Raw genomic sequence first — 58,102 nt, forward strand, 5'->3', positions numbered from 1 at the left:
ACAGCTAAATAGTACTCGCCTAGGAGTCTGTGAAAGAATAAAGCATTTGGTGCATGTTGTACATATTTTTGGTGTTGCATATATATATATATATATATATATATTTGGTGTGCTATCTATTAGTTACAACTTACTACTAGCTAGGAGCCATATAGGAGCTATAATCATTTTACATATTTTATGTTTTGTTTTGGATGGATAAGAGACATATTTCTTCCCTATAAATCTTGAAGAGCAAAAATTCTCTATTCAAAAGTCCTATGACTCTTTCAAAATAATTGAAACTTTGTAGAAGGATGTTTGTGTGGTGTTATTAGAGGAGAGAGGGTGGATGCACACATGTGTATATATGTGTAACATTTTACAAGAAATATGTGTGGGATGGTTAATGAATGAGAAGAGAGAGACAATAATATGTGTGTCTTCTCCATGTTTTATCCTTGTAGGCTATGTCGGTGAAGTTAGTCAAACAATTCTTGCCAAAGGAACGTCCAAGATATTGTTGTTCTATGCCAGTAGATGGACAAGTAAGGTGTTGACTTTACCATCCACCATGCATCTTTGAGTGATTGGGTTTGGTAGCTGGCTTACCATGATGTCAACATTTGAGTGTGCAAACTTTAGTGGGATACAATGGTAACATATATGTTTCTTTCACGTTTACTTTAAATGTGTTCATCATCACCATTTTCTAATAATGTTATGTAACTCTAATCAAGACATTCATGACCGACGGTGATGAGATGACCTTTCGATGCAAGATAAGGGTCACCACAGTTGCAACATTTAAATGCATGTCCATGCTAAAATGGATAAATAACATTTTTTTAATCATGAAAAATAGGACATAATAAATTCACTTACCTTATTGGAAGATATTGGTTCCAATTTGCAAGAGGTGAGAAATAATGTTGAGTTTCAACGAAACTTGTAATAAACCGTCACATAAATTTGTTGTAATTATGTGTTTATGTATCTCTATCATTGTGTTGTTTTATTCTAAAACATTTGTAACTATACAAATATTGTTCCTAATAAAGGTAAACCCCAACAAAATAGCCTCATATGTTTTGAAACTCGACGACTCTAGTACATTAAAATCGAGAGGTTTTTGTTAGGTGAAGTTGTTGGGTATAAAAATACATAATGCACTTATATGGAACCAAAGTGTCGATTCTTGATAGTTTTCAACTCTAAATTGGGAAATCATTAAGGAAGAAGCGAGAGCTTGTGTGCCCCAAGTTAAGCGAACTCATGGCACGTTAAGCCCCCAAAAAAGGTATCATCGTGTAGGTAGATTGCTAATGGTGTGAACTCCTAACTGTAAGTGGCAATGTAGAAAACAAGGTTGGTTAAATAACTTCTTAGGATGACCCTAGTTAAGTTAAACCCCACGTGACAACTCTGGAAGGCCCTCATGTCCAAAGCTCCTAGTAATTATCTCCGAGGTCAATGGTTAGAACTTAAGAGTGACCTTGGATAAAGTTAGTAGATGGATAGTGGGTGGATACATGGCATTGTAAACTTTGCCAATATGTTTTTGATGGTTAAAGAAGGCAAGTAACGGCAAATGACAGTTATTTGGGTTGGTGAGCAGATAGACAAATGAATAAATTCGTGTCAAAAGCAAAAGAGCAAATCATAGTCATGGTCATGGTATTTTTAAGAGGAGACATAGAGATAGAGATAAGATAGAGATAGAGATAGATAGAGATAATGGGGTGCATGCATATCTAGAGGTAGGTTAGCAAGGTATTAGGTGATGATGGACAAGTGTGAGATGGTAGACACTGTGATTGTTGGGGCTGGCATCTCTGGCCTTTGCATGGCCATCAAACTTCTGATGTCCGGCCGGACATCCTTCATCATCCTCGAGAAATCGGCTGGAGTCGGTGGTGTTTGGAACTCAAACCGGTACCCGGGTTGTGCTTGTGACATGCCCTCCCATCTCTATTCCTTCTCCTTCCACCGAGACCCTTCGGCCTGGTCTTCGCTCTACGCCACTCGTGCCGAGATCCACTCCTACCTTGCCGATTGTGCTCGGTCCCAAGGTGTCCTGCCTCATGTCCGCTTTCACACTGAGGCATTGTCTGCCACGTGGGACGATCGCACCGCAATCTGGCGCATCCTTGGCGCCCATCGTCAGCATGACCATGACCATGACCATGACCATGATGATGATGATGGTTTCTTTGAGATCCATGCCCGCTTCCTAGTGCGCGCCATTGGACCGTGGCACATGCCCAAGATCCCCGACAAGACAAGTGTCCCCGGGATAGATCTCTTCGCGGGGCCTTCTTTCCATTCGAGTGCTTGGGACCCTAGCATTGACCTCCGGGATCGCGTGGTTGCGGTGGTGGGCATGGGCGCCAGTGCCATCCAGATCGTGCCCGAAGTCGCGCCTATTGCGAGAAAGCTCTACATTTGCCAACGCACCCCGGCATGGGTCCTTCCAAAACTCGAGGCCAGCATCCCTCCGGCCGTCCAATGCCTCTTGCGACGCTTCCCAACACTTCTTTGCGGCTTGTTGTGGTGGACCTTCTTGTTTGTGGTAGAGCTCTACCTTTGGGCATTGTTGGGTGGGCCTAGACGACGGAGAATGGGTGCTATGCTAGCGAAACGGCATTTGTATAGGTCGATTCATGATCCTACTCTCCGTGCCGCGTTGCTACCGACGTATGAGTTTGGCAATTTCGGTTGTCGCCGTTTCCTCACCTCTAGCACCTTCTATCCCACGTTGTCCCGCTCCAATGTCGAACTCCTCCCAGGTATAGTTCTTTCATGGTTTCAGACTTTGGCCAGCCAATGATTTGTGGGTACCATGAGGGACTATGATGTTTAGTTCCCTCACTTAGACTAAATAGTTGGCTCTAGCATCTAGATGGCCATTGTCTCCTAGACACATATACAGGCTCTCAAGTATTGGTGCAAACCTTTAGAAAAAAATTTATGTGCCCCATATGATTACATCCTCCCATGACCACATGTTACTCTCTTCTAATTGTCTTTTTGATTCCCCAATTGTTGACTAGTCAACCTCTTGATGATAATAAAATACATCTCACGGGTACACCACAATAAAACATATGGTAGATAATAAAGAACAAAAGTGTTGACAAGGGGAAGGCTAGCAAGAATGTGATGGAGAGCACTAGTATGGTCCTTCCATGACCATAAGACTACTTAAATGTTAGATGAATATAGAGGCACTTTAGTTTATTTGGAACCTTAGCTTTATTGATATTGATCAAAACTATACCTTTAGTCTTTACAATCTTAGTTTGGGACCTTAGCTTTATTGATATTGATCAAAACTATATCATTAGTCTTTACAATCTTAGCTTCATGCCTCTCACTATCGTTCTCCTTCTTGTTCATTCAGGTGGCCTTCGAGAAGTTCGTCCTCATAGCATTGTTGTGAAAGACCAATCACAAGGTGTGGATGTCGAGAAAGACGTTGACGTCATTATCTATGCTACTGGTTTCGACATTCACTATCCCAACTTCGACATTGTTGGTTTAAATGGTATTCATCTCAAACATGCTAGCTCGAACTCCCTCCTTGGGGTGACCAAACATGGATTTCCAAATCTCTTCATGATCCTTAACCCATATAATGGACTAGTGTTGACTAGCTTAACACTTGTAGCTGAAATCCAAGCTTCTTATATCCTTAGTTGCATGAGTCTACTTACACCCACAAATAGATTACAACCTCGATCATTGGAAACTCGGGAAACAAGTCAACAACGATTCCAAGATCGTCTCACAAAGAAGTCTTGGAAAACTTGCCATACTACACCACTCAACAAACCCATCTTCTGGACATTCTCTACAATCGATTACATATATGATGCATGTTTTGCCTCACCCTCAGATTATATTATCAAGTGAACACCTACCATATATTTAGGCATTTTGAGTTTTCAAAGCCTAGCTTATATATATTTTCCTCTCGTTATAATGGCATTTTCCAACCTCTCTAGCGCATTTCCATTACCAATTAAAATCATTGCGACAACTCAAAACAATACCAATGATTTATGTTTGGTTTCTCCCTAACTAGCACAACATAAACAATTGAACATTACAAAAATTGTGAGCTAGTCCAACCCGATCTCATTACCCATCTTTGTCAATGTCTTTATGTACTATCCTATCCTCTTCTTCATACCTAATAATAATGTGAACTAATCTTTAAACCTCACCATCTAGCCAACCTTTGATACATGTTTATAAATATTTTAAGCTCATCTTGGTTGTTGATTTTAGACTTCCTCTTTTTTCTCAAATGTAATTATTAGTCGCTCTCTCACTCTCACTCTCTCTCAAAGGTTGAGCTCATATGTTTATGCCTTATTCACGCATAGAGACTTGGTGCTTCGAAGTATGAATATCCCTTCTTAGGAAGGAGACACACATCAAGAAAAATTTTGTACTTGGGTTCCATGAGTCAATATTGGCCTCTCTCTCTCTCTCTCTCAAAGTATTCTATGTATTACACTAATATCACCATTGATAATATAGAAAACCCTTGTTGTCACAACTAGATTGGGTTGCCACATTCTAGCTGCTCAAACCGCCCGAGAGCCGGCTGCTACAAAGGTCTGGCACACATTTCAAGTTCCTCCCACAATAATCACCAAGTTTTGGTAGAAAATCTAGAAACAACAACACACGAGGCGAGTTACCACGTTCCAATGGCTATTAATACATAAGTCCCTATTGGTGGGAGCATGGCAACGTGGGAACCTTAGCTCTCCTAATTGTGTAGAGTGCCCAAATGCAGTAGAATCAATACGACACTATTGTGCACACGCACACGCACACGCGCACGCGCGCGCGCACACACACACACAACCCTTGTCTTCTTAGCTAAGAAAATGTTTCAAAAAATTTCGGATTTTAACAACTTTCAAAAGTTATCATATTAATGCATCAAAGTTTAGCCGAATCAATTGCAATTTATCCACTAGTGCTATGCTTGGGTAGTGTAGTATCACGTCAACTTCATAGTTTGAAAATGCATGTTGGCCAAGAATTTGTGGCGTAATCATATGTTGATGATACACTATCCATATGGCAAATTCATCATAATGATATGAGATTGACAATGGATGTTGTCGAATTTTATGGATTAGTTGTTGGATTTCATGTTAACTCTACCTTTGAGATTAGTTGACCAAAGGCTTGGGGAAATCATTTTGTTCTTTGGATAGATCCATATGCCGTATCAAGGAATTCCTATTTCCTAAAATAGGTAGGATTGTGGGTTGGATTGATCACAATAAGTAGTAATGATCAGTACTACTTTGTCTCTCATCGTCCCTAATTTTGGGGTAATTAATTGTCCTATTGTAATATACCTAATGTAGCTTAAACCACCATTGCTAATCAAAATTTGAGCTACAAAAAACCTTTAGTTGCAATAAATTGACTTTGTAGTTACCTCACTCCATGCATACCAACATGAGATACCAATGTATCATACACCCATATCACCACTCATCCCATGGCATCCTCATCTTTAGAAACATTGTTATGGGCTTTCTTTCTCTCAATTCACTTGCTTTACCCCTCTCTCCAACCAGAATTGTGTCACTGAAATATATCTTTGTAATGGTAATCCATTGCCTTTAAAATAATTGCAACTATTAGTCTTATCCTTCAGCTGGCGCTTCTAATTTATCATGATTATGTCAATCATGCAAATAAATATCTCATAACCTTGTTACTGGTTTCCAAACCCAAAAAAAATATGCTCCATAAGGCCTTTTGACATTTGTTTCCTCTTTAAGGGAATTCCCAACTAAAAGTATATCTACGAAACGAACATTTCTTTGAAAGGAAGGATTAGAGAGAAAAATATAATTAAATGAAAACCACATCATACAATATGTTACAACATAACTTTCTACGAAGATATTCATAGCTCTACAAATCCATATAATACATACACAACACCTTTATGGTTCAATTTGATTCACCATGGCTCCAAAGATCCTTCTGCATCTGATTCCACCCATGGGATGAAACATGTGTAATGTATAGCTTCCAAAACCACCCTTCAAGTTGTCAAGATCGCCGGCAAGTTTGTTTGTTTCCCCATAATAGAAACCTTTGTGTCAGGGAAGTAAGGCTCCCCCGGGATCTCGGTAACCATCCCATCACTGGTGACCTCAATAGGGTACCTAAGCAAATGCCCAGGTAGATCTACGACCTCAGGTCCGGAAAAGAGATCCCAAAGTTCATTAGCCACTTGTCGGACATATCTCACGCATTGCAAGCTCCACGGCTCTAAGAAGCAATCATCGAGGCGGCCAAGGTGTTCATACCATAGACTCATTCTGAATCCATGGACTTGCCCTTTAGGTGCATTTCCTTCCTTCCATGTGTGTGATGGTTGGTATGCTCCCACCGCCATCTCCGTGTCTCTCCCTCCGTCCATCGATCTCTGGTTTATGTTGGCCGACCCAACTATGATATACTCATCGTCCACTGCATGATTTAAGCAAAATGAAAACATGTTTAATCGTAGAAAAGCACAAAAACTGTCTATCCATCCTTGAGCATCTTCAATGCATCAGAAAAGCAGAAACTATATGCATCAATGTGGTTCTATGCACAACAAAAATATCCATCCTCCATAAACATCTTCAATACATAAAGGAGGCAGGATATGCATCCATGAATGAGCATCTTCAAATACATCACAGTTTGACAGTGCCAATCTGTGAGAGCACTTACACAGCACAATGCTCAAAAGAAAATTGCAATGAGGAGGATATCATCAATACATTAAGAAAAGCACAAATAATACCCAGAAATCGACACAGGAGCATCTTCAATGCATCCAAAAGGCACAATATCAAACTGTCCATCAATGAGCATTTTCAATGCATTGGAATATCAGAACGCAATGGCCAAAAGAAAAGCACAAACAATAACCAGCAATTGACACAGGAGCGTCTTCAATGCATCCAAAAGGCACACTATCAAACTGTCCATCAATGAGCATTTTCAATGCATTGGAATATCAGAAAGCAAATCGCATAGAAAAAATTCTAGTATGCAGAAAACTGAAAACACAAGACGAATATAGAGAAGACCAGAGCATCTTCAATGCATAAACAATACGAATGGCAATAAAGAATTGGATGTCTCACCTATCATCATCTTAGAATGCACATAAATCATGAAGCGGCGATTCTCCAGTGCGAGTTTATGGTGAAGAGACAAGTCCGAAACTGGCTGTGGTGGCCCCTCATCAGGAAGTCTAGTCTCTCTGTTTCCAAGACAGAAAAAGCAAAGATAGTCAGTGGGCGATTCTGCCCGGCCAGCAGCTCGTAGAGCAATTGTGATTCGCTTATACATCATCTCCATGGTCCTCCTTTGCCAATCAAGAATAGATTGTGTGGCATCAGAGTCTGGTAGGCCCTCCGGATACATAGGAATAACAATATAGGCAACAAAACGCTCCCCGGCCTCAATCTTGCTCACAATCTTGAGGGTGATCTCCATTGGGATAAGATGCAAGCATCCGGCCTCTTGCATCGCATCCCATGCATAAGAACTACCTAAGAAATATTGGTTCTCGATGTAAATGAAATGATTTGCGCGGCGGATGGACTGAATGTATGCATCTTGGATGCTCCTTTCGATAACTTTGTCTTTCCCACTAACAAGGCCCATATCAGCAACGTCTTTAGGAGTGTCAGGAAAGCCGAAAGCTGCACCGGCATCAATGGATCGGAAAAGTTGGGCATTCCAACTCCCTGTATCTTCCTTAGCATCATCGTTGGCATTAGCTGGAAGAAGGCCTTCAGCCTTGGCTAGATCAACAAGCACTTTGGCAACCCCTTGCTTATTCCACCTTTGCGTGAAGTTAAAAACAACATCCCAGGCTATGGAACCTTCGAGCTGGCAGTGTATATCATGCCATGGTTGCCTAGGGCCACCGCTAGCAAGAGAAGCAGTTCTTAGGCAGTTTTGGTAGAAATCACGTGAATGCTCAGCATTTAGTGTGCGAAATAGCGAATGTCTTTGATCATCGAATCGTCCATCGCAGACATCAATCCCTCCTATGAAACTAACAACCTTTCTGGCATCTGAATGTGGAGCATACTCAACATCAACTGAAATAAGCTTCTGATGGTGGGTGAACATGGTAGAGATTTGGAAGCCTTGAACTGCACTCACTGTTTCATCAGCTAAGCGTGGACATAACAAGCATTTCACTTTAGATTTGCGGAAGAAATTCATCGTACTTTCATCATGTGTTCCCATGATGCCCTGTTGTTTAACTAAACCGATGGAAGTCCGATCATCCCAAACTAGTAAAGCCACACACACTCCTTCTTCTGCCTTCCTTTTCAAAAGATCTCCAAGAGTCTCTGACACTGTATCCCCATAACGCAAGAGTGAAATCTTCGTATAAACCGACCATCCAGCAATGTAAATGAAGATCTTTGCATTTGATATGGCCTCATACATATCCTTCCAGCAACATGAAGGCTGAAAAAGCTGGTCACCAGATAAATGAATCTTGGGTAGAAACCCATCTTGCATATCGGCATCCTGATAGAGCTTTACATGACAATCTTTACGGGCACTGAAAAAAGCATGTCGAAGGGTCCATCCATCGTCATAGTCTTTTTGAACCTTGAAAAACTGAAGACTGACCTCCACCATACCTCCTCCTTTGACTTTGGATCCATTATCATTGTATAGGTCATGCATACCTTCAACTTTCTCTCCGGAGAGCAAAGATTTCACAGGTATTTTGGCCTTACCTATAACATGTGAACCCACAAGGTCATCATCCTTGATAGAGATAACGACCTCAGAAGCATAATGTGCACAATAAATTTGGACGCTTTCATGCCACTCTGGATTCTTAGTCTCCAGTTCCACCATATGGGTTCGACTGACCCGGGCATTTCCCAAGTCCACAGTGGCATACAACCTGCTGGGTCCTCTACCCATATGCACGGTTTGTTCTATGAGGCCCACAACCTGGAAACACGTGACAAAATAGAAAGTTTTATCACATGCATACATGTCAAATCTACAGAATCCATCATCACATCACAATGAAAGATCCAACATTGTTCCATTGTTTAAAAGAGCATTCAAAGAAAGACCATCAAATGACACAGATCAACCTACATCACTAATCATTGTTCTGATGATTCTAATATGAGCATTCAAAGAGAGAATGTCAAATGAGACAGATCAACCTATATCACTCATTATCATTCTGATGATTATAATATGGGCATTCAAGAAAGGTCCACAAATTTGTGAAACAAATTCACAGGGCCTATCACTGTTTCATTGATTAATTCAGCACTCAAAGAAAGAGCAATAAAATACATGGTCAAATCTAGAAGATAAATGAATATCCCATTGAATATATAGGTATCCTATAAATACTCACAAAATATAGCAATAAAATCTCATTACTCATCAGATTTCCACTGATAATAACGGATCTAAAACATACGCCATTCGGGTTCTTTTGATCAATTGGGCAGTCAAAGAATGATATACGAATTTACATGTAAAACTCATCATCTTCCCAATGAAAAACCTACCACTGTTCCATTTATTAATTAAGCATGCAAAGAAAGCCCTGCAAATTGACAAATCAAACATGCATTTACCCATCTTCATTCCAGTGATTGATTGAGAAAATTCAAAGAGATGTTGGCAAATTTGAGGATCAAATCTACCTTACCCATCAAGTGGAGTACGATGGCACTAATAGCCACAGAAATTTATCAAAATCTGCATTATCCATCATTACGTTACTGATTAATTGAGCATTCAAAGAAAGAACCACAAATATATAGATCAAATTTACGTTATTCATTGGCATCATCCCATAGACTAGTTGAATAACTCAAAGATAAAACCACAAAGATTTAGAGTTCAAATCAACAGGACAACTTCATCATCCCATTGATAATTTGGGAATTGAAAGAAACAAGCTCGAAGTACACAGATTCCATGAAAGGCACACAAGAATCGTTTTTGTTAAATAATTAGGAAACCGAAAGAAAACCCCGACAAATGTACAGGTACCAAAATCAAGACCGAAACATGCTGTACTTGATGAGAGTGTTACCCTACCCGTCGAAACATTTTGGGAGCGTTCCCAGTGAGCCGAAATTCATTAACCAACTTCTGTGCTTTAATGATAGTGCAATGAAGTGTACCATGAAGAAGATGCTGCTCCATGGATCCTCTTCTTCTATTTCTTCTTCTTCTTCTTCTTCTTCTTCTTCTTCTCCTCCTCTTCTTCTTTATCTTCTTCTTTATCTTCTTCCTCTGCTTCTAAAGAAGAACAGAGCAAACAAAGCACACATCCGATTCTTTTGTGCATGATGAGGCCAAACATCCTTTATAAAGCTCCGAGTGAATAGTAGTCAAGAAAGAGAAAACAAATCGAAGAAGCTCAGAGTTTGACCTGTATCTTGTCTGTTTCGAATGAGTACGACATTTGGGAAATGCATTAATTAGGTCCAAGTTGCTCCAACCCTATCACCATCGTAGTTATGCAGTCAACTTTGGTAGATCCAACACTGTTAATTCCATGGAAACCCTAGCGATTTCCATGGATCAATCTGAGTATGTATTAGGGTCTAAGTCTAGATATGTATCCAACTATAGTCATTGCATCCAAAAATCAAGAGATTCCCCAATCCTATTGATCGCATTGACATAAGAATGCAATGATGCTTATGAATCCGCTAATTTCGTATCGTCCGGATATGAATGCAATCTACTCGAATACATGATTGATTAAGCTCATTGAATTGCATTAATTTGTGTATGTGATGTACTCAAATGCACAATTAACTTCATTGAATTCTGTTAATTTGTGTATGTGATGTATTTGTGTTAATTTGTACATTGGTCAATCATATGTAAACGAAACATGAAAACCTTGTCTTTCTTGGAGAGATGGTCAATCACTATGTGTTGAGAGTCAAGACCATCAAGTAGTGAGCCTGATTCATGGGAACTTTACCTTTTTGCCAAAGCTTTTTGTCAATCATGCATACTCCAAATACATAGTTTAGTTTGACATGGTCACTTCTCGTTGTATTATATTAGGACCAAGTTGTGATGGATACTTGAAATATATATATATATATATATTTGTTTATTTAGTTTGACATGGTCAATTGCCATTATATTAGGATCAAATTGTGAGACTCAATCATTCGTTTACCAATTGGTTTCTATATTTTCAATGATTGATGTTTGCATTAAATGAATATGCAATGGAAACTTTTCTATAGCTAACAAAACCGTCCCATGTGCCATGGGTCAACCCAACTTTGATCAAAAGAAATGCCCCTTCATTTTTGGGTCTAATCACATTTAACTCAATCCCTAAAAGGTTTCATATTAAAGGTCCTTGGGGGCTAGAAGGCCTTGACCTCCAACCAAAACATGGGGAGTTTTGGGAGGTTTTGCACTATATATGAGGGCCTCATTTCGAGCTGTTTGGCACTAAACCTAGATATACTTAACGAGGCTTGATGACGTATACCTCTTATATAAACTGCAAAGTGGCATGGTTGTAAAGAGAGTATGTTCATGATTTTTGTCGGATTTTCGTTTTGCTCAAGTTCACTTATCAAGCTTCAATGACATGGCTTGTTATTGTAGATATAGTCTTGGACCGCATCATTGACCATATTGAATAAAGTGACACAATTCGCAATATCCTCATGGTTTCAACATGTAAATGCTTTGTCGCACTTACAAAAAATCACAATCATGGTGTAAAAAATGGGCTTATGAGTAAATGGGGCTCATGTCTTCCAGTTAAGCAAAGGGTATTTCTATTGAGATGCTTATTAGGTTTTATGGCTAGTTGAACATACTCGAATCATATGTTCTTTTGTGACTCTTTTAAGTGTGATAATTTTATCTTCAAGCATCATTGCATATATATGTTGACTACAACATATTTTCACATATTCTAATTATAACATCATGATTATGTCTACCATGCACATTGATATCTCTTAACCATTTTACTAATATTCATGCCCCCAAAAACGAATGTGCCCTCCATGAGGTCTTTTGACCTTTGTTTCCGGGTCTTTAAGGGAATTCCCAAATATAAGCATCTCAAGGAATTTGCAATCATTCGGTTTGAGCCGAAACAAATTGTGAAACTATGGGGCAAAGGCAATCCACTTGATTTGGTCCAAGTTTAGATCTTTGATGGGAGGGCGATGAATAGCATACGAAGCGTGATCATTGTTATTTAAGACCAATGTCACTCCAATGAAACACCAACTGAGTTAGATATTTCATAAAAAATTCGTATTTTTGCTTCTTCCTAGTACAAGCCTACATCACCGTGAGAAATCATATAGTGGTTACTTATTTCCAAAATCCAAGAGTCATCGGAGGAAGTGTAAGTGTAGGTCAAGCCACATTGACTTACTTTTATCATTTGCATACCTTTGTATTGCCACTACTTACTACCGTTTCTATGCTAACGCATTTCTTGATGATCCACAAACAAGGCAGTTCAGGTTCTCTTTAGCACTCACAAAAAAATTCTACTAATTCTTGGGTCATCAAATGACCTTAATTCGTAATTCTTTACAAGGCTACTTTTCCATTGTTGTCAGTGCTTATCATTGAAATAGATGAAGAGATATCTAGCGGATTTAATTTGTGTATTAGATTATAGGGATAAATATATTGAATGAAGCATTGGAAGAATTTTTTTTGAATTATGGGAGTGTGTGACTTATTCCAAGTCAGGGATAAAATCTTTATATCTTCATCGAAAATCGATCTTGATATTCTCCCATTGGCTCATTTTGGCATCTTTGCACCTGGAATCACTTGCTTGTTGGTAGGATGATCACTTGCCCATCTTGAGGGAGATATAAGTTCTTTTTTTTCAAGTGGCACAATTGGGGCCCATGATACTCCATCCTAAGTATATAGGCAAAAAAAGGTTTTTTGGTACTACTATTCCGAAGAAAGATTTACTTGCAAAAGAGGCGTGGGTTTACTTGCCAGATCATGAGAAAATCCTATGCAAAGAGGGGTAATTTATTGATAACCCCCTTGGTAATGATTGATCGTAGGCGAGGAGGGAATCAAACCCCCTCTAATTTTTTCGTGTGGAATAAATGTACATGGTTTAGTTTGGGGGTTTAAGTGTTCATTTTGAGCCTTTGTAAGCTTGAATATGGCTTCATGACTTGACGACTTAAAACCTCGATAGCTTAACAATTTAATAGTTTCGGGGGAACTTTTTGAACTACCTATTGAATATATAAATCGTGGCTTAACAATTTGTACATCTCTTTTGGTTTGATCTTGAAACATCTTCAAATGATTTGGCTTGAGCAACTTCCGTTTTAATGGTTTTGGTTTGAAGTTTCATAGTTCGGTCTGGTTCTAATTTTCAAAAGTTTGGAACAGTTTTAAATTTGAGGCACGCTCAAACCGAACCGAGCAAATGGCCATCACGAACCTTGAACATCATGTGTGTGTATATATCAAGGTTTTTGTGGAAGGACAATTAAGGAATAGCATAGACTTAAATGAGAACCACATAATACAATGTCCCTCTATGTGTATATGTTAACAACATAACTTTGGGCGAAGATATTCATAGGTCCACAAACCCATACATATGCCACACAAAGACTATCTCCAGAAACCCGTGGTCAAGTTGTCAAAGCATGGGGCAAGAAACGCGATGGTTTCCCCATAATAGAAGCCTTTGTATCGGGGAAGTAAGGCACCCTAGGGATCTCGGCAACCATTCCATCACGGGTGATCTCAATAGGGTACCTAAGCAAATGCCCAGGTAGATCTACGACCTCGGGGCCGGAAAAGAGATCCCAAAGTTCATTAGCCACACGTTGGACATATGTCACGCACTTCAGGCTCCATGGCATGAGGAAGCGATTATCGAGGCGCCCAAGGTGCTCGTACCATAGGCTCATTCGGAATCCATGGACTTGGCCTCGAGGCGGGTTTCCGTGCCTCCATGTGTGTGATGGTTGGTATGCTCCCACCGCCATCTCCGTGTCTCTCCCTCCGTCCATCGATCGCTGGTTTATGTTGGCCGACCCAACTATGATATACTCATCGTCCACTGCGCGATTTAAGCCAAATGAGAACATAACCACCTTTAACCATTGGTAGCCATCCATCCATCCTTGAACTTGACTACAGAAAATATCTCAATGCATCTCCAAGGTGTGCCATATCCATAACAAAAAATCACAAGAATGTCCATCTTTAATAAAAGGAAGTCCATCCATCCCTCCCTCCCTGAGCACATACAATCTCTCAATGCATCATCTCCAAGGTTTGCCATATCCATGACAAAAATCACAAGAATGTCCATCTTCAATAAGATGGTCCTTCTTGTGATTTCATCATGTACATGGCACACCTGGGAATTGAAGATGGTCCTTGTGATTTCATCATGGATATGGCACACCTCGGAAATGCATTCACAGATTGTCTGTGCTCAGGGATGGATGGATGGATGGAGGATGGACTTCTTTTTGCATTGAAGATGGACATTCTTGTGATTTTTTGTCATGGATATGGCACACCTTGGAGATGCATTGAGATATTTTCTGTGTTCAAGTTCAAGGATGGATGGATAGACTTCTTTTTGCATGGAAGATGGACATTCTTGTGATTTTTGTCATGGATAGGGCACACCTTGGAGATGCATTGAGAGATTGTCTGTGCTCAGGGAGGCATAGATGGATGAACTTCTTTTTGCATTGAAGATGGACATTCTTGTGATTTTTGTGATGGATATAGCACACCTTGGAGATGATGCATTGAGAGATTGTCTGTGCTCAGGGAGGGATAGATGAATGGACTTATTTTTGTATTGAAGATGGACATTCTTGTGATTTTTGTCATGGATATGGCACACCTTGGAGATGCATTGGGAGATTTTCTGAGTGCATGCAGCAGAGTAGGAGCATCTTTCAATGCAAAAGGGAAAGTCATACACCCATCCCTGAGGACAGACAATTTGTGAATGCGTTTCCAAGGTGTGCCATATCCATGACAAAAAAACTTGAAAGTTGGCCATCTTCAATGCAAAAAAACAAACCACAATTTGTGTACACCAAAAATGAGTGCATGCAGCAGGGCAGGAGCATCTTTCAATGCCTAACCCCACACCAAATTGCAACACAGAATTTGGTGTGCCTCACCTATCATCATCTTGGAATGCACATAGATCATGAAGCGGCGACTCTCCAGTGCAAGTTTATGGTGCAGAGACATGTCCGAAACTGGCGGTGCTGGCCCCTCATCAGGATGTCTAGCCTCTCTGTTTCCGAGACAGAAAAAGCAAAGATAGTCAGTGGGTGATTCTGTCCTGTGGGCAGCTTGAAGAGCAATTGCGATTCGCTTATACATCATCTCCATGGTTCTCCTTTGCCAATCAAGAATAGATTGTGTGGCACCAGAGTCTGGTATGCCCTCAGGATACATAGGAATAACAATATAAGCAACAAAACGCTCCCCGGCCTCAATCTTGCTCACAATCTTGAGGGTGATCTCCATTGGGATAAGATGCAGGCATCCAGCATCTTGCATAGTATCCCATGCATAGCAACTACCTAAGAAATATTGGTTCTCGATGTAAATGAAATGTTTCGCGTGGCGGATGGAATGTATGTATGCATCTTGGATGCTCCTTTCGACGATTTTCCCTTTGTCTCGAGCAAGGCCCCTACTAGCAACCTCCTTAGGGTTGTCAGGAAAGCCGAAAGCTGCACTTGCATCTATGGATCGGAAAAGTTGCGCATTCCAGCTCTCTGCATCTTGGTTAAGGCCATATTCCATAGCATTAGCTGGAAGAAGGCCTTCAGCCTTGGCTAGATCAACAAGCACTCTAGCAACCCCTTGCTTCTTCCACCTTTGTTCGAAGTTAAGAACAACGTCCCAGGCTATGGAACCTTCGAGCTGGCAGTGTATATCATGCCATGGTTGCCTAGGGTCACCACTAGCAAGAGAAGAATTTCTTTGGCAGTTTTGGTAGAAATCGCGTGAATGCTCAGCTTTGAGTGTGCGAAAGAGCGAATGTCTTTGATCATCGAACCGTCCATCGCAGACATCAATCCCTCCTATGAAACTAACAACCTTTCTGGCATATGAATGTGGAGCACACTCAACATCTACTGAAACAAGCTTCTGATGGTGGCTGAACATGCCAGAGATTTGGAAGCCTTGAACTGCAGTCACCACTTCATCAGCTAAGCGTGGACATAATATGCATTTTACTTTAGATTTGTGGAAGAAATTCATGGTATTTTCGTCGTGTGTTTTCATGATTCCCTGTGGTATAACTAAACCGATGGAAGTTGGATCATCCCAAACTAGTAATGCCACAGAAACTCCATCTTCAGCCTTCCTTTTCAAGAGATCCCCGAGACTCTCTGCCACTGCATCCCCATCCCGCAAGAGTGAAATTTCCGTATAAACCGACCATCCGGCAATGTAAATGAAGATCTTTGCATTTGATATGGCCTCATACATATCCTTCCAGCAACATGATGGCTGAAAAAGCTGACCACCAGATAAATGAATCTTGGGTAGAAACCCATCCTGCATATGGGCATCCTGATAGAGCTTTACACGACAATTTTCACGCGGGCTGAAAGAGGCAGTTCGAAGCGTCCATCCATCGTCGTAGTCCCTTTGAACCGTGAAGAATTGAAGACTTACATTCACCCTACCGACTTTAGATCCGTTGTCGTGATATAGATCACGCATACCTTCAATTTTGTCTCCGGAGAGCAAAGATTTCACAGGTATTCTGGCCCTACCTTTAACCTGGGAACCCAGAAGACCATCATCTTTGACAGAGATAACGACCTCTGAAGTGTAATGTGCACAATAAATCTGGTTGCTTTCATCCCACTTTGGATTCTGGGTCTCCATCTCCACCATATTGGTTTGGATGACCAGGGCATTCCCTAAGTCCACAGTAGCGTACAACCTTCTGGTTCCTCTACTCATATGCATGGTATGGCTCATAACCTGAAAACATGTAACAAAATAAAAGGTTTTATCACATGCAGACAGACAGATCCCATTGACAAGAATCCGGCATCATATGCCAATGAAAGACCCGACATCGTTCCATTGTTAAATAGAGTGGATTCAATGGAAGACTGCCACATGATACAGAGATCAATCTACATCACTCATCGTCGTTCTGATTATTGATATGAGCATTCGGAAAAAAGGCCCACAAATTTGTGAAATAAATCCAGAGAGCCTAAGTTCCATTGAGAACCCAAAGAAAGATTAATGAAATACACAGTCAAATCTAAAAGATAAAATGAATACCAGATGAACAATTAGGCACTTGAGGAAATACCCACAAAATCTCGTTATCCATATGCATGCCATTGATTGATAATTGGCGCTTCAAAGGGCAAGCCACAAAACATACAGATCGAATATAGATTTCCTATCATGATGAACTGAATATGTAAGTAAAGAAAGAACTGCATAATCTAGAGACAAAATCAACATTACCTCCACAAATTTACAGATGAAATCTACAAGACTGAGTTTTTCCTTGGAATACAAAGAAATTATGGCCCACAAAACCATGGAGAGCTCATAGCACCGAAAGTCCAAACAAAAGACCCACAAAATATACTCATCTCATCAATCCATTGATTGGTTGACCCACAAAATCTCCCAATCAAATGTAGATAACCCATATTCATTCTCCCATTGAAAGACCCAAAAAAATATAATGATAAAATCTACAAGGCACATTTTTTTCCCTTTGATCAATTGGTCATTCATTCTAAGAGAGACATACAGAATGCATCATCATCCCAACGAAAAACTTACAAATGTTCCATTATCTAACTGAGCATGCAAAGACAAGCCTGCCAATTCATAGAACAAATACATGTTAGATAGATTCATCAACTAGGGACTGATAGAGAGTAATCAAGAAATACCGGTGATGAACAAATCAAATCTACATTTAAACCCATCGTCATCACAGGAATAAATTTGGAATGCAATGAAAAAACCAGGATGGACATGAGATCAACTCAGGAAGAACTATGTTGTAGGGATGACCATTGATTAATCAAGAAGTCAAAGAAAGACCCAGAAATATATGGATCAAATTTACGTTATTCATTGCCCCATATTGATTAATTGAATAATTCACGGAAAAAAACACCATAATTTACAGATGAAACGTACGTAACTCCAGCATCCCGTTCTTAATTTGAGAATTCAAATTAGAAACACTTATAGTCCAGTGAAAGACAGAGAATAATCATTCTAATACTGTTTGGAAATTCAAAGAATAACTTGACCAAAATTACATATCAAAATGAAGGCCTGATGAAAAGGTTACCCGTAATCCATTAACCAAATTCTCCGCTCCAAAGACAGTGCATTGAAGAATACCATGAAGAAGATGTTGCGTCATGGATCTTCTTCTTCTTCTTCTTCTTCGTCTTCTACTTCTTCTGTTTCTAAAGAAGAGCAGAGCATATATCTGCTTCTTTGTGCATGAAGGAGCTTAAATATATCAAGCTCTGAGTGAATAGTAAAGAGCACAAAAAAAACAAGTTCACGCTCAGAATTTGACCTTTATCTTGTTTGTTTCCTATTAATGTGACCTTTATTGTCCAAGTTAACTATCCTATCATTGTCGTGGATTAGTCAACTTGCTAAACCCTACATTGTTAATTCCATGGAAATTTCAGCAACTTCCGGATCGATTCTATGGTCAACTGTAGCAATTATATCATTTTCTATCCAACTCTGAGAGATTTGGAATGCCTAAAATCTCAGCGAGATAAGAATGCGATGTAACAGTAAATGAATCCCGATAATTCCATCGACATATGAATGTACTCTGAATACAATAAGTTCATTGAAATCGGAAGGAATGCCGGATCATGCATTTGTGTGTTTGAGATTCATTATGAATCCGTCCATGTACACAGTATGTAGGGTAGAGTCCCTAACTCTATACATTAAACTTCATTGTTCAAACCTTTTAAAATAGGTCTGTTCTAAAAACACAGGGCTAAATCATAGTTGAAAGCTTTAAGCTTTTGTGTCAATATGTAATATGTATATAACTGAAATGTGATTATACATTTGATCGGGTCAAATCTTTGAGTATTAGACTTTAGGGCCAAGAGTTCAATTTTTTGAATGGCATTTGTGGATTGTGCCATTGAAATACAAAAAAAATGATGACATGTTTATTTCAGCTTGTCTTCTCCTACTCCCTCTACAAGTAGTGGGGGTAGGGCCAAGTTTGGGGCTTCATACTTCATGGAAGCTTAAATTAATAGATTCTCTCCAAACAATTGGTCAATCATACATATTTATATTGTAGCGCGATTAGTCCCCGTGGATCGGGACCAAGTCGTGAGGCCTAATTGTTTGACATGTTTCGTCTCTAATAATTGTCTAATCGAATTACGAAAACGATGTCTTTGCTTGAGATTGTCTTTGACTCCATTAAAACTATTCGGTAGGGCCGTGTCGCAAGCTATATACTTCATGAAGACTTTAGCTTTCTTCCAATAACTTATTGTGTGTATTAGGACCTAAGTTTTGAAACCTATAGTTTTGTGGGACATGTTGAGGCTTGACCATGGCGAATATTTAATGTCATTAGCTTATTCACGGATTAGATTCGGTCAATGAAATAAGGTTAAATATAAAAGGAATATGTATCGATTGACATTTGGTGAGGAGGATGAAATGTCTAAAAGCATATCATGGTGCCTATGCAATATTAGGAATCGACAAAATATTGAAAAAAATGCCCTTGATTCTATAGTCGAATACAAGGAAAAGTAATGCCAAGGGTAGTGAAGGCATGTATGTTTTACATAGTGCTATAGATCTCATTCTCTCATAAAACGGCCTCGAACTCCAACCATGACCATGAAAAGTTTCTTGAATCTCATGTATACAACTTCATTCTCAATTATCGATGGAACCTAGCCAATCCAAAAGTAACGACACTTGGGACACAAATTTAGAACCCCACTATAAGGTCTCATTCTTATTTTCTTTTTAGAACCACTTGTGGTTAACAAAATTTGGGCTCTTTTGCAACACAAGAACCTCATTTTGCGTCATTGGGAACCAAGTGAATCTCAATAGTAAACATGGAGCATGAGATTTTATCGCTACCATAGAACTTCTTCATGAATGTTATCAAATGAATCTTGGTGAGGTAAGCTCCTTCGGCTCGCTTGGGCCATTCACTAGTCATGATAGAAAGTGAAATGGGAATGACCCACGAGGCTTGTCGGCCACGAACCAATGGTAAAAGCATGATTTCTCCTTCTTTAAACCGGTCAATCAAAGGATCCTTCAAATTTACATTTCAAAATCACATGGCAACAAATGTAGTCACCTTAATTGGTACTTAGTATGTTTAGATAAGTGGATAGATGTAAATACTTAAAGCAATAGGCACATATAAGAAACCCAAAAATAAGATGGAGGTGACGGTCTACATAGGTGGGAAATAAAATTGATAAAAAAAACTTGTCCTAGACTAGGTGTAATGTTGGTCCAAATAGGCACAATCTTATATGCATAATGTGGCAAAGGAGTCTAAATCAATGGATATTCATGAGCTACCATTGATGGATGTTATATTCTTTAATAACACGAGAAATTTGACGCCAAGTCCAAATGGATTAAAGCTTGAGGCTTTGACAACAATGAAACAACAACTACTTGTCTTATGGGATCAAAGCGTTCAAGATCAACTAGAGAAAGTCAAAAGACCATTTCAATAAGACGTAGATATATAACGAATTTTTGCTTATGAAAACAAGGTTACCCTAATAACTTGAACATGAATGCCATCTCATACATCTAGAGGGGTATTACCATGAGACAAACATTTTCTTACCTATTTTGCCATTAATTATCCAAACATTTATTAGTTGGTACCACCTTGGTGGATATGTGTCAAATGTGGCATGCTTGCAAAAGCAAAGAAAGTGCTAAAAGGGCTTCCTGATCGAAATACTATCTCTTGGGCGTGCTCATTGTTGGGTATACTAAGCATAATCAAGTTCATGAAGCTTTAGTTCCTTCAAGCAGATGCAAAATGAGGGCCTTTCCCTAGACATTATCACCTTCATATGCATATTGAAGGCTTATGGTAGCTCAAGAGATATAGAAAAAGGTAACAGGATATGCAATATTCATTGTAGTAGTGGACTATTTTAATACCAATGGATGATATTTAAAAATAAATAAAAATGATCCAAACATTTATTGCAATTTACATCATTGTTTTTTAAGATTTGTTTTGTAAATTTTCTTTACAAAGTAACTTATTTAAAATTTTCAAACACATTTTCTAGTTGTTTACACATCGGCAATGGCTTAAATTTTGGCTTAAATTGTATTGGTCCTTTACAAAAGGAGTTGACCAAACTCCCTTCATTTATTGCACCCTTGCTTCAAAATCACGTCAATCAATTGCAATACTCAATGAATATGACTCTACACAAGTTTGGAACTTTGAAAATATCATGAAATACTTGAATCTAGTGTTGCCAATATGCAAACTAATGTCAAGATGAAGGATGACCAATGTGGTGAACAAACTTCTTTGTTGTAAAGACATTTCAAGACTAAAAGAAAGAAAGAATTGAGGAAGTAAAGAGTCTCATTTTGAAAGTATGATATTTGAGTATATCACTCATGAATGAGGGGGGGATAGTTGTTGCTTCATGGGACGTATCTACACGGTAAAGAAACTACACCATAATGGGATAAGTTTGTTACCATTTTTAAGCAATAGTTTCTATCACCACCTTCTCACAGCGAAGTACACAAAACCTACTAGCTCTATCTCTTGTAGATCATTTCATTCCCTCAAGGATTACATTTATCATTCTCGAACACAAATAAAAACCTCGAGTGCTGGTCCAAAGTGGAATTATGCCATACCTTCGTTTATGTTGGATAGTGGATAGTAAGTATTGTTCTACTTGTTCATATATGACATCATTTGTATCATTAGATGTACTAGCTTTTGTATCTTACAAAAAGAAGTGAGATGAAATGTCTCCTTCTGTTTTTCTTATGTAAACTTTTCAAGTAATATACTAAGGTGTATCTTCCTTTAAAATAAATTAAAAATTTTTAAAAAAAAAAAAAGACTCGAGGGAGAAAGTTGATTTCTTGCTTGTTTGCTTTATGAAAATTTGAATTACAAATACCATTCTGCATGATAAGGATCCTAGGCCTTTTGAACATGTTGATGAGGTTGTACTTTGATATATCCACACTTCGAAGAATGACTATAATAATCATGAGTTAGCAACAATAAACCTAGGATCATTCAATGGGAAATGCTAGAAACCCACTATGAGTTTGATCAAAAGACTTGGGTCAAACTTGGGTCATTCAATAGTTTTGTTAGTTCCCTATGAAAACCTCCTCATATCTTTTTTAAAGTTGTCTACAATGTTTAAGCATACTAAACCAAATCCCTAAAATGTTCATTTATGAAAGAATGTTTTACCATAGGAACATGTATGTATTGTTCTTGGAATGATATCACCTAGCCCTTCAAAATCTTTCAAGGTTGCAACCAATGCTAGTGATTATGCAACGTTCTTTATCTATCATGAGCATATAGCATTGATGATGGTTATGCCAAAATAACAAGGACCTCAATCAATGGATTGTAGTGGTTCAATTATTTCTCAACCATGGTCTTCCCCTCACAAGCATGGCCTAAGAAGAATGAAAGCATGTTGCAATCTGTAGCCCAAAATTTTGCCTCCTCAATAGGGTGCGAGTTTAGCACCATGAGCAACTAAGAATCCTACATATGCTCATAGAGGATTCATCGACTGCCATTATATTGGTAAATGCACTATGAATAATTATGGAATAAGTATGTCGTTCCACACACAACAAACATATTATGAATGCCCGCGTTATGTGTGTAGGAGAGAGAGAGAGAGAGAGATGTGTACACGAGGAAATGAGCAAGTACTCATCACATAAGCATGGCATTCATGGCAGAGTGTTGCTAAAAGCTGTCCTCTCATCCACAAGGAAGAATGCTAAAATCACGAAGGCGATCGAGACACCCTTGAGAGGACATTAGCAATCGCCTTAGTAACCGCACAACCACAATAAGACATTAGTTGCCAACAAAATACCTTCGAAGAGAAAAAAATTTATTAGTATGATAGTCAGAGCTTTTCAATCTGAGCCTCTAATTATACAAATTTCATTGTGTTTCCACCATAGAGAAGGCCTACAAAAGACTTCATTAAAAAGCAATTTTTCTCTTAAAATATTACTGCAAAGATTATGTACAAGGCTTGGTCTACATAATGGCTACCTACCATTACTAGAGAAAAGTGGTTTTCCTGGCATTATGCACCTTAAGCCAAATAATGATGATATGCTTTAAGGATTTTAACTAATGTTTACAGGGTAGAAATGCTAAGAGAGAGTGTTTCAACCGACAACACCGCAAACATCCCTCGATCACCATGAAAGGGATGCTTTAAAATGATTTATGTATAATTTTACAAAAACAAGAGAGTTTTGGCCACTACAACAGAAGTCCAAGCCTCTGGAGCCACTCGATGTGTCGATTATTGTCACTACTACAGAGCAATTCTTAGAATGATTTATGTACAAGCATATGTATATATATACAATTAATGAAACAGTTACAACCTATCAGCAAGAGCAACCCGGGTTTGTGGGAGTGGTTCTTCTTCAAGTTCCACTTCTATTTGCGGTTCGGGCTGTTGAAACTCGGGAGAGTCTAGATCTGCCAAGTTCTTCAGATCAACAAATGAGAGGTTATCCAGCCTAGATACTGCCAAATCGGCAGCTCCGAGTTCATAGATGGGGTGTTTCCCTGACACTGCGATGCATTTCATGAAAGTGTCATGGGCAGCTTCTACGCTTGAATTTGAATTCCCAATAACAATACATCTCTCAGGTATTATCCCAAGAAGTTGAGCAGCATACATATACATCTCTGGGTCCGGCTTACCCCGATACACATCCTCTGCCGCAATGATAAAGCCTAGCGTATCTTGAAGTCCAACAGATTCTACTGCTTTCTCAATAGCCTTCCTCGGCCTTGTTGATGCAAGAGCAATGGGTACCTTATACTTCTTCAAGGTCTTGAGGAATTCAAGAGAGCCTAACTTCAGTTGATAGATCCCACCTTGAAGCTCCTGAAATAGATCCTCTTTCCTTTGAGCTAATCTTCGCAACTCTTTAGGGTCTCTAGACCAACAAAGGACCTCGGACACAGCTTGCTCGCTCTTCATGCCTTCTAATTTTCTTAATAAGAAGGCAGGTGGAGGGCGGCGGCCTTCTTCGAGGGAGAGGGCCAGCCAAGTCTCTCTCTCGGTCTTACTACTATCTTCAACGATGACTCCGTCCCATTCTACGATGACACCAAGCCATCCACATCCCATTCTATGGGATCGAAGCAATGGGTTATGGAGGGACACATCATCGGCGTTGTTCTTAGGGGCGCGGGGGAGGGGCCTTAACTCACCTTCTTGCTCTCTTGAATTCTCGTCGAAGAGAGAAGGGGCCGACGGTAATGATGCTGGCGATGAAGGCAGAGATGGCCATGGAGATGAAGGTACCTTCTTGTTCTTTGACGGGGGCAGCGGCATGGGGGAAGGCGAAGACAGCAGAGAAGATATCCGCAATGGTAGCATCTTCGAAGGCGGCATCAAAGATGATGATGATGATGTTCTGGACAGAAGCATCTTCCATGGCGGCAATGGCCCCTGTGATGCCGTGAGAGATGATGACGATGCCAGCGTCTTCCCGAACGATCTTTCTGGGAAAGCTCTGATCCTTCCTGGGATCTGTGTTGCTCTCTGATCGGCAAGATCCATGGCTTCGGTTATCGATCTCTGACAACCGGGCGGCGTGGCAGAGACGAAGATCGCGCAGAGAGACGAGGAAGAAGAAGAAGAAGCCATGGAAACCACCGGAGGAAGGAAGGAAACAGAGGAGAGCCCAGAGATCGAATCGGGAGGAGGCGATGGAGATGAAATTAGGGTTTGGAGGGGGGGGGGGGGGGGGGGGAACAGTCTACAGATCCGAGGTTGCAGAGGATCTGTGTGTGACGATGGGAAGGATAAGAAGAAGTTTCGCGGGGCAGAGAATTTCCCGTAAATTACAAATATGGCCCATTACCCCCCCCCCCCCCCCCCCCATTCTTGACTTTTGTAACCTCCTTAGACCGACCGACGGACCAATCATACATACATACATACATACATACTGATGCAATCACATACAATTACATACATACATGCTCGTGTCTATCTGCCACCAAATCATATAGAGGTCTGGAGAGGGAATCGTGGCCACGGACGGTGCAGGGCATTTGGCTGAGGGCGTGTGCGATCTGCACCGTCCGATCTTTATCCTCCAAAATTTAAAAGTGCGCCATCCAATCGCCTCTGTCACCATACGCCCGACTCTCTGACTGCAAACGCCTGACCTGTGTCTCGTGGCAAGCGCCCGACCGACTTAGAGGCAGGCGCCCAACTCAAACCTTGTCATCAAAAAGTTCAGAAAGCTGAAAAGTAATAAAGTAATGTTCAATAGGTTCATAGTTTGAATCTTTGTTCCATAGTGTGTGTGTGTGTGTGTGTGTGTGTTGTCTTATTGTCGTCCATCATACAAATAATAATAGCCTTCCTCTTCCTAGAACCACCCCTCTCTCCATAGCAATATCAACATCTCTTACGGACTTGCCCTCACACCACCTTGTCTCCTCACCTTCCACCACCCGCCATTGTGCGCCACGCCAATATATCTTTCAAGCTTGATCATCTAAATGTTGCGGAAGGAGGATTGGACCAATGAGTAATCTCATATGCACCCATGTGTTCGTCAATGTGTGCGTCGACATGCAATTTGAAGATGCTTATGTAGGTGTTTTACGTCTTTATATGCTTATGTAGCTTGTATATGTTTGCCGTTGTGGGATATATGTTCTCCCTTTTTTGTTGTTGGGTTGGTTGTTTGCATTGTAATATCACTGTCATAAAATCAAGAAAACCTGAGATTCATCCCTACCATGGACCCAATCCCATTCCATGGATCCCTTGTGGATGTTGATTGCCTCTCTATCTCTCTTGTTTATGAGAACAATGCAATGATACAAACTCCTTTGTTGACCTCATAATGTTGTGATGATCATTGTACAAAGATAAGCATACTAAGGTGTTGAGGGAGTAGTTTTGCTAGGGGTTGACAAAGCTCTAATGTGAGATTTTTTAGAACAATGTTCCTTTCTACCTATTTATTCGTTATTGTACTCCATGAAGACCCTCCAACAAAAACCCATTCCCCCTAGTCCAATTGCATCACACCTCACAAATGCTTAAGGTAGTCAAAGACCACCTCATTATTACTCTTGGGTTTGTAAGGGAGGTCTTTGACAATGGTGGTACACATTGACTAACCAACAAGAGGGGGATGTGTCTTAGAAACTAATTCCTTTAAAAGGGAAGAGACACTATGTAGGTTTATTTCTTTCCTCCATCACCTTGTATCTATGTCTCTTTCCACTTGATTCTAAGCACTCGTAAATGTCTTACAATATAAGCTTAAGTCAAATAGTGATTGTTTGATGCTTAAGAGTGAGGTTGATTCTTATAGTTCTGAAATTTTCCATTGCTATCTCTCACCATTTGTATTACATGACCCTATTTTCCACCCTATAGCTATGTGGATTTACACTATCAAATTTACACGTCCATTGCATAACAACCAACTCGTGTATGACAGGAAGGGTAAAACATTGCATCTCTTAGTGAAATCCCAATAAAAGGAAGGAAACATGTATCCCAATTAACAATATGACACAACCACCAAAATACTTTCCCAACCAAGCATGTAAGGAAATTGTGTTTGCCACCCTCATTATGATGTACTTTATTTGGTTCTAATTTGTTTATTCCTTTCTTATAAATGTTGATGCATCTCATTATGGCATAGTTTATGAATTTTTTTGATCATTTTCATTTCCTTGTGTTTCCTTTGTGTGTGTATATGTGTGAGAGTGATTAATTGTGTAGTTTAGTTTTGGTTGTGAGATTGATATGGATATGATTTGAAGAACCTTCTTGCCTAAAAGGTTTTCAATCTTATTGGAACTTACTTCCATACCACCATTTTATAAATGGAAGTATTTGCTAATGTCAATATTACTTTCAAGGAATCTAGAGATTTTCTCGTATGTATTTTAATTGTATAGAAACCTATTTCCATACAACTTTTTGTCAATGCAATGAATGGCTAAAATCAAGATCCCTCGAGTAGAAGGAAAATACATGGTTTACTTATCGGTATGAATGATTCTACACGAGTTTTGCTTGTCTTGGGTGACTTGTATTGTAATAAGACAGTCACTTGACTCTCATTGTTTGTTTCATCTTCTTTATCCCTTCATATTGGAAGCTTCTCTCATGTTCAATGTTGGTATGGATATATGATTCCATCTAAAGATTAATAGAATCTATACACACCCAAACATATCGTATATTCTAAATGAGTGTAACAATGATTGGGTCCAATGTTCCCCTTGAATGTATTGTTGATAAAAAAACAAAAAAAGAGGAGTTCTTATTCTTTCTAAAATAAATTTCATGGCCCCCCCCACTTGTTTGTTCATTGATACTAGTCACAAACACGTACCATACATGTCTTTATGTTTGTCATTCATATTCATTGATGAATTTGATTAATGGGATGATATGTTTTATGGACACAATTATAAGGTGACCTTTAGTGTTATCAAATTCATACACACATACCAAGAAGGGTTATCTACATGTCATTGTAGTATGGTTACATTAGGCACAAATGTGGTTACCTTTACATCCATGCACAAGTATATTTATTGTACATACTCTTTTGTTATCAAACACTGATATAAATGTGAATCCCTCTCAATTACTCTCTTAAACTTTCCGTGATGGTTTATTATTTTCCATGATTAATAAATGCATAATTTATATTATTTTATATGATTAATATATATTTGTCGCTCTAAATAAATGTCCATTTGATCGTTTATTCAATTGAATGCTGATTTATCTTTAATCTCTTTTATACTCGCTAAATTAATGTTCTAGCTAGATATTGAATTGATTTAGATTACATGCTAGACTTATATCAAGCTAGACATTTTTTTAGTTACATGCTCTTTTGAACAATTAGATGGTAAATTCGTCAATACAATGACTAGATTGTTGACAATGTAATCTAAATCGTATTGAAGTAGGTTTTTTCTTCTATCACGGAGAAAGGAACGTACACGGCAACATCAAAATTTCCTAATCATAGCATGAAAAAAGAAACCACATACTTTACCTTTGGGGTACACTATGTTTTTGAAAAGATAAATGAAAGGCAATTCTTCTATCGGTAGTTGATCATATCATAAAGGAAAGCGATGACAACAAGATTCAACCTTCCTCGAGTTGACACATGTCCACATTCTTTACCACTACATCTTGGGTCTCAAGTTGTTGATGCCTTGGTCTACATGTATATTATGTAGCACAATATTTTGAGAGAGAGAGAGAGAGAGTCGTTTTCAAAATAAGGTATCATTTCAAAAAAATCCTTTAAATCTTATTTGTAAGGTGCTTGACAAATAGCGAATCACAACATGTCATAGTTGTCCTTGATTTGAAAATAGGTAACTTAGTTGTATAGTTATAATTAACAAACTATCTTTGGCCAATAACATGCAAATATGTACATAATTGTCATCCCCTTAACCTAATCTCCCCCAATCATTGTGCATTAGTAAAGGAGTCAACTCTTTTTCTAACTTTATTATACGATTCATATGCCATATTTTATGAGAAGAGATGGAGGGGAAAAGGGAACCAATATTGTAACTTCTGAGAGATGTTTGAACTATAGATGAGTCACATGTGCGTGCATATGTGAAAAAAATAGTAAAACATCCAATCAAAGACACTAAAGCATGCACCTATTTATATAGGCCATATTTAGACTAGTTTGCAATTTTTGTCCAAATTTGAAGTTGGTTTGGCTTTCTTTTGCTTGTTCACACATTCACCTCAACAACCTAGACAAGCAATGATACACCGATCAACATTTCTTATGGTAACTAGATGCTTTTGTTTCACGGGACAACTGCTAATGGATATTATTGGGAAGCCATTGTGGTACCCATGGGGTAGAGGTGAAGCGTCGATTCAATGGCGGACATGTTTCGGGAGCCAAAAGACCAATACGGTGTGACATTAGCTTGACACAATCTCTTAGGGGCCAGAGTGGTGCCATCAAGGAAGACCGCCCATTGTTGAGGCTTTTGCCAATGAGAGAAACCAACAAATTGCTACTCTCTTCGTCTATGTATGGATGATATGCTTGTTTCTAATTGTAACCAAATCATAATGAGGCTTGATGAGGAAATTGTGGTCATGGATAGTGTAGGGCATGTTTCAAATGGCATGTGCGATCTGCACCTTCGAATCATTATCCAAAAAAAGCACGCCCCAAAACCAACCTAGCTTTGACGAACCTCTATCACATCTAATTTGGCTTTGACCACCAACTCTATCATGTCTAACCCATCCCTTTATAACCTGGCATAAAGTTTCCAACCTGAACACTTTTTCTTTGACTAGGGATTGAATTTACAACCCCACTACCCGCACTTAACTTGGTTGAAATTTTTGAATAGACCATTTAAAAAAAAATCATCTAAGGTTCCCTAAAAATCTCAAAAACATTTTCAGAAAACAAAATTTCTAAGTTCTAGATATAAAAACTCACCAAAACCTTGGTCCAACATTGAATGTAAACAACTTTAGCGACCAATTGGGCCCTCCACAAATAAAATTGCAACCACCATAAAAATTTCTACCACCAATGTTTGCAACAAGAGACTAGAATAGCTTCAAAGATCATAAATTTTCAGTCATGAATGTAAACAAAGCATGAAGAATGTGTAAAGAATTGACCGACCACAACCGGTTTTATGTGTGCGTATGAGGGTGAAAAGATCGAGAAAGATAGTGCACAGACAAAACAAGAAAAAACAAAAGTACAGGGAGACAATATATTTTACGTGGAAAACCCAAAAGGGAAAAACCTCGGGAGTCCACCAACTCCAAACAGAATGACTAAGGTAAGAGGAATACAACGAGAGAGCTTCAAGGCAACGACCTTGTGCTCTCCTTCGTCTAACAGACAACGACAGAGTTACAACTCTCACTCACTCTCTCACTCACTCAGTTATAGAGGCAACTACCGACTATAACTGTTCAACAACTATACAACAATGATCATTCACACATAACATAATGATTGCCCTAGATGTATTTATACTAATACAACTTTTAGGGCTATTTACAAATATAGCCCACAAGGGCATATTAACTCTATTTATAGATATAGCCTCGATTCGAATTCGATTTTCGGCCACAACCGAATTGAACAATTGAACAACCCTCAACTCTCAACCCTAAACCCTAAACCGATTCGGTTCTCCCTTTTCTTTGACTCGTGCTTCTCTTCCCATCTGGAGGGACATGTTTCCGAAGAGAATGATTGGAAACGCCTAATGTCCAACCTTCTCAAATTTAAATGAAGATTAAAATTTTAGCCACCATTAAAATTACCATCATCCGTTTTTTCAACATGACTAGAAACTTCAAAGATCACATCTTGAAGTCACGAATAACTTCAAAGATTGCAAAATTCCACTCATGAATGTAAACAAAGCATGAAGGATGATTACAAACACCTAACCTTCTCAGATTTAAATGAAGATTAAAATTTTAGCCACCATAAAAATTTCAACCACCAATTTTTTCCTCATGTCAACGAGAAACTTCAAAGATCACATGTTGAAGTTGACATGCCATACATGTTCAGAGATCAAAATCTCGGAGTTGTACATATACAAACTTCAGAGCCTACAAACCTAAAAAATCACAATATGTAATGTAAACAAAAACTCAAATATCATGGCTCTTGTTTAGAGAATGACACGATACACATGCAATTTTTGCAGCAATTTGCATTAGAGTCTCTTGAAGTCAATGTCAAGCCATCACAATGCAAGCACTGAAACTTCTCAATCTCACATATTGGCAACCGCCTCTTAGCACGATTAGTACCTCTATGTGTGTGTGTTTTGGTCATGTTTGGGGATCTGGCAATAAGTTCTTGCAAAATGTTGGGTGTGGTGGGGGTGTGGCTCCTCTTTTCGCACCATTTTTTTCTTCTGACTAATTGAACCTCCTGATGCCATACAAGTTGTTGCTAGTGCACCCATAGATGAGAGAAACTCGTTTCGCAGATCTTCCATGAGTTGTCGTCAACTCTCAACAACAACAACCTTGTTCATCGCTCTCGATTTTTGCTCACCTAGTTGAAGTGCTTTTATAGTTCGATGTGCTTCTAACTTCATTTCTTCCCTTTCATAGACTTCTACATTCATCTCAACTTTTGCTTCTTGTGTCAACTTTAGTTCTTTATTCATTGTGGCATCATCCAAATGTCACATTTGGGCCATATGATTTATAAATGGCAATGATCCAGATATGACAAGGTTTGCTTCTCTTCTAGACTATTTCAGCTTTGCGTTATCATTTGTCACAAACACACTATACCATCCACATGTTCTACATTGTTTCCTAATCCCTAAATGCAAAGAAATATGAAAGCCGTAAGAATAACAATGCATGCACAATCTCAAAAAGATTGAAAACCCTAAACCCTAACCATGTATCATCAATAATTTATATCGACACTAGATCATTCATATGATACTCACAAACATCCCTACGGTAGATAAATGCAAAAACGAAGAATACAATGCATGTACAATCAAATACACAAGCCACAAGAATCCAAAAGCATCCACAGTCACAGTCTCTCAATTTGATCAAAAGCCCTAAGCCCTAACCCTAAATCATCAATCATTGATATCGATCCTAAACATCCCTGCACTAGAGTTAAATTCGATTAATCTGTGGGTTCTTCTTTTTAATATCATACATATGTAGTACGTACCTCTTTATGATGTTGGAAACCTCTACATTTCTATGCTAAGTTTGTTATTTTTATGCATTCAAGGTAAACCTTCTTGTTTTGAAGATTCGGGGTTTCCAATCCCTTTCCAATATTTTTGCCATTCCTATCTTGCTTGCATAGATAGTTGCTCAGTTCTTAAAGTTCCTTGACATGGATGGAGATTAGGGTGAAAGAACACCCAATGAAGAGAGGTATTATTCAAATTCATTTATAAAAAATGTGATAATTATCAAATGTTCTAATGAATGTGTTCTATTATCTCTCATGGCAATAAGGTTTTTGTACGGAGGAGTATCAAACCAACAATTCAAGATGGATGGAGGGCCAAAGGCAGAGGCTTTAGAAGGTGCAGACGTTGTTAGCCAACAGATGTAGTAGATGGTGAGGTTACTCCAACAAGTAAGAGTTTAGATTAGGCTTATAAATACAAATTCTTTTGTTGTAATGCATATTATACATTACTAACACTATTAAATCAGATGGACTTGAAGTTGACACCCTCTCAGTCTTCAAGAGTGTTTGAGATTTGATGGGGATAAACTCTTGAGTATGCACAACTGTAGATTCATGTTGGGAAAACTAACAACGGTTTCATAAGAAAGTGGACTAAGAGGCATATTAAATAATGAAGGAACATGGCATTAGGGTCGTGCTTTCAAGAGGGCTGAAGATAGTGGAAGTGTTAGAAGGGAATGACTGTAGTTTGAAATACTTTAGGAAGTACAAACGAGAAAGATCAATCAAATGCTTTTTCAATGTTGATCTCAAATATAATAGAGCTCACCAATCCCACTTGAGAAGAATCAAGAAAAAAGCATTTGAGGAATACAATGCAAACCCTAAAGAACTCTGAACCTGCACAAAATCAGAATTTGTACAAAACCTTACAGGCCACGAGATCGCGAAATATGATTCCACAAAAGAGAAGTGAATGGAGAAGATTCACGCCAAAATTGCGAAAGGTTACGATTCTTGTGTAAGTATTACATTTTGGGTTGACCTATTCTTAGTAATACTCATTGAAGGTTGTAAACTAATAGTATGTTTCCAATATGAGCAATTGTAGTGTATGGTTCACTAGTTGCAAATAGACAAAGAAGATGGGAACATCTCAACCGCTAGTGGGCATAAGACATAATCAGACTATGTTAGTGTAAGTATTCATTATGATTCAAAGGAAGATTTTGAGGATGTGGGCTATGTTCAAATTGTGTATGGGAAAGTCACTAGATCCCTGGACATGTCGAGTGAAAGACATTCATAAGGTATGGTAGGTTAGTTAGGGTCCTTTGTACATGTGGTCAATATTTGAAAGGTATCCTGATGTTGTAAATTTATGACGCAAAATAGATTCCAGCTTGTTTGTAGAAGGTTGGATTTGTCCATTTACATTAGAGAAGACAATTTGCAATCGATGTGCATCCCTAAAGAGATGGTAGCAACGTGGTCCATGAATGTCTTCCATATGTGGATGAAATACACACAACCACAACACATATCCGAGTCGGACCGAGATTGGATTATCAATCCACATTAGGTCCAACTATACAATCAAACCAATAAGGTTGATCGCATCCTTGGACATGTGCTTGAACGTGATTTTGTATTCATACTCATTGTGCATGACGGGCACTGTGTCCTTTGGGTAAAGATGCGGCACACTCCAACTTATTTACATGCAGAAAAGCTAACCAATCCATTTGTATTCATCGAACCTATGAATAATCCTACTACTAGGGAATTGAAGAGTTTGGCAAAAATGGCTATAACCAAAGTTGCAAGCACCGTTGCAGACCATTACATCATACTCGAGAACCAACATATTGAAATCCACATCCAAACTCAACCCAAGGGGATAGATTGTGTATATTATGTAATGCAGACGATTTGGATGTTTGTGGAAGAGTTCATACACAACGATAGATCTCCAGACTTCATAAGTGTCTTATAATTTTAGTTTTTGTATAGTCATCCTTGAAGTGTGTGTTCTTATCAATCCTATTTGACAAGGGTTTGAGCATTGGTATGGTCTTGATGACATCAACCTCCTATGCCTTACGATCCCTAAGTGGGCACGTCATGTTGTGGGCCTTCACAACTTGTAACCTCATTCTAGTTTTTGCCGTTCCATATTGAGCTTGTAAAATATGTTATGTTACCTCTCGGTATTGTAAAATATGTTACCCAATTTTGCTGACGCCATATTGGGGGTGTAAATCTTGTTATTTTGGCTCTCGATACTGTAAAGATAACTATTTTGCCATTTTAGGCTTGTGAATCTCCGGCTTGTAATCCCCTACATGTAATTTCATCAATTGTAATTGATATGCTTGTAATAGCCACACTTGCCATGATGAAGAAGTCATTTTGTAAATCAGTTCTAATGTTGGATTTGGTATTTTGTATGACAAATGTATACGAACTTGTTTATATTTTGTGGTTTGAAGAGTTTGGTAAATGAAGTTGTATAAGATCTTGATAACATGTTATAGAAGACGGAATGTAAATATTGATGTTGATAAATATGTTTTGATGTTGGATTTGGTATGCTATATATAAAATCATAAAGGAACCACCTTATCTTCCAGTGTTATTGTGAACATCTTGTTAAATATGAAACTATAACATTCCGACCTTGTCATATGCATATATCTTGTTTGAAGCCAATCTTGGGCCACAACCGCAATTTCTTGAACCCTATTACAAAAATGTACTAACAAGACATGCGGTTTCTTTCAACCTTGTCACCCTTCCTTCAAAGTTACTTATTTAATGGAGGGATTAGATGAGGTGAGAAGATAATTCACAAGATTATATTCAGTTGATTATCCTTTGCAGCTAGCCATACTCTCTATCAAGATGACTCCCATTATGGAGATAGTGCCCACCCTATTATTTATATAATCCTAAAATGGAGATAGAAAAAAGCTTGTTGCTAATTCAATCTTTCTGCCGTTCCTATCTTGCCTGTATAGATGGTTGCGTGGTCCTTCAAATTTACTTGTGGATGGCCCAAATTGGTGGCTAAAATTGACGACACTTTTTGTTTACATTCAGTGCAGGCACCCGGGTTAGGTGCAGGTGCCGGGGTTAGGTGTGACAGAGGCTTGTCAGAGGCAGTGGTCGGGGGGCCGGGTTGGTTGTTGGGCGCACATTTTTTGTTTGGATAAATGATCCGACGGTGCAGATCGTACACAGCCATTTGAAATGTGTCTTGCGCCATCTGTGTCCGTGTCCGTGTCCGTGACCGCGATTTGCTCAGGAAGCAGCCTCATTATCATTTGGTTGCCAAATAGAAAGGAGCCATGAATATATGTATAATGTACATATACCAATTGCTTTGCTCCTATAAATGCAAATATGTACATACATAACTAACTGCCATAAAAAGTCGCTCAAGCTTCTATGGTTTTTTTATTATAGCTCCTGCACTCAAATTTCCAAAACAAGAGGCCTTCTTCTCCTTCTTCTCCTTCTTCTTCTGTGCGTTCATCCCTTTCTTTCTTTCTTTCTTTCTTTCTTTCAGATTCGCAGAAGAATATGGTGTTCAGCTCCGCTCCCCCCCCTTCATCGCAATCCGAGTTTGATGAATTTAACGACATTACGTAAGCCATCCCTGGATCCTTCTTCAATGCCTCTGTGCTTTGCGTTTTGATTTTCCCCTGTCGATAGTGTAGATAGGAAAGCTAGGAATAACTCCAGAACTACGAAAGGAGAAAGAAAACCAGAATTTGTCCGTCCTTACTCAGATGATGTGCGATTTTTTTTATTTTCTTCCATGCATCTCTTTTTCTTGGTAGATGTTTTGATCCTCAGAGGTCAAATATGGCCTATGAAAGGGATATATATATATATATATTAAGAGACACAGACAAGTCAAATATGACCTCTAGGTCCAAAAGGAAAACATTTTCCTGAAGTATTTGTGGAGACACTAGATGCTCTCGTGAATGGTGCAATTCACAGTGCAAATTGTGACTATAAGAGAAAATTGTGTAGGGATATGACCAGATTGGCAATGCGTGAAACTGAACGTCAATGTAATTGAAGGTGGGACATTGTAATGGAGGTTACGATAGAGAAATTTATAACTTCTCTAAAAACCATGATAAATTTACTCTTTCAAAAGTTTAAAGAAAGAGAGAAATTTTAGATTAAACTAACAAAGATTAGGAGGGTTTGGGCATTCAATGAAAGGGTGCTTTGCTGCAAAATGAGATTCATATATGTGCTCCAAAAAAAGCGAAATTTGATTTTGAGAATTGGAGTGGCAAAATAAAAAAATAGAATGATGTCAACATAATTTTCCGTGCTGAATCTCAGGAAATTATTATAGCATTAATTCAGCAAGGGCAGATGCTTCTTGAGCTTGTGAAATCCCTTAATGATTGCAAATGTGACATTACAAGCACTGTAGCCTCTCAATAAATTACAATGTTTTGTTGGCTGTAACACACAGTTGGTATACACTGCTATATCTTATCATATACTTGAGTCCTGAACTTAACTCTTCTCAAATTTCAGAGATGTGAAAGATCCTAAGCTTTAGCGGGTCAGTTTGTTTGCTAATCTCACATCTATCAGAGAGATGTATTGCATAGAAATGGTAGTTTTTACCATGATATCTGGTAAAGTAATAATATTTGTATTTTTTGACTTCAGATTCGGAAGGTGAACTGCAATGTGATCTTAGATAACTATGCATTGCTTATGTTGTTTTCTTTTGCTCACTTATTTTTTGTGAGGGTTTATACTATATTAGTGATATTGGATTACAACTAACATCTACATTTTCGCATCCCTAGGTATGAAAAAATAAAAAGCTGGACCAACATTCCCAAACTTAAACGATTAGAAAAGTATATGAGGGAGGAAGGATTCTATCAGACAGCTGATGCAGCACGTAAGAGAATAATAGAACAAGGAGGAATTGACCCAGACAATACAGAAACTTGGTAAATATAAAATCTCTTGTGTTTTCCAGATACTCCGTTTTTTATGTAAGGATCTTCTAATTAGAGTTCCCTTTATATCTGTAGCATATTATCTAGCGAAACCAATGATATATTAAAAGCCCTGCAATTTTGGCAGGTATCTTCTTGCATTTATATTTATTCTTTTTAATGAAGTTAGCTTCACCTCACATTGTGACTTTTGAACTATGTATATTTCACCATGTCTATGAAAATATTCATGTAAAATTCATAAAGGTTATGTGTTTACAAAAACTCAGGTGGACGTTAAGGAAAAGGATGTTGAACTCCAAAAGCTACGGAGCTCAAAATCAAAGACAGGATCTGATGGTATCATGTTCTACTTATTTTTCTCCCTTATGACAAAAATATCTTCACTATATGATTTTATGAGTTGTTCAGAGTGATAAGGGGTTCTCTATGATATCTGTGCTGAATTATTAGGGGTTCTAAGGTGTGGAATTGAGTGAGCTGCTTGACACTTTTTACTCTTATACATGAACATCAAATTAGATGCATCGACATCCCATCAGCATGGTGGAAAATGTTGAAATTAATGTTTATTATATGACAGTGGCCAATTTATTATAAGATCAAAGGAAGATTATGTTGTCTCTTTAGAATGTTTTTACCTTGAAAATAAGTAAAGTTTCAGACCAACTGATGTGAACTCTATTACAATTAAGTACTAATGATAATCAACTTATGAAAAGATTAAAAGAAAATAATGGTTTAAGGGTGCTTAACCATACCAACCACCCAGAGCGAAGGACAATATGGAACCCTATTGTTGTTCTGTGCCACCAAATATGGTCATCGTACAATACTTTGGAATCAAAATGGATAGGAACCCCAAGAATGAGAGCATTGCCTTACAAATAGTCTCAACATTGTTTATGAGATGCTGTCATGAAGGGGATATCAAGTCCCCATTACATAGCTCGACTCCTGAGGCTGTCAGATTTCCACGTGTTCTGATGAGTCACAGGTCCTGATGAGCTTGCCCCAAGTGCTAGGATAACTAGTTTCCACTTCTACCCTTAAACCATTAACATTAGCCTTTCATATTGTTCTCTAAGGTTGTGACCATAACAGATCCTTGAGAATTTTTGTGGATAACTACAGTTCATTGGCATTCTCACTAACATAAGACAGACATTATATTGAAATGTAAGCTATGAGTGAATGAGGTGATTCTAGATGGAGCCAACTTTGTGCCACACATGCATGGCTTCAGCATTCCTATAATCATTAGATTAAAGCTACTGAGACAAGCATGTTGAAGATGGTTCTCAAAGTTTAATGGGTTGTCTGCATTTGATCAGCTGCAATTGGAGAGCAAAATTGAATCCCAGTGAACATATATCTCTCACAGGATAAATTGTGACTATTCAGTCATTATTCTTGTTATATTATTTTAGGAATCTAGGTTATTAGATAACTCTTATCCTCTTGTTTACTAGATAAGTCTTATCCTTTCATTTATTAGATTACTCTTATCGTTTCATTTCTTGCTTTGAACAAATACCAAACCTTCGTGTTATAACATTCATCAAGTCACATTGGTTGTGATGTCCACTCAGCTTCTGACAAAGGCATATTTGAATCACATCCTTAACATCAACATGGATTCATTTTGGATATTGTGCTTGAGAGCAAAAAGCTCATGGAATATTGCTCATTCAAGAGATCAATGAGTTTAGTGTTATATTGATAGAATAGGTATATTCCTTTTTAATAGGTTCCTTATTATATGCATTTCTTTGTTAGTTTTCATGTTTTGAAGCTTACATAAATGTATAGCATGTGGTCTTGCTTTATTTAAATTTTGATTTGTGTCCAATTGATAATTTAGATTTAAAATCAGATATCCCTGAAGTAAGAAAAAGGAATACTGAGAATAAAAACAAAATTAATGAGGATACCGAGACTAACAATAAAAGTAAAGAAGGCAAGCAAATCAAGGCTGCGGAAAAGGACATTCGAAGTGGGGGAGAGTACTATCAAGGCTGGGATAAATATGTGACAAATTGGGAAAAGGTAATCTCATTTTCTTTTTTAGTAATATGCCTTAGTTGCTGTTCATTCCCTTAATCACAGAACCCCAAGTTCCAATAAGGTTATTTTTGTCCCTGGGGATGTGTATACTTTTTATCTTGATCCTATTTGTGACATATTTGGTCACTGCTAAACAAACATTTACATATAACTCTGAGAATATTGCATGCTCATATTTCTTAATGTCCCTTAGGATTGAGAAGGAATGAGATATAATATTTTGTGTTATTATCCAAATACTTATATGAGATGTAAATATCCAATAAATAACAATAGAAGTGGTTAGTAGTTATAATCTGCATATCAGAGGGATCGGATGGAAAGAAGTTAAGGATTGAAGTGGTTGGAATTAAATTACTAATCAGAAATGTCATATAGAATCTCTTTTGTGAAGCCTATATATGCATGTGCAATGCCATGCTTGTTGTTTCTCAAATTGAGCATATGATATAGAGATTATTCTCAGTATTCTTGGAATCTCGCATACTATTAAGTTAATACACAATTGTTTCGAAATGTCTCAATTGGAAAGTTAGTATCTGATTTTATTGCCCTTTTCATTTCAGGAGAATGCAGAAGTAAAAGATATGGACTCTACAGGAATTCATAAGCAACATGAATTAGCTGAGAAGTATTTTTTTTAATTCCTCTTTAGTATTTAGGTTTTAAATGATGCCATAGTATTTAACATAAAACTCTAGATCAAATTACAAAAAGAAGATGCATAACTGCTAATCGCAGGGGCATGCAGAGCTCCATTGGCTGCACTATTAGCAAATTCACACCACACGAAAACAATTTTCTCTGCTCTCTCATTTTCATAAATATTCCAGTCATTTTATCTCTGCTTCATAGGATCATGCATTGTCTAATAGGCCATTTATTTTGGAAACATGGTGCCAGAAAATCTATTATTAACATATGCATTTTTCATCTAAATGGCATTCCCCAGAAGTAAATTTCTGTCTATGACTGCTTTGTCAAAGATTTGCATAACCTTTGGTTAGAGTTTTTCATCAATGATTTGTTCAATTTAAGCAAAATAGTTTCAAACGTCAAGTTTCTTTGGTAACATCAATCCATGTTGATATAAAATATAGTCAAAGTACTTAAGTCTTTACCATTACTCGTGATGATAAATATCTCATTCTTTCACTAGGAAGAACAAACGTATTCCCAAAGAAAAGCCTCTCGTTGAGAGAGTGTGGCAAGCTAATCGAGAGAAAGAAAAGGGCAATGACCTTTTCAAGGTTTTTTTGATAAAGAAAAGAATCTGTTTTTAGTAGAAGTTCAAAGCAACCTTTGTTTCTTGCATAATTTCTAATGCATCGTTAATCCAAATTTATGATATCATTTAGAAGAAAGAAAATGTCATTTTCAAATAAAAAATGACATATAAAACTTCAGAAACTGCATTACCCATGTCCAAGAGAAATGTGCAAACTAAAATCAAGTTTGTTTGGTTCTTGATTTAGGCAAAGGAATACAACGCTAGCTTGCAAGCTTACACTACAGCAATTGATGCATACAAAAGTTCCCCAGTTATATATGCAAATAGGGCTGCTGTATATCTGAAAGTACTTCACATCTATGCTCTAATGAGTCACTGCAGTCAAAAGCTTGAATAATTAGGAAATATGAAGAGTTTCTGATATTCCTATTTTGGACTTATTTGTGATTGAATTAAACAGATGAATAGGTTTGAAGAAGCATATGCTGACTGCAATGAGGCTCTTAAACTTGATCCACAGAATGTGAAGGTATGCAAATTTTGTTTTGATGTAAAGTAAATACTTGATTTAATCAAATTTGAGTTTTGTTTGTAATCTTCTGTTGGGGTTTATTATATCCAAGCTCTCTTTAGGCCTCTTGATGTTCCTGCAATATCATTATATGGGCCTATATTGATGATCTGTAATCAAAGGTTGTTAAGAAAATTGCCTACTGCATACTTATTTCCTCATGAGAATATGTAAAGCCTACGATGATCATAACTATACCTCTATAAGGTGCAGAAATCTGGGTCCATAACATTCATGTGAAGAAAATTGGAGAGATCTAGAGAGACCATAGGTGTCAATGATTGTTTCCATGATACAAAGCAAATCAGCACGCCTCATAAGTTCATGTTTTTTCTATAAATACACTATTTTTAACAATGACTTGTACTGATAATCTTTTGAACCTCAGAAGACAAGATGTCCACGATTGGCAGGGTACTCATGTCATGTCTTTCATATTTCTCATTGAAGATACAACATTTTCAGTTGTCTGGTCGCATGGACCATTTCGGCATTTTGGACACGTTAATAAATATTTACTTCTTTCTTGCTCCTCTTTTTTTTTAGTGTGCACTTTGTATATCACTGGTGCTCAGCAAGATGTGAACTAGTAGGACAGGGAGAAAAGGCTCTATGCAGAGTTACGAAGTGTAGTATCCATTTAGAATTGATGATTATCAGGAAAAAGGGTTATTATCTTTCTTGAATGGTTTGTATGTTCTGGGTGTCTGCCACTGCTTTCTTCATCATATTTTATGTTTCAAATATTAAATGAAAAGAGTATATTGAATGAATTAAATGGTTATAGAAATGCATAGAAGAAAAAGGAAAACTATCACTTGATTATTCCAGTATCTTGTCCTGTTGTGATGGAATCATACAGGTATTTCTGTAGACAATTAAATATCACTTTTTGCTTGTGTGTTAAAAAAGGCTTTACTGCGCCGTGGAAAAGCATCCTTGGAGATGGGTAAACCTACAATGGCATTGCAAGGTACTTGGGGAAACTTGAACAATGATGATATTCACGTGCATTTTTTGTCTGTTTCCACTAAATGATATTGCTATTTGTAGATATAAATGAAGTTTTGAAATTTGATCCCACAAATGATGAGGTCTTATGCTTGAAGAAGAAGGCTGAAGATGCATCAAATAAGCAGAATACTTGCAATCAAGGTACAAAAGACTGTGATGAAGCATCTTTGGAGATGGGTAAACCTACAAAGGCATTGAAAGGTACATTTGCAAACTCGAATGCCGAAGTTTCTTATGTGCATTTCTAGTCTGTCTCTATTAAATGCTATTACTATTTATAGATATAAATGAAGCCCACTCCATACATGAGGAGATCGTATCTTTAGCTGAAGATGTATCAAATAAGCAGAGTGCAGCCTGCAGTCAGTCTATTGAAGGTACATTGCCTGGTAGTAGGCGGGTTTTAATTGAGGAAGTAGAGGGAATTTCAGAGATGGAAGGAAAAAAGATGCAAAATATAAACCATAATTATTTAAAGGAAACTAAACAAGAGAGAATTCCAGACATTAGACATGAGGTAAATGGTGGAACATATCAGAGAGAAAATGCAAAGCAATGTACATTTCCTGGTAGTTGTCGGGTTTTAATTGAAGAAGTAGAGGGAATTTCAGAGACTGAAGGAAAACAGATGCAAAGTATAAACTATAATGATGTAAAGGAAACTAGTCAAGAGATAATTCATCAGAGGGAAAATAAAGATCAAGGGGATCAGAAAGCAATGGCAGATTACTGGCATGCAAAGGGAAACAAGTTTTTTAAAGGCAAGAAGTTTGAGAAAGCATATGATTGCTATACAAAGAGTTTAAGTTATGCGTCAGAAAATGTTTTAGTATTATCCAATAGAGCATTATGTCAACTCAGGTTGAAGAATTACATAGGTGCTGAAAAAGATGCATCAAGTGCAATCACCTTGGATTCCAATTTTGTGAAAGCTTTCCATCACCGTGCGCTTGCAAGACATGCTTTGTTAAAGCGGGAAGAGGGAATAGAGGATCTCAATGTATGTAGTAATACTGCACTGCTTACTAATAAATTTTGTTGCATTGATCTGAGTACCAAAAATAAAGAATTAGCTGCTTTGACGTGTGTAATATTACTTATAGCACACTTTCTGGGCATTCCACAAAGGCTGCTCTATTTTCTTGAAATACTTTCAGGAATGAACTCAGATTCTCTAGGGAATGAAAGTTTCAAGAATTGACTAAGTAACATCATTGGAGCTTCCATGGTTCATGATCTATGTTTGAATCTGTGACATGCACTATGATACAAGTGTCTTTTCTCAGATCGATTATATGTAAATGGCTTACAACTGCATGGTCTGTGTCCTCTTGCTAATGTATGGATCAAGTTGTACCCTTCTGGTTAGGCTACTCATACTCCATTTCCTTTGGTCAACCATCAGGGTTAAATGGCTTTAGAGAGTCTTGAGCTACACTTACTGGGTAATCCTCATTTGGTATTCTAGGTTGCTTTAAAGTATTCCTACACATGTCCTCCTGATGGATCTGAATGCTGAAGGAGAAGTTAGCATAGTCTCTGAGGTTGAGTTGATCGATGCCATGTAATGGGTAAGCTGTGTGGGGCAAGTTATATGCATGTTCCCCTCCTTACCCATGTAGATGCATGCTACTTTTATAGAGAATTTCTCACTTACGGATACAAAAATACAATATTACATCATTGGATTAGGAGATGTAAAAATAAATAAATCTGGAGCTCTTTTAGTGCTGCAATTAGTTATCTCATACCTTGAACTTACATCTACCCTTCAAGAAAAAGCTCAGGATCTCAGCTATAAAAGGAATAAGGGTGATGGAGTGGCCATCCCATAATGCCATTTTTCCATAAGACGAAGCAACTCCTTAAGATGATATGACTTCATAAGAAGGCTAAAAATAATGCATTTTGGCTTTTCCATCTTGTACGATTGAGCATGCACATTATGTCGAAAAAATAATTTCGCTGTACAAGATTGAAAATAATATCAGTGGCTTAATTATGTTTTGATGTTTGTTTATTGGATTCTGAATCCAACAGAAGGTTTTGTGTGCTTTTCCTGGAGATGAGAACATAATATCTGAGCTCGAGAAGATGGAAGATGATTTAAATAATTGTCGATATCTTCCAAAACGAGAGGGACCAATGCTTATCGAAGAGATTCCATATCTCGATAATGAAAAGTCGAGCTCTAGCAATGTAAAAGATCTTTGCAAGGAAGCAAAAAATACTTCAGTTTCTTGCAGTGAGGATGAAATAAGCATCATTAATAATCAGATATCTGAATGCCACTGTATAGAGGAATCTCTAACAGCAGAAGAACAAAGGATGAGAGGTAACAAACTTTTCAGTGATGGGCAGTATAAAGCTGCTATTGATCTCTATAGTAAGAGTCTTCAGCTGGATTCATCCATTGCAGCAACATATACCAACAGAGCACTGTGCCATTTGAAGGTCAGTACCTATATATGTAGGTATATGCAGCGAGCAAAGTCATATATTACATGTCCTAATTTATTTATATGTGACAGCTAAATGATCTAGAAAAAGCTGTTGATGATTGCAATCAAGCCATTATTATGTTAGAACCAGATAATATGAAAGCATATTATAGAAGGGCAGTTTCCAAGCAGCAGATGCAAGACCTTTCTGGTGCATTAGAGGATTTCAAGGTAAGATTTGGTCCGTAAACAAGCTGTTTAAGGCCGTATTACTATATTAGACTAATTTTTATGTATTCTTGAACCAGATTTTGAGAAAGTTGTATCCCAATGATCACATTGTCGAGAAGAGTATTCAAATGATTGAGACAGAAATTCATCAGTGTGCCGAAGACAAGGATCCTAAAGATGTTGCTGAAAAAGACAATACTGCTAATAAACGTGTGGATGTTGGTGATCTTACGAGAAGCCCTGATATATCCAGAGCTTTAGAGAACAAAGTGATTAAAAATGTTCACGAAATCCCAAAGACTGCAATAGAGTTTGAGAGGTCTTGTTTGGACCTCTTGAGAGAACCAGAACTTCTAAAAAACTACATTCTAAACATCAAGACCAGTCTTTATCCAGTTATATTTAAGGAAGATTTAAGTGCACGTATAGTGAAGCTGGTAGGATATTTCTTGAAGGAAAATGTGACACTTTTCAGATCTGAGGTAAATGGAGTTGTTTGATTCTTCTCTCATCAACACAAATCTTCACTAGAATATTTTCTGACTTATGCCCTTAAAGCACTATCGATTTTCCAACCGATGCTCTTTGCCTTTCTTTTTATCCGCTGTAGTGTTCCCGGTGCGTGCGCTCTCGGGCTGGCTCTTCGCGGCATGCATTTAGACTCATCATCATCTTCGTTATTGTTTTTGCCAGCTTCCTGTACAGTCTCTGATTGCTTGCGGGATGCTGGGTTGTTCTGTGCTCATTTCTCGCTTCTGTTTTGGTGAATCTGATTAATCATTTTGATGGATCCACATTCGGAAAAGTTTCAAATAAAATTATCTAAGTATCCCATAAGATGCTCCAGTTTGGGTTCTTGATTTAGCTGATTTAAATATACAGTCAAGGCCCATTTGCTTTGTATGTAGTCTTGCACTAGTGATTTATAGTACATACAGTTCACCATGTCTATTACTTACGAGTTTGTTTTCAATTTTTTTACTTTTCCACTTTGTATATACTAGCATTTAAGGTTGGCTCTTTGCCATGTTGGCATCTCTCTAAAACGAACCTCATAGGTTTGTGCAGCAGGTGAATAACTCACTCAATTAGGATATGTGGTGGATGATAGTGGAAATGAATCATGATGGCTTGGATCTAACTTGTATCTACATTTAAAACTCATCCTGGGTGTTGGAGGCATGCTCTATTGTTCATTGCATATCCCAGGTCGAGGTTGAACTCTCTAGATTGTGTAATATGTTTGCAATCGTTTTGCCTCATAGGATTGACGAAGGCAGCGAGTAACCTGTGTGCACCTGGAATTTATCTCTAAAACTCAATGAGTTATGCATGCATGTCATCTGGAATCTGTTTCTAAAGATGATATATTGTTGCTTGGAGCTCTAGTAGAAACAACCCTGTTTGTAGTCACACAAATTATGGAGAGGGATAGAGAACAACATTATGTTTGACGGGATGATTTTGACCATATGTTCTTGAATGCTACTTGAGGTATGCTTTTCCATTTTCAGAACTCATTAATACTGTCTCTGGACATGCATGAAATCGTGTCCATGTCTGAACTTGTTGCTTTATGGTGTCTTTTGAAAGACACGGTGTCATAGGTGGTGGAGTACCTATTGGCTGTTTTACTGCATCTACTTAGGTATATAGCTTTAGACACATTTCTTCTAGCTTAATATTATAACTTTGTTCTTTTCTATATACAAGGCGCACTGTTTAGCTGTGAAATTTATTCTGTTTATGATGACCATTTATGATGACAGATAGCTACTCCTTGTTTCAAAGAGCTGTTGAATTCAAGCTGTCTGCTACTTGGTCATCCATTTGTGTGATATTTTGGAAAATCAATTGATATCATCAGTTATGATAAGTGCCATAAGTCTTATAACTAAGTCCTGAAACCATATTGCCATACAATACTTATATCTAAGTGATGTGTCAGCAATAGAAAAGATTGTGCACTGCACAATGAACTAGGTATGAAGACAGGGTAAGTTATGGATTTAGGATACATTGATGAGAAATTCACCCTTGATTATGAAATTTCTTCTATTCAGGCTCTTTTTTGCTTCAATTGCTAGTGAAATCGATACAAATAATATGTCAACAGCTTTGCTGCTTGGGCATGTGGTATATAGTTAACTTATACTGGCTTTAAAATGTTTGAAGAACAATGGGTACTGGTTTTCCTATGTAAAGTAATCTTATGAAAGTTTCAAACTTAGTCTGAAAATATTTTTGGATATGTATGATTATAAGGAACAATGTCGCTTTCATCTTTGTAGGAGATTATGGAGATCTTAGAAGCATTCACGAAGGTGAAAAGATTCAAAATTGCCATTTTGCTTTTGCCACAATGTGACAAAGAGGTTTTCAAGCAGTTATTCGACTCGATGGATGAAACTTCAGGCAATAGAAGCCAATTGAGATGTGCATATCTAGGGCACAAGTGATGTTAAGTCGAGATTGATGGGATTCCCAAAGTTTTCTTTACTGAAAATGCCTTGGTGGTGACATACTTTGGATTTTGGTATGTAACAAGCAAGAGCTTGTACTATAATTGTCAAGGAAGTAGAAGCAGCACATCGAGAAAGAAAAAAGGAAATTAAGGTCAGAGAACCAAGTAATGATGTGAGCAGGTGAAAGCCTCTTCATTGGCGTGATAAATCTCAAGACATTTGCTACCTTGTTTGGCTTTTTTTAATCCTGTGTACTTAGACATCGCTCTCTCTGATGTTAAAGATCAAGTAATCAGCCCAAAAATATAATGTTTAGTTTCCTGATTTAGTGAGAAACAACATTAATTGGATTACCAGAGAAACAAACAAGTCTTCAGCAAAAAGCTTCTAGAATGGGACACCAAACTCAGATGTGTGGGTTAAAAGACTTAGAATTAGAATTGATTCCTTCCTTCCCAGTAGAACACCATCAGAACAAGATCCCGAAGCATAGAATGTAGTCCTTACAAGTAAAACATGGCCAGAACAAGAGAAGATTAATCTGGAAGGAAGGTCAACAACGGACATGTCAGGGGAGCGTCCGGCCATACACATCCAGATTCTTCGTCTCTCCTTTCGCTCCTTTCTCTCTGTTTCTCTGGTCAAGATTCTCTACTGTCTCTCTCTCTCAAGATTCCCAAGTATATTCCTCTCTCCCAATTGAGAAGAATCTACAAGCCCTTTCTCTCTCTCTCTCTCAAAGGGTATTGTTATAACTATAAGTTATAACTTATTAGTACATATTGTTAAGATGGTAATACTAATTATATGGTTTTAAGGGAAATGCTCATTTATCTCTTTGTCTTTTTTTCTCTAGAACTTAGAAGGGGATGGAATGAGAGTGAAATGACTGCATGTCTTTTCGCCTCCATTCTTTGGAGGTGCATCGACCGGAGCATCTTTGCAATATGCATGTGTACATCGGCCAAGAATTGATTTGCGTAGTGGGCAAGAGAGCTTGATGTGATTCACCTGACTCTTGATTGATTGATTGATCACCTATAGCTCAATCGTGTTATTCAAAATTGCTATGATGCCCCACCTTTTTTTTCTGTAGTTGGGGATCTTGTTTGGTTCTTGAATTGGGAATTGTTGATAGCTCGTTCTTGTGACAGTCTTGGCTATTGGCACTTGGGGCCTTATTAGAACATTGAATGAGTTAGTGATGTTGCTTCTCTTTTGAATTTTTTCCATCATCAATTCATCTTTCACCCCATGTTCCATGACTTTTTGTTGGAACCCTACAAGGTGAATCTCTTGTTGGATTGATTACCACTAGCTCTCCACTAGTTGAGATTAATGATAATGAGAAGATTTGAACTCCACATCTCAATGGCATGATACTTACTATATTTTGTGGATTGGGAAAGCTATTATCCTTGCTATATCATACTTGGGAACCAGTAGGGAGTGTTGCTAATGCTCGTAAAAATCCCCTTACGTTTTCTTAAGTAGTTGTTTCTTGAAGGTTATGGAACAATCTAAAAACCAACGTACATGTGCGACACATGGCACAATCTCATCCTTTGGAGTGATTTGATCTTGATTGTTGGTAAAAACTTCAAGACCAAAGTACAGAAGTGTCCCATTCCTATTCAACATTTCCTACTTTGATCTTGATTGTTGGTATAGAAGCCAAGACCAAAATACAAAAGTGCCCAATTCCTATTGAACCATTCCTACTAAACAACTAAACACAATATTGAATCTTTAAGGCATGCTTGCTTTTCCTTTGGACCATTGTGTTCTTGATTCTTGATTGTACTCTTCGGACTAGAGGTTCACGATAGTTGAAGATTTTCATAACTCTTCCTAGAGAGAAACTACCAAAGCATACCGCCACATGCATAGTATAGTCTCTTTTTATGTACAACATGTTCACTTAAGGCTGCCTTTGATGCACATAGTATTACTTATCGTTCTCTTGTGAAGTTTTAAATAGTGTAAATCACTTTTCTTACTCATAGAGGCGCTTTAAGGTGTAGATTTTTTTACAACAAAACCACTTAACTTTCAAACTTTTTGGTGCTTGTATGTTATGAGGGTGAGATCCCACTTTTGGCGTTAGTCTCAATCATGTGTTCCCCATGACATTGTAGGTATAAATAAGATATTGGAGTCTCGTAGACTATTGTTTCAAGCACATTCATAGTAGTTTGTTTTCCCTTATCCAAATTATTCACTTGTTTATCATGGATGAGATTCCCATAGTTTCAGATTTTTTGGATTCCAACTTGAGGATTCATATAGATGGCCAAATGAGGTGGTCAAATTGTGTCTTTTGGGGTTTTCTCCACTAGTGAGTGACTTTATTTCCACCAAACTTTACATCGGGTATGGACATTGTGTGTTTAGGGGATTTTCCACTATATTGAGGCATTGGCTTCCTTTCCTCTTAACATAATTGTTCACATGCATTGCTCATGCTTTTGCAAATCTTTAGTCATGCATTGGACCCTCATGACTAGACCCCTATTTTGGATGGTACAACAAATAACAAATGCATGGTTTCCTTCCTTTCATCTTTGCTCATGACGATACATGGGCCACATATATCCTCTTCTAAAACCATGGCACCAATTGAGGATTAGGTTGTTTCCTCTTATTCACTGTTGGCATGAGTTGGTTTCTTGACACCTTTTCTATACATGGGCCTACCAGTTAGTACATTTATGATTGGATTCTAGAGAGCACTCCATGTTTGCCCATATTTTTCTTTGGGGTATTTGTTTTTTCACACAACAAAGAACCCCTAGCTTTTCTAGAGGTAGATTTTCTTGTGTAGACACAATTTTATCTAAGCATAGAATTCAAACATTTATCACACATTTTGCATGATTCTTTTTATGTTTCTTGGCGCAAAACTTTTTCTATAGCCTTAGGTAAAGATTTTACATACCTTGCTTCATTAATCCTATACCCAAAAGTTACAATTTATGGCTTCTATTTTATTGTCTTACAAAGTTCCAATTGTTTATTAGAATGGTTAGATGTCCTAGCGTTCCCATTATGCTTACATGTAACAAAAATCATGATTATTCACATTTGTAACTCACATTTTCTTCATAAATTTTTTTATCTATATCTTGGCCATGCTCAAGTCCATTAGCTCACTCCATTGAACCTAGAAATAGAAAAAGATTTGCCCGTCTCTACCTTCACTAAAGTCAACGATTTCTTTCTTCAATTGATCAATAATCCCTAATAATGGTTGGCTAGTATCACCATTTCTTCTTCAAAATGTCATTGTCACAATGCCATCCAGATTTTGTTGTATATTTTTCAATCCAAACACATGGTTATTGCCTCTCATGTCAAATATCCACATCTAGAAATCGCTTGCCTCTAATCAATCCTTGTATGATGTAGATACACGTGCGACATATCATATGTTATAAAACCCTCAATAAAAAAAAGTAGTGTTTATGTTGTGCATTCCTCTAGGGAGCTCAACTTATGGTGCATGTACTCACTTTCAATAAGCTTTCTCAAGATATTAGTGCGGAACGCTACAATATATTGAAGATATGGTGGAGTGATTCATCTCTATAAATGAAGCACTATAGACATTTATGTCCAAAAGGTTTGAAACTATTTGCAATGAACTCTTGTACTTGATGTACTACTTGAGCACTTTTTGAGCATTAAAAAAATTTCTAAGGTTCTAGGGAAAAAAGTTTTCCTTCTTAAATTTAGGTAAAGGCATTAAAAACGGCCCCAAAAGTTCTATACATAAGTTGCAACCAAATCCTTTACATATTGCCATACTCTAGTTCCACTAGGCCAGTTGACTGTATGCCCTTGAATTGAAAGGTCCATTCTTCTCAATGTCTCGATTTCTAACATTATTTTTGGCATCAAACTCTTTTGTACCTTTCAAACCATCTCCATTTGCAAGCAACTACATTGAAATAAAACATTATTGAGTCATTGCAACTTTATGTTACCACATCAAAAACTGTATATTAATTTCGAATTCAATAGAAGGCAACAAAATATTGGTGATAAAGTTAAGGCATCATATAGTTGATTCAAATACCTACCTATTCAGATTTAGTATTGTAAATTGTGATGGTCGAAGTTTTATATCTTTGGATTTAAGTCTTCAACTTTTACACAGTTGTCGAAATTTGGTCTACATATATAATTGATCTTACGTTTATAAGTATTATAAGCTCTTCATTCAACAAAAATCGACAATGGGAAAGCAATAGACATTGGCTATGGATGCTAAGAACTAAGGAGAGTTTCTTTTGCAATACGTTTCGGAGTTTGGGGGTGCGGGAAGAAGGATGAAGGCGCCATAAAATCCATGCACATAATGTTCTTAGCTATATGTACTAATGAATATGGAATCAAATAGAATCTGTCATGCACTCATGAAAGAACAATTTTTTGAAGGGAACCCCTACTATTAACTTCATTGAGATTTATTTCAATATGTTTCCACCTTGAGTATTTTTTCTCGTCTTTTTTAAGCACTAAATCTACATGTAAATGTTTGTTTTTCTAATTAATAGGAACACATTTTCTTGAATCTTAGGATTACTAATTTTTAAGATGCAAACATACGCAATACTAAACATAGTCCACGCAAAGTACACTCTAATATTTTGTTTTTGGTAAAAGCACATAATTATGTTAATAGCATTAAAGCCACAATTACAGCACAAAGGTACCTGGACATTCTCAAGTGTCACTAAACAAGAGGAATGTTCACCTAGTGAAAGAGTCCCCTCCCCACCTTCTCCAATATCCAGAGTTGTCAAATATGTGTTTGTTTTCAGTTTCCTTTAAATTATGCTTACACTCATGCTATGCTGCAAATCCCAACACCTAAACAAATTTAAGAATGATCGGCCTGTCATCATTTGGGGCCATACCAGGGCAAGAATTTGACGGGTGTCATGCCCATCAAAAACATACACATAATAAAAATGCCCGTCAAGTGACATAAAGTTTAAATTTCCGTTTTCATGTGAAAGGCCCCTACAAATTATACATGTCACATGACATACTGAAATTCTATTTTCCATGCATATATATTCCAAAAAATAATATGTTTTCTATAACACACTTAAAATAATATCATCATGATGTAATAATGATATATATTCTCAAATATCTATTCTTTACTAATAATATTAGCTAAAATTTGATTGAAATTTTAAACAATAACCTTTATTAAATACATTAAGTGTTAAAACTAAATTTTTTACTTACCTAAAATTTTAAGATAAACCAAAAAAATTTACTAACCGTTTTTATCCAAAAAATAACCTTTTTTTTCATACTTATTAGAAAAAACATTAACACGATATATATTTTATGTATTTCATTATCTTTGTGAGGTAGCTATTTTTATTTGTGCATCTCTTGGTACTTTCTATAGTAATGAAATGCATAACTATTAAAATTTGTATGTCAAATGACATGTTAGTTTTTGCATTCTCATGTCATATGACATATATCTTTAAAAAATGCCCGTCAAAAAACTTTAATACTAACCTGTCAAATTCCGGCCCTGATTTGGGCCATTTGGTATAATATTGAGTAAAGACCCATTCGGGAGGCATTAAGTAACAATGAAACTTCTCTATACCATACATTTCTTCTTCAAGACCCTCGTGAATGAAACTTGTCCAAGATTCAATGCCAATTATATTTGAAGTCAATTACTTTCTACATCTTCGTGCCTCTAAAAACCACATTATCATATATTTAGACCCTTTGTCTAACCAATATCCTTTTACATTCGACATCAAACCTTCGAGACTATTGTTAATAAACTCGCCATTTATTTGAGGATGCCAACTACTTAGATCATTTTTTACTTCGTTGAGCCTCGAGAAACTACATCATCCTAGAAAAAAAAATACTTCTAGCTTTCTTCCCTTTTAAAATAAAGAGACCAACCCTATGGGCCTTTTTTTCTAAAATTTGTCTTGAATTTTCGAATTAAAGCGCATTTTCCATAAGGAGCCCCTTTGAACATAGAACAATAAAGTAGGAATTCAAGAACAACATAAACATTTTTCCCCTTTAACCTCTGACATGTTTATTACTATTCCTCAAGTACAAACAGAGTCTCATGTAAAACAATGTGTCAAGATCAATATGATAATGGCAAGTTTTATGTAATATATTCTTATTGAAACTCTTAATATGTTGGATTCACAAAGTCTTGATGAAATATCAAAACACCATGTCTACGGATGCAAGACAAGTATGGTGTAATCAGTGTCCACGAACAGTTCCAAGCATCTAAAGGACCTTGAAGTCATGAATTCACACAAGGAGTTTGATAAACATTGCACTTGATCCAAATAAACATGTTTAAACGATGAATTTGTAAAAAACATCATAGAAAAAGTTGAGATCAAAATCAACATGTTTAAATACGGATGCTACATATGCTCATAGAAAAACATAACATCACCTAAGGATAAGGTGGCCTTATATTCAAAAGTTGCAACATCACGAAATAAATGTCTGTGGTGGTTTGAGTAAAGAGTAAAAAAACAAAACAAAAGGGCAAGAGCCAGAGTGTATATAGGGTTGTTATCTTTTTCCTTGGGTAAAAAACCAATGTATACGATGAGTGGGGATATGCTTTTCGATGCTTTCCAAAGTGTTAATGACATGGCCTACTTTGTATGATCGAGATGCACGAAGTGCCCCGCAATGTTAAGTTGTCGAAATCCATCATAATAGTTAAATAGTTATTAGTAATAGTAATGTTGGGACAAAAGAAGCAATGCAAGTGTCCTAATGTCAACCACATGAAACTTATGAAGGCTTTTCCAAGGGTTGGAAAAACATGGCGTCCGGCATGATCTTGAGCTATCATTCCATTCATTCATTCATTCATTGCTTTTCATTCCTTTCTACAACCTAATCTTGTAATTTGTTCATACCAAATTTAGAAATAACAACAAAAAGTATCGCCTAAATAAACTAATCCATAAAAAAAAAGGATTTAGTTATTCCCCAAATCTTTGCTCCTCATGGTAAATGATAAGTTTTATATTAAATAGATAGATAGATAATAATAATAGTAAATAGTAATAGGTAATAATAATAATGAGACCCTAAAAGTTTAGTAGAGTAGGTTTTTTTGCTTTAATGTTTTGCTTTTGTTCAATGGTTCAATGTAAAGAAATAAAGACAACTAAGTTGGGAAACCATATAATTGTATTTTTTTTGTTTTAGAGCACCCTTATCCATGATTTATTGTTACACACTGTAGTGTAATGCCTTGATTAATTTCTCCGATTCCTAATTACATTGATTCGATCGATTCAAGAGAGGTAGACTTACTTGGATCCAATATCGAATGCAATTAGTAGATCAAATTTGGCTGGAATTTGGATTGATCTTGATTGACACCGAATCCATGCCGCGGGTTTTATAATGCCACAACTAGCCCATGGATCATGGTGGATTGATCCCATTGTATAATTAGATCCTCCGGCAATTTCCTCTGATATGATGTAGATGGTATATATATAAATAAGTACATCAAAAGAATAAGAGTTTTCATTTTATCATAAGACTCTACTTGTGATATATGTATATAGTATGCTAGATTTTTTTGAGCATTAACAACAAATGTACCTCAACTTGCTTGCTTGTTAATGAAGCAGAGTTTGTAATTAATTTGGGTCTTGGAGGATCACAATGTAGTAATCATTGTCACCAATCATTGAGGGAATGGCACATAGAGGATCATTAATACAAATATAATTAAGGGATAAATAAATTGCATTAGAATAATGGGTGGTTTTAGTTTGTGTTCTAATGATTGATTTGGAAAAATTACAGGACTCAATTATGGATGGATTAGTAAGTAATTAGTAAGGAATTAATATGAATTACAGATATATATATATATATATATATATATGGAGGTGGAAGGACCTGCATGGCCCTCTGCATGCCAGCTGTGGAAGCTGCACCTCTCCTGAGCCAATCACAACCTCCCAGGTGGCATGCAGGGAGCCAGGCAAATCATTCATTCATTCATTCATTATGTGAACATGATCTTCATACTATTAACAAATTCATCACATTTTGTATCAGTAATCACCATAATTATAATCCTTTATACATACATTCATACATATATATATATATTGTTCATGATCTTCATACTATTAACAAATTCATCACATTTTGTATCAGTAATCACCATAATTATAATCCTTTATACATACATTCATACATATATATATATATTGTTCATGATCTTCATACTATTAACTAATTCATCACATTTTGTATCAGTAATCACCATAATTATAATCCTTTATACATACATTCATATATACATATATATACATAGTTTCATTCGTTCACACATACATTGGTTCATTCATCACATCAAATCATTCATTTTAATCATGTGTATGCATCATCCATTCATGACTTCTCCAAAACACACACACACACACATTTGAGCCATTAGTTACAAATCAGAGAAAGCAAAGACAGAATTAATGAGAGTGAAATTGATTCATGATCATCTATCTTATCAGCTACAATCTCAAAAAGGAAATTTAAGTAAAAAACAAAACGGAGGAAGCAATATGTATTAATGTATGTATGTATGAGAATTAAAAAGATGAACCCACTAAATACTTATATAAATGCATTGCCCCAATCACCACAATATGTATATAATTAGTTGCACAATTGAGCTCTTCAAATGCATTGAAACAGAAGAATTACATTACAGGTAAAGAATTTAGTAGTAGCAGTAGTAGTAGTAGAAGTAGAAGTAGAAGTAGAAGTAGAAGTGGTTGTAGTATGGGTTCATGTTGTATGATATTTATAGGCAACTGTTCATGATGATCAAACATGACAGCCTATTAGCTTGGTAAATGTATGTATTATGAAGACTATACTAGCTTCCTATGCATATACATACATATGTACATACATACATACATTATACATACACACATACATACAAGTCTTTGCAAGTGGCCCGTGAAGTCTACTGTAATAACATTAAAGGACACCCTCTTTCTCATAATGATGGTAAATCTCTTTATGTGTGTACACACATACATGTGCACTTACATTACATTACATGCATACACACACACACACACACACACACATACATGCATACATACATACACACATGCATGTATGCATACATACATGTTCTATTATGATCTATCTCTTCATGTAGCATCATCATGTGCTAAACCTCTCCCCAAAACAGTCCTTTCCCATCATGAACCCCCCCCCCCCCCCCCCCATCACTTTTGTCATCTTATGATAGTTAAATACTTCTTGAGTGTATCTCGACCCTTGAGCCTTGAGCCTCGTCGATTGCCTTCAAATCCCTAGTCCTCATTCCGGCTTCCTAATAGGAACTAAATATGCCACTCCGAGGCAGATATATATGTAATGATCAAAATGCTCACTTGTTGGAATGTTTCGCATGCTTTGGTGATGATCGCATGATTTCACATTTCTTGTGACCGGATGTAGTTGATCTACACACACAACCAAGTGCACATAACACTAGATAGATGCGTTTTGTACTCTTATGTCGTCAATTCTTCATTTCGTCCCTCATCTTGAGCTACATCAATTTTGGGTCGATTGTCAAACATTGATTTGCCACTTTGAGTCACAATGATGATCCCCTAGTGCATCCTCATGATGCTAAGAGTAGGTCGACACATACCAAAATGCTTCCCTGATTTTCAGCTCTCATGATTATTCTTGATCTCAAATGTCTCTCAAGTGCACGACATGTTGGTTAATGTAAAATATGCATATTAATATGACCATGTGTATTTTTCAATTTGCACTCATGAAATGTTCCAAGCTTGTGTTGAGCTTCGGGTTTCAAGTATAAATAGACCAAAACCCAAGCCAACACATGAAAGCACAAATGGTCACCAAATGCAATCACACAATTGTTGTTGATCATCGTCAAATGTCTAGCTTGGTGTCAATATATATTTTGTCCCATCTTTAATTGTTGTGTGTAGACCTTAGTGGAAATGTATGAAACACAAGTTAGCTACAAGTGTATGTGTACTACTTACAATAACATTCTAGATTCAAATCTTGTGATCGAATAAACAATTGATTAAAACTACTGAAGTGGTTGTAAACCAGGATTAGACAATTAAATATTGGTACATCTACTACGGTTGAGTAAAAAGCACTGCACTCGGTACTTGATCATTTATCCATAGAGTTGTCTTTGACTCTAATTGTAAGAGATTCTCCTTATTCTATTTCAATGAAATATACTTGTTATGTGCACAAATTTTAAGTCCCTTTTTATTCTCTTTTCATAGTGGCAAATGTATCCACTCAAGTTATATATGGTTCACTTTGCATCAGACACGTGTCAAGAAGTTATCTATCAATAACATTGTCATGTCTAGAGTAACCTGTCAATAGATATATATATATTAAATCAAATCTTCACATAGAGACAACTTGAAGATCAAATGCAGGTCTTTATATTGTGATTTTGGGAATGAGCTCTTCTTCAAATTATGCATTTAGGTATTAATTACCTCTCAAATTCAATTCATTTTTATATACACTCAAAGACAAATAAATTTCTCTAGTTAGACTATATTTATATGTACATACCGGTATGTATTTATGTAACTATGAAGGGTATTGTCATTGTACTTGATCAAGTGACATTCATTCACGCCCTAATTGCATTGGAGTTCAAGCACATTGAAATATGGGGTTAATGACATTTATGAATTAATGCAGTCATATTGAATATATTTCTAGTTAAGTATTTTGGATTGGCATGAGAATATGTAATGTTCACACAAATTAAATGCACTTCTCATGTAGTGTCGTGTCCGAATAAAGAGTCCAGGGGGAGAAGAACAGTAATAATTTTG

At 37.3% G+C, this 58,102-nt stretch overlaps 4 protein-coding genes, 1 long non-coding RNA gene and 1 pseudogene across 6 annotated transcripts; 2 read left to right on the forward strand and 4 right to left on the reverse strand.

Annotated features, from left to right (window-relative positions):
* The first annotated feature begins 1,700 nt into the window (after nt 1-1,700).
* LOC147867746 (uncharacterized) lies at nt 1,701-4,207 on the forward strand. The gene is made up of 2 exons (XM_087315555.1): nt 1,701-2,768; nt 3,383-4,207. The coding sequence occupies exons 1-2, from the start codon at nt 1,763-1,765 to the stop codon at nt 3,892-3,894; spliced, it is 1,518 nt and encodes a 505-aa protein (XP_087171681.1). The 5' UTR covers nt 1,701-1,762; the 3' UTR covers nt 3,895-4,207.
* A 1,646-nt stretch (nt 4,208-5,853) lies between these two features.
* Nucleotides 5,854-18,520, reverse strand: LOC147867747 (phospholipase D alpha 1-like). Of its 2 annotated transcripts, none has more exons than XM_087315557.1 (3): nt 18,431-18,520; nt 7,167-9,015; nt 5,854-6,498 (listed from the first exon to the last, which is right to left on the reverse strand). In XM_087315557.1, the coding sequence occupies exons 1-3, from the start codon at nt 18,503-18,505 to the stop codon at nt 6,068-6,070; spliced, it is 2,355 nt and encodes a 784-aa protein (XP_087171683.1). In that variant the 5' UTR covers nt 18,506-18,520; the 3' UTR covers nt 5,854-6,067. The 2 variants fall into 2 exon arrangements, with proteins under 2 accessions (XP_087171683.1, XP_087171682.1); XM_087315556.1 differs by lacking the exon at nt 18,431-18,520 and adding an exon at nt 10,135-10,636.
* Nucleotides 13,650-17,172, reverse strand: LOC147867748 (phospholipase D alpha 1-like). The gene is made up of 2 exons (XM_087315558.1): nt 15,243-17,172; nt 13,650-14,152 (listed from the first exon to the last, which is right to left on the reverse strand). Exons 1-2 carry the CDS (start codon nt 17,071-17,073, stop codon nt 13,719-13,721), a joined length of 2,265 nt encoding a protein of 754 aa, XP_087171684.1. The 5' UTR covers nt 17,074-17,172; the 3' UTR covers nt 13,650-13,718.
* Nucleotides 18,521-23,364: 4,844 nt separating the features above from the next.
* On the reverse strand, nt 23,365-25,144 carry LOC147867749 (5-amino-6-(5-phospho-D-ribitylamino)uracil phosphatase, chloroplastic pseudogene; annotated as a pseudogene).
* Nucleotides 25,145-35,687: 10,543 nt separating this feature from the next.
* LOC147867750 (uncharacterized) lies at nt 35,688-47,387 on the forward strand. Its single transcript, XM_087315560.1, has 16 exons — nt 35,688-35,783; nt 36,984-37,133; nt 37,218-37,269; nt 37,412-37,481; nt 39,007-39,191; nt 39,776-39,840; nt 40,369-40,459; nt 40,685-40,786; nt 40,901-40,969; nt 41,924-41,984; nt 42,065-42,226; nt 42,307-43,025; nt 44,066-44,479; nt 44,557-44,697; nt 44,775-45,179; nt 46,989-47,387. The coding sequence occupies exons 1-16, from the start codon at nt 35,719-35,721 to the stop codon at nt 47,154-47,156; spliced, it is 2,919 nt and encodes a 972-aa protein (XP_087171686.1). The 5' UTR covers nt 35,688-35,718; the 3' UTR covers nt 47,157-47,387.
* Nucleotides 47,388-50,591: 3,204 nt separating this feature from the next.
* Nucleotides 50,592-55,331, reverse strand: LOC147867751 (uncharacterized). Its single transcript, XR_015529373.1, has 3 exons — nt 54,819-55,331; nt 54,522-54,684; nt 50,592-51,102 (listed from the first exon to the last, which is right to left on the reverse strand). It is a non-coding gene; the product is annotated as an uncharacterized LOC147867751 (long non-coding RNA).
* Nucleotides 55,332-58,102: the final 2,771 nt, after the last annotated feature.

This window comes from Azolla caroliniana, unplaced genomic scaffold, assembly GCF_043228905.1.
Source record: "Azolla caroliniana isolate FFs.n. ecotype wild unplaced genomic scaffold, voAzoCaro1.0.p SCAF_2, whole genome shotgun sequence".
Classification (NCBI taxonomy): domain Eukaryota; kingdom Viridiplantae; phylum Streptophyta; class Polypodiopsida; order Salviniales; family Salviniaceae; genus Azolla; species Azolla caroliniana.

Excerpts from the sequence above, each read along its gene's own strand:
- LOC147867746 (XM_087315555.1), top strand. The coding sequence starts at position 1,763 with ATGATGGACAAGTGTGAGATGGTAGACACTGTGATTGTTGGGGCTGGC. Across the intron at positions 2,769-3,382 it reads CAATGTCGAACTCCTCCCAG|GTGGCCTTCGAGAAGTTCGT; the intron begins GTATAGTTCTTT and ends TTGTTCATTCAG.
- LOC147867748 (XM_087315558.1), bottom strand. The coding sequence starts at position 17,073 with ATGAGCCATACCATGCATATGAGTAGAGGAACCAGAAGGTTGTACGCT. Across the intron at positions 14,153-15,242 it reads GCATTCCAAGATGATGATAG|TGGACGATGAGTATATCATA; the intron begins GTGAGGCACACC and ends TAAATCGCGCAG.
- LOC147867750 (XM_087315560.1), top strand. The coding sequence starts at position 35,719 with ATGGTGTTCAGCTCCGCTCCCCCCCCTTCATCGCAATCCGAGTTTGAT. Across the intron at positions 39,192-39,775 it reads ATGTGACAAATTGGGAAAAG|GAGAATGCAGAAGTAAAAGA; the intron begins GTAATCTCATTT and ends TTTTCATTTCAG. Across the intron at positions 43,026-44,065 it reads AGGGAATAGAGGATCTCAAT|AAGGTTTTGTGTGCTTTTCC; the intron begins GTATGTAGTAAT and ends TGAATCCAACAG.
- LOC147867747 (XM_087315556.1), bottom strand. The coding sequence starts at position 10,242 with ATGGAGCAGCATCTTCTTCATGGTACACTTCATTGCACTATCATTAAA. Across the intron at positions 9,016-10,134 it reads CTCCCAAAATGTTTCGACGG|GTTGTGGGCCTCATAGAACA; the intron begins GTAGGGTAACAC and ends ACGTGTTTCCAG. Across the intron at positions 6,499-7,166 it reads GCATTCTAAGATGATGATAG|TGGACGATGAGTATATCATA; the intron begins GTGAGACATCCA and ends TAAATCATGCAG.